This window comes from Sipha flava, unplaced genomic scaffold (assembly GCF_003268045.1).
Source record: "Sipha flava isolate LNK unplaced genomic scaffold, YSA_version1 553_pilon_pilon, whole genome shotgun sequence".
Taxonomy (NCBI): Eukaryota; Metazoa; Arthropoda; class Insecta; order Hemiptera; family Aphididae; genus Sipha; species Sipha flava.
The window spans coordinates 1-72089 of NW_020273536.1; the positions used below are offsets into that span (position 1 = coordinate 1).

At 27.4% G+C, this 72089-nt stretch overlaps 7 protein-coding genes and 2 pseudogenes across 14 annotated transcripts in view; 3 read left to right on the top strand and 6 right to left on the bottom strand.

The window, feature by feature from the left end:
* Positions 1–5462: 5462 nt before the first annotated feature.
* Positions 5463–13118, bottom strand: LOC112691047 (phytanoyl-CoA dioxygenase, peroxisomal-like). 2 transcript variants are annotated; one of them, XM_025565171.1, is made up of 9 exons: positions 12588–13118; positions 12408–12506; positions 7466–7611; positions 7218–7383; positions 7037–7150; positions 6803–6955; positions 6376–6516; positions 5796–5936; positions 5463–5731 (listed from the first exon to the last, which is right to left on the bottom strand). In XM_025565171.1, the coding sequence occupies exons 2-9, from the start codon at positions 12408–12410 to the stop codon at positions 5678–5680; spliced, it is 918 nt and encodes a 305-aa protein (XP_025420956.1). In that variant the 5' UTR covers positions 12411–12506; positions 12588–13118; the 3' UTR covers positions 5463–5677. The 2 variants fall into 2 exon arrangements, with proteins under 2 accessions (XP_025420956.1, XP_025420955.1); XM_025565170.1 differs by having other exon boundaries at positions 12408–13118.
* Positions 9286–11400, top strand: LOC112691048 (annotated as a pseudogene).
* A 144-nt stretch (positions 13119–13262) lies between the features above and the next one.
* On the top strand, positions 13263–14820 carry LOC112691050 (acyl carrier protein, mitochondrial). Of its 3 annotated transcripts, XM_025565174.1 has the most exons (5): positions 13263–13513; positions 13645–13725; positions 13790–13894; positions 14421–14508; positions 14570–14820. In XM_025565174.1, the coding sequence occupies exons 1-5, from the start codon at positions 13358–13360 to the stop codon at positions 14659–14661; spliced, it is 522 nt and encodes a 173-aa protein (XP_025420959.1). In that variant the 5' UTR covers positions 13263–13357; the 3' UTR covers positions 14662–14820. The 3 variants fall into 3 exon arrangements, with proteins under 3 accessions (XP_025420959.1, XP_025420960.1, XP_025420961.1); XM_025565175.1 differs by lacking the exon at positions 13790–13894 and having other exon boundaries at positions 13645–13761; XM_025565176.1 differs by lacking the exon at positions 13645–13725 and having other exon boundaries at positions 13264–13513.
* Positions 14821–14857: 37 nt separating this feature from the next.
* On the bottom strand, positions 14858–19274 carry LOC112691049 (protein singles bar). The gene is made up of 4 exons (XM_025565173.1): positions 18856–19274; positions 15233–15415; positions 15021–15161; positions 14858–14948 (listed from the first exon to the last, which is right to left on the bottom strand). The coding sequence occupies exons 1-4, from the start codon at positions 19000–19002 to the stop codon at positions 14871–14873; spliced, it is 549 nt and encodes a 182-aa protein (XP_025420958.1). The 5' UTR covers positions 19003–19274; the 3' UTR covers positions 14858–14870.
* Positions 19275–19750: 476 nt separating this feature from the next.
* LOC112691052 lies at positions 19751–29178 on the bottom strand. Of its 2 annotated transcripts, none has more exons than XM_025565179.1 (5): positions 28979–29178; positions 23482–23602; positions 20826–21020; positions 20005–20121; positions 19751–19941 (listed from the first exon to the last, which is right to left on the bottom strand). In XM_025565179.1, the coding sequence occupies exons 2-5, from the start codon at positions 23590–23592 to the stop codon at positions 19867–19869; spliced, it is 498 nt and encodes a 165-aa protein (XP_025420964.1). In that variant the 5' UTR covers positions 23593–23602; positions 28979–29178; the 3' UTR covers positions 19751–19866. The 2 variants fall into 2 exon arrangements, with proteins under 2 accessions (XP_025420964.1, XP_025420963.1); XM_025565178.1 differs by lacking the exon at positions 28979–29178 and adding an exon at positions 26171–26436.
* Positions 29179–33523: 4345 nt separating this feature from the next.
* On the bottom strand, positions 33524–42596 carry LOC112691051 (15-hydroxyprostaglandin dehydrogenase [NAD(+)]-like). Its single transcript, XM_025565177.1, has 6 exons — positions 42292–42596; positions 42088–42211; positions 41486–41598; positions 40657–40833; positions 40410–40573; positions 33524–33807 (listed from the first exon to the last, which is right to left on the bottom strand). Exons 1-6 carry the CDS (start codon positions 42382–42384, stop codon positions 33702–33704), a joined length of 777 nt encoding a protein of 258 aa, XP_025420962.1. The 5' UTR covers positions 42385–42596; the 3' UTR covers positions 33524–33701.
* A 9436-nt stretch (positions 42597–52032) lies between these two features.
* On the bottom strand, positions 52033–55140 carry LOC112691070 (annotated as a pseudogene).
* Positions 55141–55553: 413 nt separating this feature from the next.
* On the bottom strand, positions 55554–67549 carry LOC112691040. Of its 3 annotated transcripts, none has more exons than XM_025565151.1 (5): positions 67534–67549; positions 63640–63857; positions 60267–60523; positions 59277–59493; positions 55554–56407 (listed from the first exon to the last, which is right to left on the bottom strand). In XM_025565151.1, exons 2-5 carry the CDS (start codon positions 63769–63771, stop codon positions 56279–56281), a joined length of 735 nt encoding a protein of 244 aa, XP_025420936.1. In that variant the 5' UTR covers positions 63772–63857; positions 67534–67549; the 3' UTR covers positions 55554–56278. The 3 variants fall into 3 exon arrangements, with proteins under 3 accessions (XP_025420936.1, XP_025420935.1, XP_025420937.1); XM_025565150.1 differs by lacking the exon at positions 67534–67549 and adding an exon at positions 65018–65151; XM_025565152.1 differs by lacking the exon at positions 67534–67549 and having other exon boundaries at positions 63501–63725.
* Positions 67104–72089, top strand: part of LOC112691039 (gelsolin-like) — a 12942-nt gene continuing 7956 nt past the window's right edge. Inside the window, exon 1 of one of the 2 annotated variants that reach the window (XM_025565148.1) lies at positions 67104–67228. The gene's annotated coding sequence lies outside the window, so the exon portion shown is untranslated. Of the gene's footprint in view, positions 67229–67424; positions 67505–72089 lie in introns of those variants that run through there. The other variant, XM_025565149.1, reaches the window with a different exon arrangement.

Consider the following 72089-nt stretch of genomic DNA (forward strand, 5'->3'; position numbering starts at 1 on the left):
TTTTAGTGCATATACCCACAAATATATTTACCAATACACCACTGATATATATAATATAATATTTAAAATATTTAATGTTATTTCACATAGTATTGATTGCTAAATACTATATTTGAAAACGTTTCAAATTTTACACTAATTTATAGAACGCAAAACGCTAAACAAAAAATATTTTAAACATTTAAAATTGTTTAACGTTTAAATGCTTAAATTTAATAACGTTTAAATTATTTATAACGTTAAACGCTCAATTGTTTAAAACGTTTAAATGTCCCATAACGGTAAACAATATATATTATTTTGATTTAAGTCCTGGTCCATACTTAGTGAAAAATCAAATAAAACACAAGCGAAACTTTTAAAACACAGTCAGGTGTTAAAAAAGAACTACACAAAAGTCCATTCTAAGTGAATCCTGTGTTAGATTAAAAAAAAAAAAAACACAAATATTAAGGATTCACCTAATTTAAATATTACTAAAAATTTTACTTTCCCAAAAATTTGAGTCGCACCTCCCCCCTAGAAGTAAGTCTAAATACGCCCCTGGCTTGTACCATGCATCCAGCCGGAAAATCAAGTACCTAACTTATACAAAAATTAATACAACTACTGCAAATAGAGAATAAAAAATAAACATATTTATCGCACAATGTTTGAAATAAAATTGAAATTGTAAAAAGAAACGAAATATTATGTAAAATTTATAAAGATAAGTTAAATATATTTTAATATTTTAAGATATTCAAGATTTTAACCAACTTCTATATAATATAATGATTATTTATTCTTCATCATTAATGGCGAAAACCATGTCAATAATATTAGTATATTATTTAGGGTATTTATTATAATAGGTACATAACCGTTTGCAATACACAATTCGATCATATCTTAACGTATGTACACCTTGTTGAAAATTCACTTTGTACTTTTGCTAATATAATTTGGTCTTATATTACATTATTGTTCATTTTTGTTGCTTAACTGTAACATAAAATTTGTTCACGACAAAAAACATTCGAAATCATTTGAATATTCAGTTTTGATACTACGCAGCATCAGAAACTACCCGAAAATTATTATTGTTTTTACGATAAAATTACGCGTTCGTAGTTTATGGCCGACGGGTATCTGCAAACACTCCAGGTGTCATACACTATTATTGTTAACTCAAATGTACGACATTTCCAATCTACCAAACGTTAAAATTTATCTGTATTGCGTATAGCTATTAACATGTATTCCACGTCAAACAAACGACTGAATAACAAATATTTTACTATAATAGGTGCACCGCATTTATCGGCGTTATAATTGTTTAATTGACATGTTATGCCGGATGTGAATATGAACATTTCCGAAATTTCATCACGATAAGAAAAAAAAAGAATAACAATGACGATAATGTTATAATATCGAAATGCGTCCGCCGGAATTTGAATTTCAAAGGATACATTGACGCTATCGTTCAAGTTTTATCATATATGATTTAAGTGTAACCCTTCATATGGGCAAAAAAAAATACTTCTTTTTTGAGATATTAGACCGTTAGAGATGTTTTATCGTTTTATAAATATCGCTAGTAAAATACGATATGTTTAACGTCTACAGCTATTTTCGATATTTTTATTTATATATCTATTGGGGCGCACGTAAACTCCGCCACAAGTACCTTTTTTAACTGTAAACTCCACCAGAAAAAAAAACAGGTAAATTGGGTTCATGTTAACTCCACCACTGAAAAAAATCTAGTAGTAGCATAAAATGAATGTGATATATTATTAAAAAAAAATTATGATATAATATATCGCTTACATTAAATATTTAAACCACAGTAAAAAAAATCAAAATATATCATATCAAAATAATCGTTATATCTAATAATCAAAAAAATATATAGTGTCATGTATGTAAACTAAAATTATGTGATACAATTTGTAAATATTCTAAGTCTTGTATTACTCTATTAGTGCACCTATTTATAGCATCCTGTAATACTGTCGTTTTTTTTTTATATTTCGAATTATTTAGCTTATTTACTTGAGATACCTATGCCATTTAGTTTTATGTAAGTATGGGTTTGAAATTCAGTAAGAACTTTACTAAAAATATGAACATTCAATGACGATGACTTTTATAAAATAAATTTCTTAGATGAATATGAAAGGATTCACAGTCAAAACACAAAAAAACTGGACGATTTTACATATACCCATAACAGGTAAGAAAAAAAAAACTGGCGAAATTTACATTAGATCTTTTATTACCCTTTTATCTTAACCATTAAACCTAACCTAACCTAACCTTACATTAAAAAAAGTTTATTCCTTGTAAACTACAAATTGTGTTAGAATTATATGAAATCCAACACCAAAAAGAACATTAAAAAATATATTCCTTACAACCTAAAAAATTAGTTAAATAAAACTGAAACTATGTGTGCGTGGTGCGTCGATCGTCATAAGTGGTTTACACACTAGGCGATTAATATCAATTCACAGAATTGAAACGAATTTAATTTTGCGCGATTAATGTAATACGCATTATTTTGTAGGTACGCCTAATAATATATTGTTATTACGATCAACAACACCACACGGCACACACTAAAGTAAAAATATCGATAAAATGTTGAAATAAAAGTTAAAATATTCAACATTCTATTGAATTGCAAGGGGTGGGAATGCCCCCTCCCCTCCGGGCGCCCATGGGTCCGCGTAACCCTTTTGCCGTACTCAGTTTTGTGTTTTCAATAGTAATAAGGATACCCACACACGTAGAGACATGGACCACAAAAATATAACTATAATGCTTTTGTCCCTGATTACTAGTCAAGACCTCCTTAAACCTAGGAAATACTGAACTAAAGAATACGTAAAAATAAAAATAAATAATTTAATTTATTTTTAAAACAAATACTAAACTGATCTGAGTATACCATATTTATAGGATATTAAGCAATAAATTTGAATTTGAGTTTTGTGATGAAGTTATACTATGCATTTATAATCTAAAATATTAATAACTAACTTTTATCTTAATTATAAAATTATCATTATTTTTAGTTCTAATTTAAAGTTACCAATAAATCTAAAATACAATATATGTATTTTGTTAGTTACAAAAAATAATTGTAACGGTACCTAATGTATATACCAATAAAAACCTTTTAGCCTCTACTAGAAAAGGTACTAGAAGAACTTTAAAGCTATATCTATACAACAAAAAAAATAGCATATTATTTTATTGATTTCCTTTGAGAGTTCACAAAAAAAAAACCTTAAAATGTCCTTGTAAAAAGAAATCGATAGTAAAAATTAGATTTCATTAAATATTCTATGAGAAAAATAGGCATACAGACGGTACACAAATACCATACATATTATCAAATATTTAAACGATATTCGACGTCCTACAGTTACGAAACATAGACCATTATAATACACACGGGTTGTACTCAACAGCTGTGACCGCTACAATTTAAACTAAAGTTTAATATTTTACCAAAAAGTATCTGTCCGATTATTAGATTATATACTTGAATACATTTTTTCAGAGTAGCAATATGAAAATTAAAATAAAACTCTACAATGAGTTCTACTTTTTTCATGGTCTCGACGTATCTATACTGCAATCGATTTGGACTCACTAAACCCATGATGAACTCCTATTGACACAGCTATTTAATGCTTTTTTAACCGATTATATGTAATAACTAGAGCGCGGATTTCTATGCAATCGTATATTTTTTTCCTTTCAATATTTTTGAATTTTTGTCAGTTGTCTCCACGAATCATCATAATTTGAAGCTAATGGTGAATTTTTTTTTTGCATATTTCTGCATATTTAGAGGTTATTGCATATTTTTGCATATTTTGGCAAAATTCAAAATTTATTGCATATTGAAGTGAAAATTTAAAAAAAAAATGTATAAAATAATATTTTATCTAGTAGAAAATTTAAAAATAAATTTCATAGTCACTAAATAATAATTTATATATATATATATATAGTTATAAAATAAATAATCGATTACGACGTAAACTTAATCGCTCTTGCTGTCAGTCGATTATCGACATACCACTTGCTTCAAATATGCCCCAATAACTTCGAATGACATCGAGGGTTCGTTTTCAGTCTTTAAAAATATGTTAACCGATAAACGACACAGCTTCACAGAAGACAAATTTGAAATGCATATGATTATTTATTTTAATAATAAATAAAATTTTAAAAATAAATTAAGTTCAGAAAATTCCCTAAATTTTTAAGTTATTACTAATAACTTACACATTATTTGAAATTTTAGTACATTATAAATTTACATTTCAAAAAAAAAAAAAAAGTAAAGTAATAAATTAATTAACAGGTACCTATGTAACTTTTATATTTAAAAATTTAATGAAAATGTACAATGATAATTTTTATGAACCACCATTATTTCAACAATTAAGTAAATATAAAATAAGGAATTTTTTATTTCTTTTTTTTTTTTTACACTAATGATGTATTTTAATAAAACACTACATTTGCCACCCTAGACAGCAGCCTACTTTGCCTTTTGAAAAATCTGCCTGTGTTTAAAAGTTATATATAACAAAAATCCATTGAAAGCATTATTAAAAATATTTTTTCTTGTTGTCAGCTCAATCTTTTTCCATTAAGATTTTGATTATAAGTTATCATCTTGCATAATACAATTCAATTATGCTCCAACAAAAACAATCCTCAATCAAAGAAAATAAATAGTGTTTTATACAAGAACTATCCACACCAGACATTATATTTAAATAGTTACACTGTTCATATAATTTAAAAAAACAAACTAAAAGTTAAAAGAAATTTAGTTCCAATGGAGAAAAATTCTTCCATTAAGCTCATATAAATCATTTTTATACTGATTAAAAACTATTACATTTCAAAGATTCAATTCCTTCAGAAGCATGCCCTCATAATCTGATAATCTCATAATCATCTCAAAACAAAATATCTTCATAATTTAACATTTATTAATTAGTCACTCATTGATTCTGATGAATAAGACTTAATTTGAATAAATTATTTGAATGATTATTTTCCTTATAATCATACAAGAATTTGTCTCTTTTAGTTAGATCTGAAAACTATGAATTAACTATGACATTTTTCTAATACCATCAAGATATATAACATTTTATATAACTCTTTCTATTCTACAGCTATAATGTACATAGGAAGAAAATATATAAAATATATAAAAATACTACTACATTTTAAATAAACCTACTTTTTGTAGTGAATTTAACTTTTTTCACATATGTAAGTATTATCTTTAAAACTTAAATATTTTTAAACAGAAATATTTTCAATTTTGTATGAAACTGCAATTTTTTCAGTTTATAATTATGCAATACAATTAATGGTATTTTATCGACCCAAATTAAAAATAATCTAGGTATATTATTAAAAATCAGTTTATAAAATTTAAAATATGATTTGTGAAATAATAAGTTTTCATTGTTTGTAATAAACAAATAAAAATACATCATACAATAAAAAATCTCACAATTAACAGTATAATGGTAACATAATTTATAAATATATAATATATGAATTTAAATAAAAATTCCACGCAAAATATAAATAAAATATTTTAAACAAAACCACAACCAAATGTAATCATAAAATTCAAATAGTCCTATAAATTAGCTTTGGTACCACGAATGAGTCGACAACGATGTTTCCAAGCAAACTAAAAAAAAAATTTTGAATTTTTAATATATATATATATGTAATGAATAATGTTAATATCATACTGTAAAATCAACATCTGTTATCCCCTTTTTAGCCATTACATCAATTATTTCATTTTTTATATTATCTTGAGTAGTACCCGTAACATCAATATAATTACAGTTAGATGATGCATAATGAACAGAAATAGCTTTACGAAAACCCTAAAAAAAAAATAAATATATTTCAAATATTATAAATAATATATATAAATAGTATTTTAATAAAACAAACACAAGGTGAAAAATAACATTTACTTATTTAACTATTTAATATATTAAAAATTTTTAATCAAAATTATTTTTTTTTTTTTTTTAATCTGCCTTTGTTCGCATATTACAGTAACAAATTAATTATTATAGAACTATAATATAAAATTTGTTTAATCTAAGCTGAAAAATTAGGAAATTCATATTAGCAATTAATACTAAACATTTATATTATTCATATATTTATAAATTATAATTCTAACCATTTTGTAACAGTTATGCTGTATTTTTTTTTAACAACCAAACAAAATGAAAACATTTAAATATTAGAAAACAATGATTGTAATTTCTTGGAACTTCTTTGTTTCGCTTAGAAACTAATTAATATACTTACTTTTGTTTTATTTACCCCCGATCCGTGAAATAATAAAGGATGAAAAAATACTGTATCACCTTTATCCATTTCCAAGAATACTTTTTCATAATCATTGTAGTTGTTAATTTTCATCTCATGATACATTTTATTTATTTCACCCTTAAAAAAAAAAAACAAAACAAATATATTTGAACATTTTTAATAAAAACAAAAATTACATTCAATAAATAGTAATTTTAATTATTATAAAAGTATAACTTGAGTACAACTCATATGAAATAAGATAAGATGTAAATATGTTTGAGTTAAGAAATAATTATAATGCAAATGTTATAGAATCATTTAAGTGTTTTTCAGTTAATAAATATATTGATTAACAGAATTTAAATTAAAAATAATTAACTGTATTTTAATAATAAAATTTGGTATTAAGTTACTAACTCACTTCTTTAGGGTCTGGATAAGTATGGGGATACAAATCACTTATGTGTGTTCCTGGTACAACATATAAACACCCATTATCTATTGATATAGGAACACAAGCAGTCCAAGACGCTACAATTAAATTGGCAGGACGAAATGGAAAATAATGAAGATCCTAAAAATAAAAACTGTATAATTATGTAAACATAATGATTAGATTTTTCTTATTAAAAAATGTATGGAAAACATTTTTTACTTGATGAAGTGGATGACGTGAACTATTAGTACCAATATCAGGTTGTTTATTAATAAACATTGAATGCATCGCCATAACATTTGGTCCTATAAAACTTTCAATGTAATCCAACATCTACGTGAATTCAAAACACCTTTATATTATTATTGGTTAGTAATTTTAAATATTATATGAATTTTACTTTTGGATATCTAGCATATTCATAAAATTCTTCATCCCATAGAATATCTTGGGCTTTACCAAACAAATATTCACCTTGATAACCAGCTTTCATGCGAGACACATCTTTCATCAAAGTTATTTGATTTTGTGGGACTTTTCCATGACATAAGTCTATGAATCGATTACTAAAATAAAATACATCAACAACAAATCTTAGTTACTTGTAACTAATTTCATATAAATTAAAAATAATGGAAATATGATTACCAGCATCTGTCTAACAAATAATCTGGAACAAGTTTAGGAACTACTAAATATCCATTAGTTTCATAAAAATCTTGCTGTTTTCTTGTCAATGCTAAATCTGATATAGAATATTTATAATTAGAAGTATTTTTAGCATATTCAGATTCCTGGAAATTAAAAAAATAATAATAAATAGGTATACATAAACTTGAAATATTTAATAAAAATATTAGTTAAAATAAAAAAATTATAAAGTACCTAGTTAGAAAATTATTTTTTCTTATTATTAGGTACTATAATTTAACAAATTTAATTAATACATCCAATTTGAAAATATAAACAATAAAAAGCTATTTATACAATTAGAGTAATTATAAAATCTTATAAAATAAGAGTTGTTGATCTTTTTCCTTAAGGAGATTTCATAATAATTTTATAACTGTAATTTTATCAATTTTTTTATTTATTTGGGTGAAAAACTAATTGATAGAAATTTAAAAAATGTTTAATATTTTAAAAATATACACAAAAATCATGACTTAAAAATAAAAAAATTAAAATAGATGAACATATTTTGTTTCATTAGCAACATTATTAAAATTATTTTTCTCGACTAATGTTATCAGACTAGATGTATAAACATTCAAGTTCAATTGCTAACCAATTATTTATTGTGGAGAACAAATGTGTACTTATGAATGTAACATATTTATCTGAATAAACATGTTTTTTATATATAATATATAAATAATATAATAAAAAAAAAGATAATAATTTTATTGGATTTTACAACAAAACATCAATATATTGAAAACTCATACTTTTATTATCAATGAAACAATGCAATTCTTTGTTTCAAGACCTATAGAGTCTATAGGTCTTGAATAAATAAGAATAAAGTATAGACTATTATGTAAATTATTTATTATTTAATTCAAAACTGTAACAATACTAAGCAATATAACAAAATACCTTGAATTACAGATTTTTTTTTATATAACTGTTTATTAAATTTTAATCGTTTCAACAATATACCTCAAAAGTTCCCAACCAAGGTGCCAAGAAATGATTTAAAATATACCTAATGCTATCCACACTATTTACACAATTTCAAAATAAAAAGATTGTATGAATGATATACATTTTTTTTTAAATAATTTAAAGTAATAACACAATAATAGAACAACAATTTATCAATTTACTTATTTAGCATATTTAATTAATATTAAAAGTATTTAATTAGTATATAAAATATGGTAATCTGTGTATACACTTTTCATACATAACTAAAAAAAACTAAAATTATATAATATAAATACTCTAAACACTATACACTTAAGGCACTTCCAGATTTTTAAAAAATAAATATTTTTAAGTATACATAGGTATGTATACATACTAGGGTGTTCCTTAATTTTCAAATTTAAATATTTTTTTGGCTCACCCCCTAAAAACCTGTATATGCATATAAAAATGAATTACGAAAAATGTTGAGGCAATCAAACAAGATTAACCCGTGCCGAATTGAACTTAAAGTTTGAATTAATTCAATTTTTGAATATTTATGAGAATTTTTTATATTTTTTGAAATATTTCGCAAACCAATGAGTAAATTGAAATTATTTATATAATATGTTTTAAATAAAAAAAATTATCTATAAATTATGTATTAACAAGTTTTTAATATCTTCTACTTTTCATGAGATATATTGACTTAAATGCATAGAAATATCGTATTCTCAAAATTTTACTGTTAAAACTAAAAATATTATAAATAATGATAATTATTTATTAGATATGTTATATAATCTAATATAAGAGTTTACATATTGTTGTGGCTGACAATTTTATAAATAACTTTATCGTATCGTATGTTTATCGTTTAATAGATAAGTTTATCTTAATATTCAACAAAAGTCTAATGACTGATTTAGTACGAATCGAATAGTCGTGTTATGCGTATAGTGCGTTTAGTTTTGTGTTCGTGAACATTTAACTTATTTATTAAGTATCGTTAAAATAATTATTATTTATATTATTCAATTAGATTTGTACTTCGAACATGTCTTTAAAACTTCGAAAAGACGATCATATATTTTTAATTGGATCTAAAGAAACTCAAATTCTAGGTTCAAAATTGCCATTTTGCAAATTGCAAATTGCATCAACTTCGGTATATAATTCTATGCAGTTGAATGAAAACGTGGAGAATGAGACTGATAGTTCAGAAAATGATGAAATATCTAACACGAAAACAAGTGTTGCACAGGAACAAACACAATTATCACCATTAAAAAAAAAAAGGCGAGGAAAAATAAATTGTATTACACAAAAATTATGTGGAGCTTTGGATTGGTGCAAATTAAGTGTTCGTGACTCAGTTTACGTTTTACAAGCAATATTAGAGGCATTAGGATTCGACAACGATGATTATATAATTCAACTTCTATACATAGAGCACGAGAAATGTAACGTCGTGAACGTGCTAGAATGATAAAATCGCGCTTTCAAGAATCTCGCCCAATACGACCGTTGAATGACTTCCAATTATTGTAACTAGTAAAAATATTGAACAAATCATCGGAGTTCCAATACTTCAAAGGTCAACCGGTGAAGAACAAGCGACCGCTGTATATAATGCTTTAGATGAATGGGGTTTATTGGATGTTGTTTATGTTGTGATACTACTTCATTCAATACAGGCCATTTGAATGGAGCATGTATTCTTATTGAACAAAAATTAGACAAAGATTAACTCATTTCCCTTGCAGACACCACATATACGAGTTAGTGTTAAGAAGTGTTTTTGAAACTAAAATACCTCAAGTAACTATGAGCCCATCTATTCCATTATTCAAAAATTTCCAAAATAAATGGATTGATATTGATTCTAGTAATTTTATAAGTAGATTAGAAGATCAATATTGTAGTAGTGCCATAGAAAATATCAGAGAAGATACTCTTAATTTTGTACGAAGTCTATTAGAAATTAAAAATTCTCGCAATGATTACAATGAGTTTTTAGAATTGGTACTAATTTTTATTGGTGGAAATTTTGAAAAAAAAATTAAAATTCATCCACCGGGTGCAATTCATCAAGCTTGATAGATGGCTCAAGAAATCTATTGCTTGAAAATATTTATATTTAGGCATCAGTATGATATTTCTGCCACTGAGAAAAAAGCAATTGGGGAAGTTTGTATTTTCATCGTTATCTTTTATGTCAAAGCGTGGTTTACTTGTTCATTGCCAATAAAAGCTCCAAACCTAGATTTACAATTTATTAAATCTTTAAAATCTTATGAAATAGTTGATAGTCAAATATCTACAGCCGCTATCAAAAAATTGTGTAATCACTTATGGTATTTTACCGAAGAAGCTGCTGCTCTATCGTTTTTCGACGAATCGATACCTTTAGAAACAAAACATTTAATGGTAAAAGCTCTAAAGAAAAAATCATCAATTAACTCTGCTTAAAGACTTACACTTCAACCATATCAGATTGATGAAAAATTTAATGGTGAGTACATTATTTAAAATAATGACATAAATAGAAACTAAATAATAATACAAACTAATACAATTTATTTTTGAAATTATTTTTATATTTTACAGAAATAAATATTGATCAATTTATTTCAGAAAATAGCTTGAAACTATTCACCAAATTTGGTATCGATACTAGTTTTTTACAATACGATCCAAAATCGTGGGATAACTATATCAGTTTTGTTAATGACAAAGAATTAATAAAATCTCTAAAAATAGTCAATAATACAACTGAAAAGGGTGTGAAATTAATGGCAAACTTTAATGAAGCGTTAACAGTCAACGAAGAGCAAAAACAATATATACTAAACTGTGTTCAAGAACACAGAAAAATGTATCCAAATTGTAAAAAGGAAACATTAAAAAAATTATATTAATTTAAATAATTAATTATATACTTCAATAAATAAAATTATTTCATAGTACATTAATTCTGATGAATATTTACCATTAATAATAATATGTTTATAAAGTTTTAACAGAAAAATTTTGAGAATACGGTATTTCTATAAATTTAAGTCAATATATCTCATGAACAGTAGATATTAAAAACTTGCTAAGACATAATTTATAGACAATCTTTCTTTATTTAAAACATTTTATATAAATGATTTAGTTTTACTTAATGATTAACGAAATATTTTAAAAAATATATAAAAAATTCTCATAAATATTTAAAAATTGAATTAATTCAAACTTTAGGTACAATTCGGTACGGGTTAACCTTGTTTGATTGCCTCAACATTTTTGGTAATTAATTTATATATGCATACACACATTTTTAAGGGGTAAGCCCAAAAAAGTTTTACTATTTTTTTTTCATCATCTATAGCTAAGGAACACCCTAATACATACATTGCATATATACAAAAATACCTATTTAAATACTTATTAATTAAAAATAAATACACTATTCAGATTTGTCGAAGGAAATAGAATATCAATAATCAATATTATTTATAATAAAATATAAAGATGGAACATACCTATCAATGATTAAAAAAACATCAATTTATAGAACACAGATTTTAAGTTACCTGATGATATTAAAACATTAAATTAACTGTTTTAGAGAGCAAAAATATGTTCCAGAAATTAAATAAACTAATCGTAACAATTTTTATTTAAAAAAAATACTAAAATAAAAAAGAAATCTTAAAATCCGATTATTTCAAAACGCTGAACCCAATTCCTATTATAAATAATAGATTTTAAAAATTATTTTAATCTAATTTTCTATCAATTAATCTTTGTTTTTAGTCAAAGTAAGTTTACTTCTGATTTTTAACAGAAATAGACATTGTACAACAGATATTTCTCAATCGATGCTGTTGATAAATAAATGAAAGATTATTAAAAATACCAAATAATACAAACTTAGAATCACTGCGTTACATGTACACAAGTGACTTACCATTGTTCAGAAAGCAGTACAGAAATATCGAAAATGATTGATAAAGCGTTCGAGAACTCGCAGACGTGGAAATGGAACTACTCATGAGTGGCCAAGCGACTGGGGAAAAAATGATATATGCATTATTGTTCCTGTTAACCAAAACACCGTTTTGTTTTTTTTTTAGCATTAATAACATACAATTAATCGTAATTAGTTGTTATCACTATAACGAAATAGACTTGTCCTTCAACCACGAACTATGATTATAATCAAAGTTCGTGCCTTCAACGGAACGACAACGAAGACCGTTATCCAAACCACAGAATAACATTATCTCTATACAGTGGCGGCGCCAGGATTATTTACTAGGTAGAGCCAACGGGAGGCCAACAATTATAAAGTAGAGCCACCAAAAATGAGATTTTTACAAAAGATAAATACCATTATTTAATATTTTCTGCTTATGAAAAATGACTATATTATTATGTCTAAGGTCAGGTCAGTGGTAGGGCCAGTTATTTTCAGGTAGGGCTATGGCCCTACCTGACGCCGCCAATGTCTCTATAGTACATGTCCAAAACGCATACTTAAGGATACTATTATCACGGAACAGAATATATTTTATTGAATTTATTCTGTAACATTAATATTAAAACTGAGCGCACACGTTGGTTTCAAACATAGAGTAGTTTAAAAGACCTTAGTCACAGTTCTGAAGTCTACTGGTTTCAAATTATCATAGAACGATAACACAGTTACAATGGAAAGATTACTTCTTACCCACGAAGGTATAACCTAAAAAAAAAGGTTCGTTGGAAAAAATATACTGGCAATATGTAAACATATGTTTTATATGCGGTGTATCAGCTTTGCGACCTTGATAATCATTCGCGATCGGAGCTCATTCAATCGTGCTGTAGGTCCGATATTATTTCTGTTTGTTTGACGAACAGATATTTCGCTAAATAATGGCGTCACTAGGAAAAGTTTTGCGCAGTACATTGTTCACAAGCTCCGGTGCTCGGATGCTGAGACGCTACCCGCTAGCGTGTACAGGCAATCGGCTTTTGAGTGAAACAAAATTCATCAATAACCTTAATCTTCAAAAATGCATAGTACCTACGGTAAGAATCGCTTGCAATGCAACCATATTATTATAATTATTTTTTTATTTTTATACACCGTGTGGAGGAAAACGCGTGCGCGATGTGTGTGAAAATCCGAGATTCTAACGAGTTGATTTCCCGGTTTTAAGGTGTGTGTTGGTCGACATTATTCGGACACAACGGCAGCCAGTCGAATGTCTATGATCGAAATTGAAAAAAGAGTGCTTAAAGTGTGCAGTGCGTTTGATAAAATTACTGCAGACAAGGTATGTAAATCACATTTTATTATTTCAGACACTTGTGCGGCATTACAGTGTCAAGCCACCGTTGACTATTGACCAGATTAAAAAGCGTGTTCTACTGGTATTACAGTTATATGACAAGGTCAATCCGGATAAGGTATACAGAAATTTAGCAACTATTCATACAAATGAGTTATATCCTTATGATTTTAATCATTCAAATCTAATATGGTTTTCATCTACATATATCATATGAGCTTATCTCTAAATAAAGGACAACTTTATACATACATTTTGTTTGATTTATAAACTAAATTTTGTATTTCAATTTCTTCTAAATATGTTAAAAACTTTATTTTTCCATATTTTTTCTGTAAAAGTAATGAAAAATGTATGTATATTGATAATCTTATTAAATACCCATAAAGATAAATAATTTGAAAAATAATTTTATATTTTATTTTGTTAAATTTTATTTTACCAAAAATATATGGACCTTTTACAACTGTTGTCATAATTGATAATTTTGTAGATCACTTAAAGTTTAAAAGTTTTTTTGGCTATATATTGTCCATCTTACTAAAAGAATCTGTTTTACGATTTCATATCTTAAAAAAAAATATTTATCCATTTTATTATATTCTTGTATTGAATACTAATAGATTTATTTATATTGATTTCAGCTTACACTTGAATCACATTTTATCAATGATTTAGGATTAGATTCATTAGATCATGTTGAAGTAATCATGGCTATAGAAGATGAATTTGGTATTAAACATTTTTATTTTATTTAGAAGCAAGATACTAATATTTATTTTAAAATGTATAGGTTTTGAAATTCCTGATGAGGATGCTGAAAAATTGCATAAACCTAAAGATATTGTGCAATATGTATGTGACCGTGAAGATATTTATGATTAAACCAACTAGTCCTATATCTTTATGTTACTGATTGTAGTTTTTCCAAATGTAATAACAACTTATTGGAACATCGACACTGATTTGTAATTTTTTTTAAGAATATAAGTATAGTAAGTGTTGAAAAAGTTGCTTTGTCTGAAATACAATTTTTTTTTTTTTTATTAATATTATTATTTAGTTGTACACAAACATTGTTTATTTTGTTTATTTTATGAAAATCCTTTGTAGTATTTATACGCCCAATAAGCATCAATTGCATATAAAGCTCCAAGAATAAATCCTAATATCTGAAAACCAAAATTAAATGAGTCAACATTTTAGAAGATAAAAACAAATTATTTTAATATTATTTTTCTTACATATGTCAGCATTATTGCTGAAAACAAAGAAGTAAATGGTATAACCATAAGAACTGGATATAATATTGCATATAGTGCTATCGTTAGTAATGATGATGAACTGATATAACAAAGTGATGCAAAAATTCCAAAAATGATTTCCTGAAATAAATTTAAAATTACCATTTATTATATTTTTTACAGATTGTATTTAAATTTTTATGTATACTTACAAAAAGTGTTGATCTAACAAGTGTTTCAGTATTTCTTGATAGCAAATAAGATACACTTATGACTGTTGTTGTCATTAAGCACCCAGCAACAGTTGAAAGAAATGATTCATAAGAAGTTCCAATTGTCGGAATGTACTTTGTCCCATAAAACAACATTAAACTCTGGCATATCGATCCCAATATCTAAATGTATAACAATAATATTTTAATTAAGCTATTTGTATCCATATGGCATCACCCATGAAAATAATTTCAATTCAAATATCTTTTATCTTTTCATATTTGTTTTTAAACATAGTAATATGTATTGCCTGTACCAAGAGAAAAATTGATGCTTATTGTTAATTTTTATAATTTAATAGATTTAATCTATGAAGCATAAAAATTAGTGTTTGAGAATGGAAATTGTATAGGTATAACAATAGATAGAGCAAAAGATAAAAATACTGAATATCTATTCAGTATTCACTATTTTGATAATTCAAAGATTTAAAAAACATCTTTGTAAACATTGTTAAGTTTTTCCTGATTAAGGGCTAAAATGTAAAAATTTAATTTTTATATCTCACATGACTGGCAACATACAGGTCAACTATGTAGTCAATATGAGGAAAACATTGAACGCTTAGGTCAATTCCAACAATATTAAGTATTTATTCATGTACATTATTTGTTCTTATTCTAAATGCTAATTGAATAGGAAATTAAATACGCTTAAACTTTAAATCATTTAATTTTTGTCTTGCTTGTTTGTTAGTGATAAAATTGCCCATACCTGAAACCAATGCAGTAATTTAGAATATTATATTCTAGATTTGCTGTAAACTTAAATTTTGTATTTTTTAAAAATTTAATATTTTTATTTGGCATTAACTTACAAGAATTAGTTATTATATGAATACTTGAATAAACTTAAAATTAATTTATATTCTATCCACAGGATTCAACTAATAAATAGTAATACTTTAAAATTGTGTACATGTATTTTTGCTTAAATATTCAACTACTAAGCCCCAATTATATTTTTATAGTTGTATTAATTCTTAACAAATAAAAATGTTTATTTAAAGTGAAAACATAACTACATTGATATTATTTTGAAAACAAATATCTAATTTGCCCGAACAACATTTATTATATAATTTTTAATTTATAAGGGGGCCAAAATTAAATTTATCTTCTACAAGTTTTATATAAAAAAAAGGTTTTACTGTGTAAAGTAAAAATATTTTATATGAAAAATATAGAATTGTGATTAGTACCCAAAGTTCATTACAAGAGTTTGGAAGTTTTAGAATCTAAATAGATAAAATGTGCACACAAACAAGTTTAAAATATGAGAGATTACAATATGATATGAGATATAATATGATATGATATGAGATATAATATGAGAGAAACTATAGATATCTAATTTTATTATACTTAAAATTATACTATTGATTTTTTAATTTTGCATACTAAAGCATAATAGTCTCTCGCAATTGACTCTGTCAAAATAAAATACTATTGTTTCTAGAAAATATCATGTTTCCTTTTATATAATTTTTAAAAATCATTACATATTAAAAGTTGTATTCAGATTATACAAATTATACAATACAAAAAATGTTATGATATTTGAATGTTAACAGCTTACACAAAACTGACAAGGAATACTATATTAGCACATGATCCATATAACCCCACCATAGACATATAATTACAATTCATACCATATAACAGATAATTTATTATTTATAATGATGGATCGGCGAATAGTTGCTCTGTGATCCCTGTTGTTAACAATTAAAAAATGTATTCATTTATTATTCATTAAATGTATAAAGTAATATTAATCTTTTAAGTTTTTATTTTAGGAAAACCAAATTTTCATACAAATATGTATAACATACACTGAAAAAGATCAAATGTGGAAGAAAAAAAATTTCAATTTTTATGTGCATGAAATTAATTTATAGCTTGGATTTCAACCACTGAGTTGCGACCCAATTTTGGGTTGCTATAAGTCTGATTAAAATTTAAAAAATTCATATTCATTTATATCATATTATGTCTGTTTTATGATATTGGATAAATAAATTTTCTAATGAACAACAAACCGTACTATTTTATATTTGTAGAAGATAAGAATGAACACTTTTATCTCATACATTCATATTTAATAAGAAAACAACCTCAACCAATATGCGACACATGCTACAAATCATTAACTGTTGAACACATAGTGGAGGAATGTACACAATATAGGTACCTCATACGCACCATCCTAAACATGCCATCCAACATAGTAAAAATACTTGGCGAAAGCTAAATTCTGAAAATTATCATATTTTTAAATATCACAAATATTATTAGTAAATCTTAATCTTAAATCTAAATTTACCTACATAATATGTAATATTTTAATTTTAAAATTGGCACTAATGACAATAATGACCAAGCAAACTAAGTAATGGTGTAGCAATAGCCCAATTCAATCCATAAAACTAATTTACATGTGATGTATCTATAAATAACATTGCATGAAATCGAACTGGGTGAAGGTATTTTTTGTGAAAACAGTCCGGGACAAATATCGTACTAATTTGTTTTTTGTGTATTTTTACTTGAATTTTTTTTTTTTGTATCTTATAATAAAAATTTGATATTACCTTGAAAATACCTAGAAAAATATAAATTTTAATTGATTCAATTTAAAAGCACTTCTACAATGGCATACTTTTAACTTTTTTTTGTTGGTTTTTATGGCTAATGAAGTTTACATGGGTCGAAAAAAATGTACGGTAAGAAAAGTGGATCGCGAGTCGAAAAGGTTGAAGACCACTGAATTAGAAGTACCCAATGGCGGATTCAGGATTTTTTTTTGAAAGGGGGTTTTGAAAAATGTTTTCCCTTGGGATATTTTTTATAACATTGCAGTCAGTGATTGATAATGAATTAAGAATAGTAAGAATATATTATGTTAATTTAAACTAAGACTACTATTTTATTGTATGTATGAATAAAAATACAAATTATATACTTTCCCTCATACTTTAAAAAAAAAAAAAAAATCTTTTTCTAAATTTATAAAATTATTGATTTTTAATATATATTTTTCCTGATTTTAGTGTTAGTTTAGATGTTAGTGACTTGTTTATCCTGTTTAAAACATACCTATTCTATAAATTTAGAATTTAAAATTTAATGAAATTTAAATTACATTTAATTTGAAATATCCAAATGTTAAATAGATTTTTAAGAGTTGTGGCGCTTGTTTCATAGCTATGAAAAATCATCATAGTGTTCATAAAACTAATTTTAATTGAAACTCAATTCACAAAAAATATACTCGTACTATAAACTACTAACAAATTTTTTAAAAAATTATTTGTCAACAATTTTAAAATATTTGAAACATAGTTGAATTTAAATTATCCTATATAATTTTCATAAAATTCCTATTGTAAATGAAATCCCTGGAGAACATAATCAAAACATCTCTATATATTTATTAATATTTAGGCTGTTAGGAGATAGTTGATATTTTAAGTACAACATAATTTCGTAATTTTATTTTTTCAACAAAATCATTTTCTAATAAAATAACTAATAATCAATTGTGTTTAGTAGATACTTACAATTTGAATTATTTTTAATATTCCATATGATGTTGTGAAATACTGTATGTTAAAACATGAACAGAGCATACACGATAGGGGTGCCGCCCTGGTGTAAGGTCTACTGACCATGTACATTTTATTAAAAAAAAAAAACAAAAAATACATTCAATTCGGTTTTTAAAGTATGATCACATTACAATGCAAGTGTACAGGCTAGACTAAACTACTGATAATTTTCCCTCATGTACGAACTATTACCCCCTAATGAGAGCAGTAGTAATGTGGTATTTTTAACTTCAAAATAAACGTACTCCGCACCAGATAACCAGACAAGATTCTCTTCAGAATTGTCAACACCTGCTAACGATTAACGAAAATATAATAGGTCGATATTTTTTAATATAACACGTAACGTAACACAATATAAGCAAAAAAAAAAAAAATAGTAGGTAATCGTTTTTATCAAGTTATTAATTTGATATTTTATTATTTTACAAAAAAATATTAAATTTATTTTAATTGTGTTAAGATTAATAAATATTTCATAATATTAGTATAATAAATGCGAGCACACAATTTGATTCATATTTATAAGGCACATGAAAAATATACAACAAAATAAATAGGTACTTAAGGCACAAAATTATCACTTAAATTTATAATAATTTGAACAATGTGATAAGAATTAACTTAAGATGCTCAATTATTCGTTTAACACGACTCATAAATAAAAGTAGCTCTATGTATATATATATATATTAATTTTTTTTGTCTTAATTTACTTATCGAATAAAACAAACACTTTCTGGTATAATATAGGTCAAGCATAGTTAACGAAGTTAATACTTTAAGTTCAGGGCATAGTCATATAAATGGTTTGATAGACCAAAAAAATACATAACTTCATACTTCATTATAATATAATAAATTATGTATTTAAGCTGATTTAAATTCTTTATTAATCTGCACACTGTTTTCTATTTGTCCGTGTGGCTATGCTCCTTGTATATGAAATATTTAATATGTTGCTTATGGGCCTCTATATGAACGGTAGCCCCAGATTGAACTCAACAAATAAAAGGCTGCCATTACTAGTCCCAAAATCTAAATAAACATGAATACATATTAAAAAAAAAAAATCAATTTATTTTTAAATTTTATGTTTACCGAAACAATAACAAAGTGATTGTGATTGGCCCGATTGTCATTTTGATTCGCATCGAGTAATAGGAATATAGATGCTATTAACAAAAATATAAATCCAGCACCATGGTAAATGAACTCCTGCATGAAAAAATATTGTTATTCATAAAATAGTCAATACATCATAATTAATAATTATTAATTAATTTAATAATATTTTTATTAAATCATTAACATTGAATGTAGCCTTTTTTTTACAGTACCTATTTTTAATTTATATAACATCAACCATTAATCTAAGTAATTAATGATTACAAAAATATTAGGATAGTAAATATTTAAATAATAACGAATACATTATTATAAAAATATATTTATTATCAGATCCTATTAAATGTATTAGCTGTATAAAATTTCCTTCAAAGAAAAATAAATGGTGAACATTAGTTTATTTACTAATATTGATGACGTTTGTTAGAGTTTCATTTAATAGGTATAAGTAATTTTACAAAAATACATGTATCGGTCGGTATTAAATGTATGATAATCCGACTTATCAATTAAATTAAAAGTGATATCAAAATCTTCTTTGGAATAATAAAAAAAAAATTGCTAAAAGTAATTAATTTATTATATCTTAAAAATGAAATGAAATAAAAATACTCGTCAGTGAATGGCTTCTTTCTTTGTAATATTGTTGATGTTATTTTATTTTTATTTACATATTATAATTAATTATATTATTGTGCTCATAACGATTTAGATTGTGAGTTTTATTAATTAAGAAAAAAATATTTCATAATAGCTTGACCATAAAGATGTTTGAAATTAAATAATTTACTTACAAAATTAGTTTTTGATATGATAGGTCCAGTGGAAATAGATAGCAGACAAGAAATCAGTAATAACAGACTTGTTAAGAAAAATGTACACACTATTCCTAAAAAGAAAAGGTTGGAGTGGTTTGCGCCATATACCCAGCAGTTACATAAAGTATCTTTATTGTAAATCAACAGTCCCAAAATAATACCACCTAAAATCTGGAAAAAAAAATTATTAAATAAACGTTTAATTGTATTATTAAATTAAAACCTTGTTGGAAATAATTGTAGTTATTTCAATGTCGGTTTTCATTTTTCAAAGTAATATTAAAAAATTATGCTTTCTAAAGCCTATTATGGTTATGAGCTTTGACAAGATATAATACAAATAATAATATACAATGTAATATAATAATTCTTTTATTATCCATGATCTATGCAACTTTTTATATTGTATCATACGAATACCTAGCTATAATCATTTACACAATTATTTAGCTATAAACTAATAATAATTGACTATTATATCTGAATGTTTATTTACATCATTTGAAATTATAAAAATATAATATTGTGCCCTTGACGTACTACCACTTAACCGACAAAAAAAATATTATAAACATTATTTATCGTAAACTGTATGTGGTCTAGTCCAATGAAAACCACTAGGTCAAAACGCTGTTGAATATAATATTACCTGAATATTTTTAATGTCTTGGTGATGTTTACCATATTTTTATTTAAAATTATTTCATTGCTGTTGCGGTTTTTCGTATATACATTTTTTTGGTGAAAATGTCAAGGCTAAAAAATAATCCTATTTTCCAGTTCGGTAATCGCAATGTACAGTGATATGATGACTATTAGTCTGAAGGGGAGTGTATGTCATGGCGCCACAGCCCTTCCGGAGAACTATATCGATCACGAGTTTTTCAATAAACCTCCGTCTAGGGGACACGCCCTGGATACTTGGCCTAGATACGTATTTTACCAATGTATTTCGACTGCAATGAACAACAACAAAACTGTTGATTCATATATAGGGGAAAAACGTTTAATTGTTTGTTTGTTCTCTGTTAGATTAACCAGTACGCACCATTGATTTGTTTAAATGAAAAATGTCGTGATTATGTCAGTATCTGCCGTTAACTATAATATAAACCTGTGACCATTAAATAAATACTGAATAGATAAAACTTTTTTTACGGCAACTCTTCCGAGATTCCTAATAATAAAAAACCTTTCAACAATATATCAACGAAAATTTTTATAAGTCCCACCAAAATAGCACAATATATTATTGAACAGTTCAACAGCCGTTCTGCAGTAATAGATGTTTTTTTTATTATATCCCGCCAACCGTATGCGGTATTAACGATTTCTATTAAAATAATTACTTGTTACAAGTTGATTCGAGTCGCAAAAAGTTACTCTTAGAGTAACGTTGAAATTTCCTACGACACTTTACCTCGCCATATTGGTCTTAGTACGAGAAAACACTAAATTGGCTGCTAATGAAATCTAAACATTTTGGAGGCAATGACATGTCCAATTTTTAACAGTTGTTGTTTTTTCCTCGGATCGATATTGAAAAATAGGTGTATCACAATGCCTCTTGTTTCTAGATGCTTGAATCATATAACATGCGTGCCTATTATTTGTTACAAGATCACTACTAGGAACAATAAATCATTGTATTCCTCGATTAAAGTTTTTTTTTGTTCCAGAAACCGATTTGACGTCTTCTTACAACGATTTCGTTTCAGGTATTTTCGTATTTACCGAGTTACTTATTATTATAAAAGCTTGTTGGCCCATAGGAGAGACGTCGAACACAAATGTTGCTAATCCACCCATGTATAACATTATACAGTTGTACCGAAGTGGACCGAAACGTTTCATTGGTCCTATTACAATGTCGCCTCGCGCTGCACGAAAACGCGCGTTCAGATTTAATTACGTGTCTGCGGGGAGTTATCTGCATGTAAATTTCAAATGATCATGTTTTTCCATCGCCTCGGTTTTACATACGTGTACAGATCCACTACCTCGCCCGAAAAAAAAAAAAAAAACCATAAATTATTAACACGTGCTGACGGGTAATTTAAAGCCGGAGCATGAGGTCATCCTTTCCCGTCGGCATTGCAAGCACTCATTAGTCAACTCGTTACGAATGTGTCTATATACTACGATGCACCCGATCCTGCAGTGTATCACGCCGGTTAGAGATTCGGGGCATAACATCGCATTCGATTCGTACGGTCGTAGAATAATTATAACCCGTCGTCTCGATTGTTTGCGCTCGTACGACGCGATTTAGGACTGCGTTTTTTTTACGAGACTTACGAGTCATTATTGTATTTACGCATGACGTAAGCCGCATGATCCTAATCCATAGTTATAACATCGACAGACGGGACGAAGGGGTTTTTTTCTTCAAACATAATACGTACAACTTATACGAGAAAATGATTGAAAAACTTTTCGTTTCAACCCCTATGTTTAACATCATCTGTTAAACGTTTAAAAGTGACAGATTTTACCCAGTATATAATGAAAATTATATGCGAATTGAACATATAATCTCGAATAACTATAGTAACTAACTGGTCCTGAAATAGGAACATTTATATATTCATTCCCCAGACGGTAGTTCTTGTCCAATAATACACAAACTTACGACTTCAGCTAATTTCAATAACCCGGGTATGGATTTCACGTAACCCGTGTTCAGGATTATAGCGGACGTGGTAGATGTTGTGGTTCGGGTAACTGTCACTGTGTGAGACATTTCTCTAGACCTGTAACATAAAAATACGTATAATATATAATACATTTTATATTTATAAGTTTTAGGGAAAATTTTTAAAAAAAAAACAAAGAAGTATCACTTTCACATTTATTACATTTTTATACCATCGTATAAACTTAATTTCAAAATGTATCATTCTTATTGAATATTAAGTTACAAAACAATTATTGACAGTCGTAAAATAGATAATAGTTCTATTATAATATTATTTATTCTTTGATTGAACTTCGTTTTATTTCTCCGGATTATTTCTTTTCACACATCCTCGATCCCTCAGTTACCAAACAACCTATACCTGTCTTCTCAACTCTCGATCTTCTACTATTATTCTCTCTATCATTTTACGATTTGTTTCATCCTTAATTTTGGCTTCCTGATGCAAACAGTAATTCATAATTGTTCCCTTCAACTTAATATGACGTACCAAATCCCTAATAATATGTCGTACTATAATGTTATATAAATAAAAGCACTTTAATTTAAAAAAAATAAAAATTAATCATTTTTTATTGTTTATTTCATGAAACTACCATTATGTACTAAGTATAAGTACCGACATTTGAAAAATCAATGGTCTTAAAAATTATGAAAGTATTTCGCACTGAAGCCCTTGAAATAATAATTTAAATACAAATATTATTGAAAACTATATCCGTTTTTGTTATTTATGAAATGCAATTATATGTTAATGTTTTTCAATATATGTTAATATTTACAACCCACGTATATTTCATTTGTCGGCTAAATACTGAAAACAATTCTCCGAGAATGTTAATATTGTAACCCTGAAAATGATTACGTCATTTTCAAAACTTAACTCCGGCTTATAACGTATATAATTAAGTATATTATGTATATATATAAAAATGAACGAATATTGTGATCTCATACCATCAACGGTAAAAATATATTTTTCACGATTAAGTAGCGAATTTCAACTCATACAAACAACATGGCGAATAAAGGTTTGTCGTGCATCAGATGTAATTATTAAACCCAATCCGAGATTGCTATAGCAATAAAAAAATTAAAAAAATTACCTACCTGCACTGAATCTAATGTTGTGTGTAGGTTCTGCGTTTTTAAAGATGGAACATGAAGATTTCTATTTTTATTCGATTATGGTCATGTTCTAGTGGTCCCGTATAATACTAATAGGTACGTAAGTAATATTCGTTTGTCCACCGGTTGTCTCGTTTTTCTTTTTTCACTTCAATTACATTTTTTATTTTAAAGAGTTCATCGGATTATTATAACACGTGTGTGGTTCTTCTGACCACGTGCGATCGCGCGTATGCAAGAGCAATCCCAATCCCGAACCCAACTCAAATTATGCCTGTTAGACTATACAGTACATTAGCTTAACATTTTCATTGAAATGACATGCGACTATATCATTTGTATGTTACGCGAACGGTACACATAAACAACAATAATTACCGGAATGGACGTGAACGCGGACACGAAAATCCTATTGTATCGCGCACGCACAAACACGGACCGCGCCGTAGCCTTAAGTGCGATGACGACACTCGGTGTGTCTGTTATTCGGTTATGGGCACACATTACGTACCGTACGACGCTAATGTATATGTATTTATTGTACATTTTACAGGCATATTACCTTGTGCGTTCCTTATTGATGCGACGTAGGAGTAATATAAAAAATGAAATAATAAATGCATTTCATACCTAAATGGTTTTTTTCAAGTGCCTACAAACAAACTAATATAGCGCATACGCTTGCAAGGTCCGTGTTAATTCCGGAACGACACATACGTTGTATATTATTTACTGTGACACGAAATATTCCAGAAACTATTTAGTAATTCCTATCGATATATTGTTTTACGTTATTTTTTTTCTAAACGTAAACTGTGCCGTCGGATCAATAGACTTAACGGCGTCTGTTTTTACTTTTCTTTTTTTTAATATAAGTCTCTTTGAATCAATCCGAATTGCAATACAACAATAATTTTTACCCCTGACATTAACATCTGACAATATAATCGAAGCCCCCTTCGTGCCTATATACTGTGTACAATTACAAATTCATTATTACAACTATGCAGACGTAGTGTTTTTTTTTTCGTTCCTGTCATGCTGTCAAAATACAATATAAAAATACTTAGAATTATTATTGATACGTGTTTGTACCGTGTTCATTATTTTTTTTTCAATTAAGGAATCAATAATAGTGTACATTAATCGGAATCAAGGAAAAAAAAATACATATAAACATAAATGTATGACTTTTTTTTATAAAAAAAAAAATATATATATCTTATCTAGGATCGTCAAAAAATGCGGAAAAAATGTCAAATTCGTATTGTTATAGTATGGTAGCCCACTTCACCTACGTGTTTAATTTTTATTCCATACGTAATGTACATATTTATGAGTTATAATTTGCATTATTTTATACATTTTCATCTTCAAATGTTCGCTAAATGTATACGATGAAATACAATTTTTTTTTAAATGTAAAAACATTTAAAAAAAAATTTTATTTAAAAATTTAAAAAAATTAAAAATTTTATTTAGTAATTGTACTTACAGGTGAGTTCGAATAGTTTCCATGTTTTAATATTTTTGTACTTCATTCGTCTTAATAATCGACACGTATTTAGAAAACAATTTTATTACACAAGTAATAAAAATAACATTAACGTAAAAACATTTAAAAATCGTTATTGAATTATCTGCATATATTATGGAAGTTTTCAATCCTCGCTGTTGCCTATGAACTTAAGTTAATTGTTTAGTTGACTACGTACGGACGAAAACAACAAAAATACATAGTATTTAATTTTTAATGCAACAATTCTGATTTTCAGACTTTTTAATTAAACTTGAGATTTGAACAAACTAAAAACGACAACACTACATACTATAACAATAACTGATTGCTCTGAATTTGAAGCTAATAAATATAATTATTTAAGATATCTGTAGCTAATCCAATAGCAATGACTAATCTTGACTATTGTAGGTAATGTAATTATGTAAACATTATATGTCAATAGTCATATGCATATCTGTAACTCATTGTGAGATTAATCATATACCATATAGATTAGAAAACCATATCATAATACCAATATTTAAATTTCACAAATTATAAAATAATACAAAAACAATTCTCTATTATCGGAGAAAAATTATTAATCATACAATTTTAAACCTAAATGGGTAACTAGGAATGAATAGTTTTTCGGCAACCTGTGATGATTCATAAATAAATATATACATAGTATTCGTGTGTTAACATACTACGTACAAATATACACGTGTAGGTTTTTTTAATTCAATATTTTTTTAAATGTTTTTATTTGAACTTAATGTTTCAAAGCGTACTGTACACATCGCCTAATTGAGTCACGGTTATTTCGCGCGAGTCCCGGAAAAATATACGGATTAATTAGATTCGTTACAATATGATATATGCCGTAGATAAGTTAATTGAAGGTGAAAGTTCTTCAATGATCTCGAAATGTAATGACGGTAGCGCGTTAAACGTTTCGATTACTTGATTATATATAGTTATATACACTTACACATGGGACATCAACTCGTATAAGTGGGTCAGGAGGAGTGTACTAAATTTAGAAATTGCTAGCGGAATGCCATATCATAAGGACTATATCTATTTTAAATTTAATATTTTAATATATATATATATGCACGTGAGCTTTATGCAAAATGGCGACAATCCAATACGAAAAGTCCTTGGCGCGTGGCCATGTTTACGAACCTAGAGCATTTTCAAACTTTTACACGTTGAGAAAGTTTTGATTGCAATAAATACATCAACAATAATAAAACATAACAAGGTAGTTGACCCTGTTGTACGTACAATAATGTAACATTGTATCCAAGTGCCTACTTAACACATGTTTTAAATTATATCCGTACTAATTATTTAACACTAAATTAATTGCAATACTACGGTTATTGCATTATTACGCACGTACGTGTGTGTTGAAATCAGTCGAATAAAAATGGTAGCTGCAATTTTTTTTTTTATTGAAAACAATGTTTCTCTGACGATGTCTAGAATTAGTTTTAATAATACGAACGCACGAAATCAGTATGCGCAAGCACTCGAAGAAATTAATCAGAAAGTCGCACAATCAGAAAAACAGTTATGTCGGTTATAAATAAAAAAAACAAACAAAACTATTAGTATTCAATCCCCGTAACAGATTTTTTTTTAACCAAACGTCATTGTGACGGATTTCATCGTTAAACAAACGATGTCGTAATCGTCAACGGTATTTGTGTTTATTACGTACACTTACGGTCCGGTCTTAAAAATGTAAAACCGAACACGACGCCACCGTCCCTAAAATCTAGATGGATTCGATCCACAAACACGATCGGTCAACGCTTAAAGTATTGCCATTCGTCGGGCATTAGCCGTTAAAAGCGCACGTAGTTTTAAAAAACCATAGGTATACCGTGTTAGTCACTGTAACCCGTTTGAGTTCTAAAACCGACGAATTAAACGTGCCCGCGACCATGGGCGTCACTATATTCCACATTTTGGAGTAGCAAAACGTATTTTTAGAAAATGAAAAAATAATTTTTTATAGGTTTAATATGATAACTAGCTAACCTCTTCTGCATAAATCTCGGTATGACGTATAGTGTATACACTGCTTTATCGTCCGTATTGGACTTATCACAAAATATAATTGTTTTGAATACAATTACAATAATATAGTCTCTGTACACACTTGAATAATAAACATCGAATATATTTTTAAAATCAATGACTTTTTTTGGCGTAGCAAAAAGATACTATTGCTACACCACAAAAATGTCTGGGGTAGCACCAGGGCCGGAACTACGGGGTGGAAGACGGGGATTCATCCCCGGGTGTAACATTTTAGAGGGTGTAATTTTCGTAATTATTAACAACTAATTTGATATTTTTAACTTCGTTAAATACTGATATTAGGTTAAAACTCAATAAGTACGGTTGTATATTGATTATAAGAACACAATTTATTTGAGTATTTGTTTATTAGTCTATGGATAGGGCGTAAATTTAACATTTTACCCGGGCGTAAAAAATTCTAGTTCCATCTCTGGGTAGCACGGATACCCCTAGATAGCCCTAAGCGAAGCCTATGCCCACGACGATCGCGGTTCCGCGCGCGACAACGTACGATCAGGTCAGCCGTACTAGCGCGCAACGGTGTCGTTATCGGATTTATTGCGTTCCGCGAGTCCCGCGTCGTTCGAAACCCAACCGAGTTCGGTTACGGTCGAGTATACCAATAAAACCACGCGGGGTGTTAAACGAATGAATGCGGTGCGTGCGCGTGATGTGCGCGTGAATAATGATGACGGGTCTTACCTTTACTTGCACGGTTTACACGGGGTGAGAATAAAAGACGATAAGCGTTTTCGTTTCGACGTGACACTGTCGACGGTCTATCGACGCAACAGGACGGACCGGGACAACGGTAGTGACACAGTGGTGTGAAAAACAAACAAGTGCGTATCGATCCGGACAACAGTGCACAAACTTGCGTGATTGACGTCCAAACGTTTACTGTGCGAAGGGAACGGCGTCCGTCGGACGCGGCGTCGTGTACGCGACGTGCGCGCGCGCGTTTGTACGCGAGTGTGTGCGTGTGCGTGTATTAAGTGACCATAAAATTCCACTCTTGAGCCGCCCACGGGCTTTCGGAACGCGAACTTGTAGGCGACTGTCACACCGCGGCGTAGATCACCGACGAAGTCATCCGCACAGTTTCTGCGTACAACGTTATAATCGTATGATCGAGAGATTCGCGCGAGAAAGTGATTTCCGAGAGAAAACCGCGCAAACGGTGCGGACGACGGGTTTCAGAAGTACAACGTACTTGTACGATCGCGGTACTTGCATAATCCACGGACAACCTTTCAATCGCCTCGTCCCGGTGGTAATAAAGTGCCCGTGTCCGCCGCGTACGCTTCTAATACTCACTTGATGATCGGTGTTCATTACAAAGTGATTTTCGATCTTAAATTCTGGTAAACACTATATATTTTTATCCGAGGAGAGTGGGTGTATCACCCCTCAGTGGCGTATTTGCGGGGGGGGGGGATAGGGGCGATCGCCCTCCCGGGATATGTTTGAAAATCACATTTTATGTTTGTTGAACTTTTCTTTTTTTTTTTCCGTTTGAATCGCCGACGCCACGGGTAGACTTTCGTATTACTTCCGTCATGCCGTCAAATATTTGTTGAACTTATGAGTGTTTCTAAATATTTTAATCAATGAATAATTTTTTTTTTTTTATTGCACTTCGGAGTTATTCTTGTTGATAACTTTATGATAATTTTTCATACATTTGATAAGAACTTTTTGTTGCCACTTAATTTATGCTCGATGTACAACCATATTATCTACAACCGCGATTACGGCCCACGAGTGATAACTGATAATATCAACCAGATCACTGATTAGTGATTGTTTATTGCTCTATGGTACGCATAGCGTATACAAATACAAGGAACATTTCCAAAGGTGAGCGAGTTAATGAAAATGATTAACTCGAATTAAGTTAAGAAAACACAAGATCGATAAGTTAAAAGTTAATAAGGAAAAAAATATTAATTTAACTCAGTTTAAAAAAAGTTAATCTACTTTTTTTAATTAGTATGTAGAACATATAAAAAGTTACTGAGTTCTTTAATAGTATCTAATTTTCTAAATTATAATAAACAATTTTATTGAATTTTTTTATCATAGTATATAGCAGTGGCGCCGAAGTGTTTGAAAAATACTATGAAATTATACATCAAGGAGTAACTCACTACTATATTTATTTATCTTTGTAGTTAAAATTTTTTATAAATAAAATTCTGTACCCACGGTCAGAACCTAATACCCAAAGGTGGGCCTCAACCTACAAAATCTAATATGTCATCTGATTTACAGTGTGACATTTTACTTTACATGATTATTTAATTTTATAATAATATTTACGTATTAACGAGAAATTTCAAAAAATTTTTACTAATTAGATTAGGATATTATATTAAGATAATGTTTTAATCAACTGTGAAAAGATAAGTTATTTCAACTGCCAAATAAACTAGTTAAGTTAAAAAGTGAAAAAAGTTAAATTCTCAACTTAACTTTAACTTTTTAACTAGTTAATGCCCACATTTGAACATTTTACTCTTTACTGGAAGGAATGGTTTATGATAATACGGAACGTCACCCGTCAAAATGGTCACGTTGTGTCATTTAGTCATCGTGATAAACTGATAATTGCGTATTTGAATTGGCTTACTTAATCGTCTATGAATTGGCTTACAGGCTTGGCATTACTAAACATTCATAGATCAATTGAAATAAGTGTTGATGATGTAATTGATAGATTTACAAGTACCTATTAAAAAAATAAATATAAATTTTGATTTGTAAATGAAAATGTGCTTTATTTTTTTAAATGTATAAAAAAAAGTGTTTGGGTTGTGTGGAGTGCAGTTGACTCCTCTTAATATCCCCCCCCCCCCCGAAGTGAGGTCTCAAATACGCCACTGATCACCCTGCCCATGAATCAATTATTGGCTATAACATTTCGTAAACGAGCAGTAGTAAATAAAAATGCGTGCGTGTAAAAATGCCAACAACACTGCTTTATTTATTAGCCGCGATTTCGATTTATTTACAGCAACGACTGTAGCGCACATGTTAAGTAAATAAAATATCTCTAACTATTTACGTACCACCCATCGGCTGGGTACAATTATAATTTTCTAATATTAATTCTTCATTCGTTACGAATCTTGAAAATAATCCTACATGTTATATTACTTAACTGATTCTAAGTGTCGGTTACCATATACTCTTAAATGGTTATAATTAGGGCCCGGAATTGTATGCATTTGCATATTTTTATACAATAAATTAAAAAGTAGCTAGGTAAGACAAATTTGAATCTTAACCTAACGTGTTGGTATGCGAAATTAAATTTGACATATTTTTGCATATTTGGAACATTTCAAATCATTATGAATATTTTAGAATATTTCTGAAAAGAATATTACGAATTTATTAATATTATTATTTACTACTAGCGCATGTCCATCGTAACTTCCGTGAATCGTGCAGTTATATAATTTGATTTTTGTGTTGTACTAAGATAAGATAAAGTTTGCTAAAAGTACCAATCCGATAGTAGCTCTCCGGGTAACTTTAAAAATATTATAAAAATCCGCTTGATTTGTTTAAATTGATTTTCATTTATGAATTTTTGTTCAGATGAGTATGTTCAAAATACAATTTAATTTCAATACAACATACAGTTCAATAAAATATATAAAATACAGTAGATATATTTTAAAGTATATTTTTTATTGAATATCAATTATTTAATGAATTGTATAGATTTTAAAATTAAATAAATTTAATAAATAATAAATATGCATTTTTGTTTGCATATTTTTGCATATTTTGAGTGCATATTTGAATGATAACTATCGCATAAATGCATGGATATTTCGTACGTTTTTAGTGCATATAATTCCGAGCCTAGTTATAATTTATACAAATAAACCATTTTAAAATGTACCATAAAAACACTGAGTCATGGTTCTATACTGAAATACAACATAATTAAAATACGATAATTTTCAAAACAGTAAAATTGAACTGTAGGAAATAATAACCAACGTACAGATTTCATCGACATTTTCAACTTTAAATTATTATAAAAATAAAAATAAATAGTTTATATAAAAAAATTAATACATGCTTAAGCCTGGAGTATTATTATACAAGTATTTGTAATATACGTCCGGTTTCGAATAAAAAAATTCACCATAAAAATATTAGGTTAAGCATTTATTTATTTATTTTTATTAATAAACTATTAATATATTCATTTACGAGTATAAACTAACAACTCATTAACTTTTATTACTTTATAATTTAAATTATAAATAATATAATTATATATATTGACCACGATTTCTTTGATAACTATTACAGAATTTTAAATTACATTTGTGTATTATATGTCTTCACACATTTGACGTACAAGTCACAGCTCAGAAAATTGGATAATTCCCACAACTCACTAGTAATATCAGTTTATCACTGTCAAAAAGTTAAGTTTATCGGAAGAGAAGGCTAATTTATATGCCAAGTATATATAGTAATAGCCTATAGGTTGTACGACGGATGCGTTGCAAAAATTAAAAACAAGAATTTTATATTTCGAAGAAAATTATTTATTACTATTGCGGGTCTAATAGTAAATTCGACCTTTTCATTTCCGCTTGAATGTCATTGTGGCTGGAAGAGAATTTCACGAGTATTCAAAATTTCTGTTAAATTAAATCATTAGATGAACTTACAGTTGCTCGTTCGTGCATGGATATGGGAGATGCATGTCAAATGATTAGAATTCAAGGAAGGTTGGCAAAATTGAAAATAATTATGAAATTACCCAAAGAATGTGGAGATAAACTGCAGGCCATAAATTGCAGCGTAACAATATCCAGTTAAAATAGAACATAATAAATTACATAACATATAAACACTAAATATTGTAGTTGATACAGATTATGTGAATGCGAATTATTAATAATTACTTTTACTTAATTTAATTCACTGTTACTTTCTTTGCTCGGGGTATTTTAAATCGCGTCCATATATTATTAATAATATGTTGAAAAAATATTAAAAGTATGTACCAGTTAATCATATTTTCAAGAGTAGCGATTAGTATTTTAGAAATACAAAAACATTTCAAAACCGGATAAAATTATGAAAACTGTTTATGTCAAAATTGATTTATTTTATATTTTCATACTACAATAATAAATATGATGTTCTTGTTTTACAATTATACATACATCTATAGAATAATGAAGTTAATTATAAAATTTTACTTTTTCATCATAATTACATTCTATAATAATTTATACATCATCTAGTACACTTTGTACTATATGTACCTACTTCCATTGAAAAAAATTTGTTTGGTAAATATAAAATGTATTATACAAAATAAAGAGTAAACTAAATATTAGATGTTTACTTGTTATTTATAATAATTACTAGTAACTTTTTTCATTTAATACTCAACTAATCTTGGTGGTTTATTGTCTTCGACAATCCATGTCTCTCCATTCTTTCCTTGTTCCAAAATGATAATCAAGGCATTTCCCACGTTTTCAGAACTGAGAGAAAAATAAAATATTCATAAAGTTAGTAAATATTACATTTAATAAAGACTTATTTTAGTAATTAAACTCCAAATCAATTGAAACTATACTATATCAGTTTATTTCGTAGTCTTATGCATATTTATTGATATTATACTCAATTAATATTTGAAATTATTATAATATTATTATTAACCCATATTGGAATTTAAAAGTCATATTAGAATTTATTCATAAGCCGTAGCTGCTATATATGCTGTTGTTTTTTATGCGATGATTTTACATTGCAGGTACTTTCAGATATTTACAAACAATTCAATGAACATGGAGAAAGTCAAACACTTAGTTCAAGTACCTAATCAGATTTCTGTATTATTACAAAAGGGAATATATTATAGTTTTATGATATAATTTTAATTCTATAAGTGTATTTTATTTATTTTCCATGTATCCACAAAAGTTCACAAACAATATATATTCGTATATTATCGTCTATTTATTCGAAAAAATAATGGACCCCACTGGACAAATTCGTTGTGCATATTAATAATAGTTAATTAGTAAAATTAGTGCACAACTTGTGGAAATGTCTAGAAGAAAAGAGGTAGCAACTAATAGACTACGAATTTTCCATATAAAGATCACCCTTAGCTACCTCATAAACAAAAAGGAACCTCCAATTTGCCAAACTTGCGGAGTCATATTGAATATCAAACAAATATTAACCGAATGTTTAAACTACCAGCTCCACAGGAAAAAAGCCATTCTCTCTAAATATATTTCCACATCACTCAACAACTATCGAGAATCCATGAAGGAAATAATCAAATTCATCGTCCATCAAAATTGTTAAATAACATTTAAACAAAACAATACTCCAATGACCGATCCTGCCGAGGGTTATTTTGAGTATAAAAAATAAAATAGTTACTTTTTATAATTATTATTATTATTAACTTGTGTCACGGATGGTACAAATCTTTCTCGTTACCAACAAAGAAGACATCAAATTATACATTATGTTGATCTCTAAACTTCTTGACAAATCAACTCGTATATTTTTTAATAAATAAAAATGAATAGAAAATAATTGGGTCTTTTGAATATTAAATATGTATAACGTATAACAGTATACATGTACAACCAGTGTTGGGACTTATATAGATAAATTAATAACTACTTATAAAACTACTTATAAAATAATGAAAATTATTAAATTAATATTATATGGAAAACAATATTGTTAACTTGAAACATTTTTTTTTTGTATTCTGTATTCATCCTGATACGTACAAAGCAATTTTCATTTTTTTTTTTTTTTTTGTTAACATTTTAGTGATTTATTGTCATTAAATATTGTACAATATTTATAAATACTGCTTAATGGTACACTACATTACTACAATAAACATTAAACACCTAGGTATCTATTGATAATAATGATTATAATCAGGGACGTATTTAAGGGGTGGGCCTATGGGGCCCGTGTCCCCCCATTCACCGTATTTTATACTTTATTTATTATTGTAGGACCTCTTATTTTTCACGAACGGGCACACGGTTAAATACTGGAATATCAATATATCATGATAATATAATACCATCAATTAAACGGATTAGCATTGTATACACCCTGAATACACCTTAATATACACCCTAAAATAATTATAAAACCTGAAGAAGAAGTTGATGCATATGCTAATAAACACCCCAGACGTCTTCAGTTATTATAATTACAAAAATTATATTTAAAAATATGTTTTATTATAAATTTGTGTAATAAAAGTTTATGTTTCAATCAAACACTTGTATTTTGATTATTTTGGTTATGAATAATGACAGTTTTTTGAGATGGAAAATTTATAACTATGTATACTTTGAACTTTTTGTTTGTGCCCCCCACCCCCCTTAATATATTCCTTAATACGCCCCTGATTACAATTGAGACTTCATCAATATTATTAGAATATGAAATATTGACCAAAAAATAACATTTTTTGAAAATATCTTTTTTTTATCTAGATAAAAATGAAATTATCTTTTTTCTTTATCTAGATATTTTAATTTTTTTTATCTATTATCTTTATCTAGATGAATATGGACATAATATCTTTCATCTTTATCTAGATAAATTTTGCATTATCTATTCCCAACACTGCGTACAACAGCAACTAGCAAGTACAATAATCTGAATGGAAATAATGCGGCAACAATGTTGTACCCTCCCGGTTCTCGGTTCACACAGAAAAAAAATTATACAATAATCTAGATTCAAAATGTTTTCAAATCCTTAATTACATATCTTCTATAATTAGGAAAAATAATTTCAAGTTGATTGTTGATTAAAAATATCGATTTGATATTGAAATATTTTAATACATTTTTTTCGTACATGTTATAGTTTTTATATTATAAAATTACGCTTAATACGATGGTGTTTAGTAGTATTTGAATTTAAATGGGTTAATAATTAAATTGGCATTATAATGTTCAATACTCGATTTTCCTAATTCATTCATTCCCGCTGTTACTCTAAACACTCTGAACACTCCATACAAAAATTAATCGTAATGTGCCGGCATCGATGTGTAATGTATAATTAATGTTATTGGCTAAAATACATACAACATTTTAAGGTAAAAATTCTAGTGTCAAATTGTCATGACTACCGTTAACACAGTATGCATTTTACAGTAAAACGTGAAAATATAACACAACGTAATATTAAAAATTTACAAACACAACGAGATTGTATAAGATCGTATCCGACCAATACAATATTCGTATGGTAAATACGCGTAGAAAGCAGCAAAAAAGGACGATATATCGACGATGACGAGCGAGACTAACCAGAAGACCTCATCTGTCCCATTACCAGGTACCTACGTTGATCTTATTTAGTTGTTTGTTCCTACAATGAAGTTTTATCGATTGTTAAAAAAACATTTATTTCACTTTAGTCGTACATAATATACACCTATATCATAATTATTATACAAATAAAGACTCGAATAATTGATTGAACTATAGCACCAATTCGACAATTAAATTGCTTGATGGATCGTGTAACATTTATCATAATAATTATTATGAGAGTGCGTTATATCTATTTGTATGTTTGAATTAATAAAGATGGAATGATATTCGATTGGTTAATTCATAGTGATGACGAAAGTTAATGGGGCGATGAGAACTGTATAAGATTATTCAATCCTTTAAACATGTGGAAAATAATTTATTTTGGTATTTATTAAATGACTATATTTAAGAACGAAGTCAAAGATCTCAATTATATTCCTTTCCCGAATAAAAAAAAATCCAACAGATAATGGAAAAGTAGTTTTTCGGGACCTCATATAATTGATCAGTGATAATTTAAATATATACGAGTATACATTATAATTCGGATAACTTTGATGTTGGAATAAACTCAAATATAATCATAGGCGCATATGGGAAGGAGTGCAAGACGAAGCATTTATCTCCCTTATTAAAACAATATGAATTTGTATAATTTAATAATATTATTATTATTATTAGGATAGAGAATAATTATAAAAATACATAACTATCCCTTACATTCCTAAAATTTTACCTTTGAAAACCCAAGCTATTAGTTATATCTGTACTCAAATATTTGTTTGAGTGTTTGATAATTTCTTATATACATTTTTTTTAAAGATTAGATTTTTAAGTAAAACAAACAAATATTCATGCTATTAATAAATAATCAATTAGAGCATCTAGTTATGTATATATCAAAATAAATGGGTTGAGTATAGAATTGGCTTTATTTTTAGTTAAAAAAATCGTTATTTAACAATCTGTAATATTTTCACAATAAGTAAATTTGTTAATAAGATACAATTAATGTGAATGAACTTGCTGTTAGAACTGACTATAATTAATTTTTTAATAATGTATAAAAAATTAATTCTTCAATTTATTTCATAAAATTGACATACTTGATCTTTGGTTGATAAATTAGGTGATACAATTGTTTTAAGCCATTGTTGGATAGTCAATTACAACAAAACGGAGCAGGTTAGTTTAATTAATTTTATATTATACTAGCAAAAATAAATATTAAAATTGCAATAATAATAATAGCAAATTATTATTTTTCTTCAGCCAGTACAAATGAACCAAAATGACGATCAAGTGGCCAATATACACTTGTCTAGATGTTCGGCAGCAATAAACGACCATATTTTTGATAGCATAGGCCAGGTAAAAAGATCATATGAAAAACATTTAAAATACTTAAATATACTAAATTATTTTCTTTCTTTAGCAAAAATTACCATCTAAAAAACGAAAGAGAAATTTTGAAAACGATGAGGACAAAGAATTTCCGTGTGTAAAAAGAAGAAAGCTAATGTTTCAAAAATGTGCGAGAAATGATGATAACGAGGACGAAGAATTGCCATATTTGAAAAAAAAGTTAATATCCAGAAAGCGTAAGATAAATTCTAATGATGAGGTCGAAGAATCGCCAAACCCAAAAATAAGAAAACTAATATCTCGAAAACGTCAGAGAAATGATGATGACGAGGACGAAGAATTTCCGTGTCGGAAAAGAAAAAAGTTAATGTCCAGAAAGCATGAGAGAAATTATAATAATGAAATCAAAGAATCGCCAAACCCAAAAAGAAAGAAAATGAAATAATATTTGCATATATACAACAATTAATTGATGATTTATTATTTACTTTTTATTTATTATATTATTAATGAATTGTTTTCTTAAAATAAATTTTTGTTTGTTATCGTTGCCGACATTGTTTGTTCATCCGGTAACGTAGTTTGTTAATAAATATTAATTATCCTGTATGATAAATTGTTTTCTATATGTTGGTTTTTTACTGCACAATCGTCGAATATATACAACTTAAATTAATTTGTGGCTGTGGTTTATTAGTTGCAGTAGCATTTTACAATACCGTCAGTCGAAAACAAATCGATACCAAATTCCAATAATTAACTCTTTAACCTACTGTTAAAATATTGTTTATCTTTCGGCATTTTAATATTCAAACAGTGCACAAACTTAATAGTTTAAAAGTTGAATACGTGTCCAGAAAATATTTTAGTTTCCAAAGTGGGTCACAAGTCATAAAATATTCAAGACTAGCGCTTTACATAATTAAATAGTTATCCTAAAAATAAGATTTCTGTTATCATCATTCATCACTATAGAGGTTATAATCGACATGATCTGATATTTTATTTAAATATATAATGTTTTAAAATTATAGGTACATATTTAGTATTACTTAAGTTTTTTTTAAAAAAATCAAAAATGTAGTAGCTAAAAATTTGTTTAAGAATGACGGAGAAATGTTTGAAACATTTTGAATTTTTAAGTTATAGTATTCGACCAGTTAGATACTAAGTCGAATAATTGTTAGTAAGTATAGTACATCGGAATTCATGTTTTATACACTATGAATCATCATTAAAATTATTTGAAAATTAAATTTATTTAAAATTATTTTTTTTATTATTTTTTATAGAATTATATATTAATATTTCTCACAATTGCAGCATACTACAACCTAAATACGCCGTCGATAATATTAAACATTATCTCCGATGGACAAAAAAAAAACCTGCAGTACTTCAATGATCGCAAAATGAATACTGATATTATAGATAATATAAATAATATATACTATAAATACATAATACATTTAGATGGTATTCCAAAAATGCGTATAATAAAGATTTGAACAAAATAGCATCAGAAATATTTTCAAAACTTAACCACTAGATGGCATTGTAATAATAGCTACAAATCATGTAAAATGTTACAGTTTATTCGTCGTACAAAATCGTGTTATATTAAAACCACAAAAGTAAAATATAATATGTACTGGTACACAATACACACGCTAAAAATCCATTTGCTTAGTATTATTCTTGACGTCAAGTCAAATCATTAGGCATCAATTGAGGGCACTCGTTGAGAAGTACTAGTGAATTACAAGTTGTAATTCCACTGTAATTGAGTCCCTCGTGAATCTATTTAACCTAGCTAGTAGGGTATCAACGTAAAATATTTTACACAAATTAAACATACCCTTCCCTAGACTTTAATGCATACCACAATACACGTAGAAAAATGAAAGTTCATAATAATATGTTTACGTTCAATATAAAACATTTGATTAAAGACAGTGATACAAAAACTTGTCGACACTTTCATCAATCACGTTTTTCTATTAAAGAAATCAATAGAAAATTATTAATACCAATCGTAATAATCGTCCGATAAGTAGTAGAATAATTTTAATATTTTTAATAGCGTTTTTACAAATCGATTCAACTCTTCGGAAAAATTGAGTTACACATTTTATCGAATTTCTTCTTAAAACGTAATCTCTTAATAATATCATAATAAGCATCCTTAATTTTGTGAAATTAATAATAAATATACCCATGGTACCCAATGTTCTCGTCGACATTATTCGAGATTTTTCGTTTTGTGAATTAAAATAATTCATAATTCAAATCCACCAAAAATAATTATCGAAACAAAATAAAATTGTTCAAAGTTTACCATCGATTATAAATTATATTAGTATTTATAATAATCAACGGTTTTGCACACTTACTCCTGTAAAATCATTTGATTATTTGAACCGTGATTGTCTTCGACGTGTTCTACGCTGTCGTTCACCGATTCGATTTGATTTAATGTTTCCGGAAATTTAGTGCCCGTGAATCCGGGACACAACGTTATAAGTTTAACTCCATGAAGACCGAACTGACGCTTGCCCTTTATAAACATAACGTAACTCATTAGAAATGAATAAAATCGCTATTCGTTGGTTGGAAATTAAATTCCTTGTGAGCACTCACCCCGAGTCTTTTTGTAAAGTCCGTTATATATTTTTTCGTTGATTTGTACAAGGGTGTATTAGAAAAACAGCCACCGAAAACCAAAAAAGAAGTCGTCTGTATGACCGTCCCACCAATGCCTCCGTTTGGAATCCCCATGTACTTGATCGCCAGTAGAGTGCCTCTTACAACTCCGCCCTAATAAAACACATTAAGTATAAATCATTGAATACATACCCTTAAACGTTCCACACATCTCGTTGTAAATACAACTTCGACGTTTTCGCATCATGTGATACAAAATTAAGTACGAACGACGAGTTTTAGAAGTTATCGATATGTAATTAAAAATCTGCATTAACAATGGATTAAAAGTTATAGCACATTGAAAGAGTAACTAAGTTAATATTTTTAAATTTTATAAGTATCAATGTTAGAAGAAATTATTGGAAACTTGAATAAATAATAACTGTCGTAGTCACGTCAGTGGTTATAGTCAATAATGCATACATTTATATGCGCATTGTTATAAGTAGGTACGGTTCGTAAAAATGGTCAGCCCAAAAAATCATGGTAACCAAAAAGTAAGAAAACTTATTTTATAATACATATATGTGTGTATGTATCAGTGGTATCCTTACTTTTTTATATGGAGGAGGGGGCGAATCTCATACTTGTATTTGCATTTATTTTGTGTGTATGTATATATATGTATTATTTTTCTACCGTGATATAAATAATAAATAACTACAATTTTTTTAAAAAAAAGGCCATGAAGTGAAGAGCCTGCCCCATTAACCCTTCCTGAGGACGTCCCTGGTATATATTAATATAATATGTAGCAGCTTACGTAGTTTATATTGACTACACTGGACCATCGTACAATTGACTCGTCGAAGACTCCAGCGTTGTTAATGACGATATCAAGTCGACCAAAATACTTCATACAGGTTTTAAAAACATCTAAAATCATATTTTACTCAAATAATTAGTTTTTCACAATTTTTAATAAATAATTATCAAAATATTTTATCGAAAGAAAAGGTTATATCGATAAATCAAAATAAATTAAAAGTTTAAAAGTTTCTTCTGTATTCAATGTCAGTCTTAACAAATATAATAATTATATTATATAGTTAATCCATTAAATACATTTTCAGTCAGTTGATCAACACTTTTTTGTAATATTTTAATTTATACTGACAAGGAATTTGGAAAATATATTGCTAAACGCTTAAATCATACATTTTAATAATAATATGTATTAAACAATTATTTAAAAAATGTAACTTATATAAGTATATATATATATTATACATAATATGTATATAGTATATATACTTTATATAATTAAATATATTATATTTAATTATAAATGTACTAGATGATAAAAATATGATTTACAACTTTCTCAACCGATAACATAGTAATTTGAAACTTTCGATTTCTTACTTTCAAATTCTTCTTCGTTGGTCACATCACATTTTATTGAAAGCACATTTATTTTTTGGAACTCTTTTTCAAACTCACTGACTATAGCATGGCATTTTTCGACGCATTCATCGCAAAGTAATACCTGAAGATCACTTTTGAGTTTCTAATACTTACAACCGCAATGAACAAGCACATTATTAAAGTATGTTACATTTATTTTACCTTGACTCTGTTTTTAAGTAAATTTTTGACGTAAGCTTGTCCGATTTCTGATGCTGCTCCAGTCACTAAAGCCACTTGATTTTCGAGGCCCATATTTTTGTTTAAAAAAATCGTAATCAATTGTCTTCGATTGGAAAAATAACAAAAAACATTTTTTTAACGCAATTAGTATTATTATAAACTTTTTATTACAAACAATTGAGCGATAACGATGATTAATAGTTTAAATTTCTAAGTTACACAGCCTACATGACGACACAATACCATTCAACGTTGCAACGTTTACTAACACTATATTTCTATGGTACTAGTGTTACAGCGTGGAAAATTAGATCAAAGGTTGTAGTGATAAATTGTCAGTTACACAAAACAGTATACCTATATTTATTCACGTGTGCAGATAAAAAGCATCTTATCCAACCAGATAAACGTTATCTATTTATCAATACGACGTATGGGTACACCATAAAGATAATAATAATAAGAAATATTGAAAAATATTTTAGCGTAATATTACAGTCGTTTTGTATTCGTCAATAATTGTACAATATGCTTATACATATAAAAATTTAACTGACTTTAGCGATTGACGATTATTGAAAACGTTAACATAATTATTACATATATAAATATATATATTGATAATTGTAAGTGTATATTATTTTAATACATAAAACAAGACGATCTTTTGAATATAAAAAATCATATCTGAGAATTCCGCTATTGCCTAGTATAAGTAAACAGCAATAGGTGGGTACACCGCATAACATGACAACATCTATGTATATTGGTATATTATAGTATAGGTACATTGCATTACAGTATCGATGTCGCCTCAAGAACGTGATCGAATCAAATGTATCTGTACAACAAATAAAACAAAACACATAAAGATGCGTTTATGTTAACTACGATTATGTTAAAAACACGTCTTAATAATATAATGGCAGGTAATATTGAATACGAACTGTTACTAAATAATCATTATACGAAATTATAATATGTGTTCACGTTGTACCTGTAATACGTTTAAAAAAAGTATGCAACACGTTAAAAACCACTGCTTGACTTGCTGTATGATAATTAGGTTAGATACGTCTTAAAAGTCATACGAATTTTCCAAACTTCTCGAATAATAACTAAACATAACTAATGCATAGGTATACACTTTGCAGGCAATAGTTTCAAATTTTCCCATCGTAGGCGGAGAGCAGATAATTACCAAAAACGTGATTATTTTATTATCTATTATTATTATTATTATTATTTTTATTTTACAGCATTATTAGTAGTCATTATTAACGGATTGGTCTGGCGGGATACCGAGGTAAAATTCCCAACGGACTGGTCGGTTACTGCGGTGATATTTAAGTGATAATTCGATAAATGTTCAAATCATTATTTAAAAATGTATATCTATACACATATGCTTAGTATTACGATTATCGCCGTGGTCAGTCGAAAAATAAGAGTGATGTTTGTGTATTCGCACAAGGTAAATTGTTTTTGTTTACAATTTTAAAACAGGTTGGTTTATAAAAAGAAAAATGCAACGATCCAACCACGATGACACGATGTCGATATAATATTATTTAAATGCATTATATAATTATGTATACGTGTGAAATTGTAACAGAGCGGTTCCAGATGACAACCTAGGTTAATAGTATTTGTACTTGAAAAAAAAAATTACATCATTTAATACTAATTGTGAATAACATCGTATTTCATTCAAAGTCATAATCATCATGCACAATAACCTTTGCCTATTATTATTTATATTTTATTATGGTTGATGCAGGTTTGCATTTAAAAGCGCACGATACATTCCATTGCAGCTCAGTTCTTTCATTAAATCGTTTTTTCCGAACGGAGTTTTGTGCCCAAGAATAATAAATATAAATAATTTCAAGATATGAGGTCATTGATTTTTCGAAACGCTGATAACATTAACCTAATCGAGATTATTTAACAGGATATATTTATTCAACGATTAATTCGGTTATGGCGACTGGATTAGTTCACAGTCAAGAGGTTTATTTATTTGATTAGTATTTGCTCAAACACCACAACGGTTTGAATTTTCGCTCCATATCATGTCGTACATTGTGCCATGAACGTCTCGAACTTTCGAGAATTTTCATTACACTCCAACCCTTTACATCTCGGAGCAGTCATGATGACCGGTCTACAACTCGGCCTTTGCGGTTTCTGTCTTTTACGTGCACTCGCACGCGTTACACTTCCGTCTCCGCGTATTCTTCTCGCGTTGGTCGCCACGCGGAATTTGTGTGCCGTTTGAGGTTTTCGCCGACTCACGGTGGAAGGAATCAATCTTTTAGCTGGACAAAAATAGAAAATTTTGGTATCGTAATCAATGACTATAAACATAAATATTTATTGCTACTTATCTTTTGAAGACATATTTATTGCAATATGCAATAATAATCAACTATTGAGTCGATAAATGTAGGTATGATTAATTAAGATTAGTGAATGGAATGCCATCACATGATGTGAACGTATACTATTCATTTTAGTTTTTCGTTATTTTATATGAATAAGAAAAATTTTACTTTTTATAAATTAAAAATAAATCAACATATAGTAACAAGTAAGTTTGTTAATTTATAATTATACTATAAATTAAAATATGCATACATATACAATAAAATTAAAGAAACTTTGCTTATTTCCATAAAATTGTGTAGAACAATTCTTGGGGGCTTCTTCGAGGTTGTCCTTAATATTTCTTTGATTTATAATCATGTTTTTTTTATAATACCTACTGTATAAAAAATTTGCTCTTACCCCTTTCTGAGTTACATTTAAATTACAATAATTTTTTTGATTATTGTAGATAAAACTGACATTGAAAAAAAAGTTAACCAAGTTAACACTTTAACAGGATCTTCGATCTAAGTTTGTTATATTTGTAAAAGTAACCCTAAAAATATGAAAAATTTAGACCAAATACATACATTTCAAATAAATGAAGCTAATTTTAAGTACGATTTATCCACATTTACATGCTTGGATCAAATTTTTAGAATGCATTTTGCATATTGCATATACATTAAAATCGGCTCCAACTACAAAAAGGACAACTGTTGAACAGAAAGTTTTAATTTCGGAAAAAAAGAAAGAAATACAATCTCGTCTATGGAAAGAATTGGGCTTGAAAGTTGACAGAGTGGTTCAGGGTATGGGTACAACTAATACGGGAAATGTTGCTCGAAAATTTTTTAAAAATCCAGAAAAAGTTTCTAAAATTACAGGAGTTGATGGTCGTTTGATTCATTAATTTTTTATAATATTAACAGTAATTTCTAGTGGTCACAAAATAAATAATGAACGATTTGACGAGTATACAAAAGAAACCGCTAAACTTTATGTTGAGTTATATAATTCGTACCGTATGCCGCCAAGCGTACATACAATTTTGATACATGGTTCTTTAGAAATCAAATATGCTTTAGTTCCTATTGGAAAGTTATCCAAGGAAGCGCAAGAGCCGCAGAACAAAGACTATATTTCGAGAACACCATTCGAAAAAATCGTCACGCGTTAACACAAACATAGATTTGTTTAACTTTCTTTTGATAACATCTGATCCAATAATAACTGGATTAAGATCTCAGAGTAAAGTATCATCAACTGAATTATTTCCAGATGCAAAATAATTATTGGATATTGAAAACTCTGAAAATAATGAGTCTAATGAAAAAAAAAGTGAAATTAGTAACCATTCGTCTTAATTTTAATATTCATTAGTTATAACTTATTATAGTTCATATATTATACAATACTTTTTTTTAAATTTAAATTTTAATTTAAAAAATGTATTTTTTATTGTATTCTAAAAAAATATAAATTAAATAGACTAAATATCATTATTTTCTATTTTTGTCCGGCTAAAAGTTTGATTCCTCCCATTGTGCAGCTGTCGACCATATTTTCCTGGGACGGATCGTCATCGTCATCGTGGTGTAGCTGTTTGGTGTTGCACCAATGTTCGCAAATGTCAGGTTGACCATCCTGTGGCTGGTGATATCTTTTGTTTTTTGTATTTTATTTATTACTAGCTGACCCGGCAATGCTTCGCTATTGCAAGATTTCTCAAATATTGATTTGCTATTATTTTTTGGATGTTAAATAATTATTTTTATTTTAGACCACTTTTAGTCACGTCTCAGTGGTAATGTAGAAATATAAATTTAGCGTTGCCACCGAGGATTTTTTATAATGTTGAAAAAAAATTATATCGCTTGTGTCAATAGAAAAAATTGATGTTTATTGCAAATTTTTTATATTTAATAGATTTAATGTACGATGCGCTAAAATTAGAGTTCGTGTGTGTACATTTTGTAGGTATAACTATGGATGGAACAAAAGATATGAATTATGCCAGTATTTTGATAATTTAAAGACTTAAAAAATTTCTTTGTAAACGACGTTATCATCTTTTTCTGGATCGAGGGCAAAAATATACAAATCAAATTTGGATGTCACACGTGACAGGGCGACGTATAGTTGACCGTGAGAAAAACATTGAACGCTTAGGTCAATTTCAACAACACTAAGTGTTTGTCCTTGTGCTTTATTTAAAGTCATTGCAAATGCTAATTTAACGGGAAATTGAATATGTTTAAACTTAAAAGGTAAATCTGAGGGTATAATTGGTATTCTTGGTATTAAAACAGTTTTTCCATTACCACAGCCCGTTAAGGTTATGCACTCGAGCAACTTCTCAATTTTTTGATTTGACTCAAATTTTTCATTAAAATAATAGGTGCCCCTATTTTTAAAATCAGTGTAAGTGGTGGGATTTCAGAAGGCATTAAAGAATTAAGAAATTCAGTTTGGAAATAGACTGCATCCTCTTTTTCTAAAATTACATCAACTGAATAGTACATTTGTGATTGTGCGTCAAATATAGATAGAATTTAATTTGTAATTTAATCAATCATTTAAATCAAATCATTTAATTTGTCGACTTGCTGTTGGTGACAAAATAGCCCTTTCTTGAAACCATTTCAATGATTTAGATGATATATTTTGAATGTTCGGGTACACGTTTTGAATCAATTTTGTTATAGTGGGTACTGAATTACAGAAACTTTTTAATATTTATTTTATCATTCGTTGCTTGAAATTCTCCTTTGCCTATTAAAAGTAAATCTTTGACAAAATTTATATTATCTTGATTTGTACATAGCACTCTTATATTAGTTTTAAGTTCTAATATTTTTATATAAGGCCATAAGTAGGATCTTTTCAAAGACGCGTTGACTTCATCAGCTCTTGTCCCTCTTGCAATCACAGGCAAAATCTGACGGAAGTCTTCAGATAATAACACTGTGCAGCCATCCATAGGACTATTATTATGCGCAAGTCTCGCATCGTTCTATCTAAAACTTCAATTTAAATTTTTTGAGACATTGACGCTTCGTCCTAAATAATTAGACTACAGTCCTGCATTAATTTACCAGTACCACTTTGTTTTGAAACGTTACAGACACTCAAAGCATCGTCACTTCACAGCATATTTATACTCAGAAGATCATGTTTAACTCCGTTAGTTTAAAAATTTTAACTCACTTAAAAATTGAACAATCGTAAAAAGCCCACTTACAAACACAGATAATATGTTTTTACTATCAGGATTCATAATAGGTCCATTCACATTACAACTGACAGAGTTAAACGTTATTTGCTGAGCTTAAATTTTCTACGTTTGAACTTAATATAGACAACAAACATCATCTGTGTGGCGTCCTCTTAAAGTCATTTTTAAATGTAATAAATATAATTCATGTGAAATGTACATAGAAAATTTAAAATTAAATGTTATTTTAGATTGTTTGTAAATTGTTTTTGAAATGTTTTCTAAAAATTATAACCAAAATATTGTAAATTTAACAAATTCAAAATATACAAAGAATATTTGCAAAATAATATTATACTATGTTAGAAAATATATATTATTATAATATTCTTATTGATTTCAATTTGAATGTTATAAAATAAACTTAAATAGCACATTTAAGAAATATTTTAGATTAATATTACTTTTTTTAACAACCAATAATGTTATTATAATATTTTTAATTTAACCAAGTACTTAAGTTACAATAATATTGATATTATGAAATTGTTGTCTGGGATATTATATTAGTTTAACCTAACCTAACCTGATAAAATGTCAGTTTACACTAATATAATAGCTAACAACACCAAATTTTACTGTTTATAGAATGGAAACAACGCATGTGGCTGTGTTCTTTAAGTAAATACATAGCTTTCTATATGTATATATATACGAGTATAGTCATATTTGTTTTTGATGTTTACTGTCTTAACATCTCTGACTAAGAAAATCTGACAATTCCGTTGTAAATTAAATCAACTATTTTAATATCTGTTGTGTTTAATTGTCATTTATGTCATCATTTTCGTGCGATGTATAGCGGTGCGTTGCGTATCCCCGGCCGTCGTCGGCGGCGGTAATAAGCCTCCGTGCGCGACCGGTCGGGTTACGTAATCGTATTGTTATCGTCGTACGAAAATGCCCGTTATTTCCACGTTTTCATATTGTCGGTTATGTTTTTGTAAAAGTAAAAGTCATGTTCTCAGTGCCAAAGTTTCGTAAGTTCTCGTGTATTTTTGGTTTAGTGTGGTGGCACTGAGACATTTATCTTCGTTGTGGTGTCCGGCGGCCAAAGCCTTCGTGGTAAATGTCGTCGGTACCAATTCGCGGTCTTCCTTTTTGCGTCGTGGTGTACACATCACCTGAAGTGTCTTCGTGTTTCGTGTATCGGTCTGCAGCCATTTTGTTCAAACCACGTTTTTCAGTGTTTTCTTGTGTTTCGTGTCGGCTCTCTGGTAAGTGGCGTTCTGCGCAATTGTCATTGCCTATCATTTATAGTACCGTGTTCTAGGGTGGTCACTTGCCAACTGCCAGTTGTGATTAACGTGGTTTTCATTCGTATTGTCTTCGTCTGCGCTGTAGACCTATCTTCGTGGTGACTGTGCTTGGGTCGTCGCACGTACCAATTCTATGACTAATTTTATTCACATATACACTGCGGTGTGCCGTCTAAGGCATTTGTCTAGTCACAGGGTTGGTGCGGTCGCGTGGATGCAATCAGCCATTCAACATAGTCACATGTTAATGTGAGTATTGGTCGACCATATTTGTTCATTTGTGTTTTAAAGGCCGACGGGCCTAGCCGTCGTAGGCACGCCATTTATATTATTGTATTTATTTATTATTTTCCGTGCGCCATGTGGGCCACATATTGTATTTAAATTATTTGTATTTGCGTGCCGTGTGGCCGTAGATTTTTTATTATATTTATTTTGATAGTGTTTATTTATATATTTATTGTTGTGCCGCTGTAGGGCCAACACTTATTATTATTATAATTTTTTTTATTATTTGGTGTGTGCCGTGTGGGCCACACATTATTTATATTAGTTAGTTTGTTTTTAATTATAATTCCATATACCACATATTTGGTCTTTATTATTTAATTGTTTTTTTTTGATAGTGTTATAGGTCGGTAGTGCTGCACGTTTGGTGGCCTACTGCCCTGTCGTGAAGGCACCCTTATGTATTTTTATATAAGCGCTGAGCGCGACAATATCCAGAAGTTTGAGTATTCCGAATTACTATAGTTAACAGAGTAGATAACCAAACATGCTTTGAGACAAACATGATTTTTACGATACTCCATTGTATTTTATGTTCTAATGTTATTAAGGATCAACCATTTGTATTGTATCTATTAAACACGCAGATTTCATGTTTCAATATTTAGCCTTATATAAATAGTACATTTATTTATTTATTATTTTTTTTTATTTTAAATAACAATAAGTATAATAAAATCAGTAAAGTATACAAGTATTTAACTATTTTTTATACTTTAACCTTAAATTAAGTCATTTAGTATACTCAGTTATGTAAATCATATTTTCCAATAACTTTAAACAATAGCTTATACTCAATTCTGAATTTTTTAAATAATTATTGCATTAAATTTCAATTTCAACTATATATATGTTTTCTTTTTAATTTAACGTCTTCTGGTTTAAAAAAAAATTTTAAAATACTTCTCATTTATTTTTTATTTTTTTTTTTAACTTAATATAACAATTATAATTATTATATTATTATTATAATTATTTTATTTAGTTAAGAAATAATTATTTTATTTTCACTCACATCCATTTGGTCGTCGATGCCTAAAGACAAGAACCTCTATTAATATACACGCACGTAGAAGATTAAGTATGAGTGGGTTTGCACTCAAGTTATTGGTATGTTCTTCAAAATACGTGAAAAATGTTTGACGATGTTAGATTCAGTGGAGATATTAGGCAGCTATAGCTTAGGCTTGTAGGAAGTGTTAAGATATGGAGTGCTATGATATAGTGAGTGTATGTGAAGAAAGTACTAATGGCATGAAAGGGAAGGTGTAAGGATTATATAGTTATAAACATCAGTATCATATATACACAAATAGAAGTTACATAAAAAAGCCCTATTGATCATAAATTTAGGGGTGAAGTGAAATATTGGACTAAAGAAAGAGCAAACTTTGACAGAATATAGATATTACTCACTGTGTAATACTATGTACCATAAACATACGAGGTATGTTTCAGTGTAACACGGAACATCACAATTCATGTTGATTTTATGTTTATACGATGTCTATGATACTGCTAATGTCCGGTATTTGTAACCTAACCCGGTACGTTGTATATCTGTTATTTTGTGACATCGCTGAGACCTCAATAAAATGTTTATTCAATACCTAATCGGAACGTTTAAATAACATAAATCAAATGTTTCCTAAATGTTACTTAGACATCATATTTATTACAGAAAATACAGATGGTAATAAAACAAAAAAAAATAAAAATAAAAAAAATATTGATGTATGTACAAGTAGGTCTCGTAAGTGTCGTAGATATGGATCCGAACCATACCCTACCTAACCTAACAGATTTTGGGGAACTACGCCTAAACAGAGTACACTATCATTTCCTATGAAAAATGATATTAAAACGAATACATATTAAAGTTTTGAAATCATTTTTTCCAAAATGTATAAACAATGATTACACTATGACAGTATAACATATTATATATAATTAACATACTTCGAACACGCTATTCCTCACTCCCTTCAATTATTAATCATTTGTCTAATTTAAAAAATGAAAATTGAGTACCTATTAGATAAATTGTATTGACTTGCGTTCTTAAAAATTCTGTGGATAGTCTCCTCGAAGAACGGATGATGGTGATGAGAGTACTTGGCACCTCGGAAAGGATACTCTTGGTTAATGTATTACATTTTAAAGGAACGATAAATCATATCTACAATAAAACGATTATAAACGCAGCTTCAGTGTAATAAATGTTAAAAAACAATAAATGTTTGAAAAACAAAATCCAAAAAATGTTTACACTCAAAATTTTTTTTTCCATAATATTCGCACCATTTTCCTCTACTATGCACCAAGTTTCATAAAAATTGGCCCAACCATTAATTAGTATTATTATTACGAGGATTATGTAATACATGTGCAAACAAGTAATAAGTGCAATTTTTGAAAATAAAGTTAAAAAAATCTTATAAAATTAATTCGTTTTATTTATTTTGTAGACATTACATTTAGTGTTTACAGTAAAATACTTATAGTACTAATATTAGGTTAGGTATTTCATATGGAGTTATTATTCTGATTTTTGATTCTACTATATCTGGTGTTAGCGTGTCTTAACCATTCTGATACTATCTTTTCGAATTCTGAATCATTTATGCTTTTATTATTTTTACAAGTTTCTTGTACAAACTCTAAAATAATAAAACAATTTTACACAAAAAAATATTATTCAGTGTAAATTAAAAAAATAGGTAAGCCAAAATATCATAGAAATATAAATTAATGAACAAAACTTAGTTATGAAATATGGATTAAAAGAGAAAAATGTACATTTGTTGACATTTTATGCGGCTACCTATGCATTAAGTACTTGTAACATAAACAATGTTTATAATTCAATTTTAAATAGTATATGGTATTTTAAATTACTTTTAACTGTCATAATAAGTTTAGTTTCCAATTTTTGTTACAATATTTTTGCCTCGTTCAGTCCATGTACATTGAATTCCATATTTATCAGTAAATAACTTAGTCATGACTCTATGAACATGATTTTTAGGAGTATTTCCATCAATAATTTTGATATAATATTCCTACAATTGTAATTATATTGTAACAAATTTAAGTTATTCTAATTATAATATAAATATATAGGTTCCTACCAGTTTAGATTCTAAGCCGAATTCATTTAAAATGCTATTTTCAATTGATACAAATGAGTCAGCATCATTTATAGGGAATTTGGTCAGGAAAATGTTATCAAGTTATATTAATTGTAAATCATTGTTTATAGAATTGTTTTCAAGTTTAAATAATATACGGTTTAATAGTAATTTTATGCCTATTTGTTCTTGCAGGATGCTGTTTAATTTTTCTTCGACATAAGAAAAATTCCTATCATCTGCTATAAACATAGTTTTATGGAATAAATAAAATTAATAAAATTTTTAATATTGAAAATTTACACATAACTAATTAAATTTACCGTTAATATGTATAGATGAGTCATATTCATTAGACCAGCGTTTCCCAAACCATAGGTTGCGAAATTTTTTTCATGGGTCGACATTCGCGGTCCACAATTACGGTTTTTTTAGCCGTAAATTGATACCTCTATAATATAAAGTCTATATTATTTAATAATGTAAAGTCTATTTTGATTTTTTTTTTTTTTTTAATAAGGGTCGCGTACTCAAAAAATGATAAGTTTATGAGTCGCCATAGCAAAAAGTTTGGGAAACATTGCATTAAACATATGAGGAAAACAATAATTTGAATAAGTTAATTCCTATTTAAAAAAACATATTTATAATTCATTCATTTTCATGTTCTTAACAGTGTTTTTAATTTTATATTTTTTAAATTGACATACAATGGTTTCATAAAACGCACATTAATTCATTTTAATCATTAAATTTATAAATTATAAGTAATCTAGGTTATAAAATGGGTTAATTATAATATATATAACTAGAATCAAGAATGATATGCATTTGATATTTCTTTTTATTTACTTAAAAAATAGCTATATAAGACACAAATTTGAATCTGAGTTTAATGTGTCTTTATCCAAAATTTGATTTTGTATATTTTGAATATTTTTAATTAAAATAATACATATTTTAGTTATTTTCAAAAATATAATGCATATATTGAAGAAATATTAGTATTTAGTTAATATTATTTCCTAACTAAAGATATATTAACATAAAACATACTTCAAGTATGTTGACTTGAAGTGTCGACTTGTTGACCTTTCTGTTAATTCGCTAGACACAATTTATAATTGTTTATCAACATAACAAGATATCTTCGGATAACTCGTAAATAATCTATTTATTACATATTTAATAAATTGATTTTTGTTTATAATTTTTTTTAGATGAATTATTTTTAAACTTTAAATTTAAACTCATCAATAACAAAATGTACCAGTCAATAATAATTCAATTATTGCTACTCTTTTTAATAATTTTCAATTATATTACTATAGATTATTGAATCACTTGCTTATTTATAATTTAAATTTTTATATATTTTAATATTTACATTTATTATTATGTATTTTAATTTTTTATATATTTTTTGTGCATAAATACATATATATAATTCTCGGCCTTATATATAACCCATCATAAATATGATATAATTAATTTAATGTAAATTACCTCAAATCGATTGTTTTGGAGACACTCATTACTTTCATTTGGCATAATTTCAGTGTAGTGCATATCTTTGTCACTTATTTCTGCATAGAAATTATGAATGACAATTAAAGTAAAAGAGCCAACATTTACTTGTTCTAGAACCGGTAGAACATTCACAACTTTTTTAGCCTGAGTAAGTGGCATTATTTTAACTTTTAATCTATGGGTACAAAGTAATAATAAAATTGAAATCACCAAATATGTACCATACAGTATTTGATATGTACAAATCAATTAATAAATATTTAATAATAATAAAGCTTTACTCCTTAAAATTAAAAATTATTACCAGTATCATCAGGACTGATAATCAGAGGTCTTTTGTTAGATAAAAATTTTGTTCCATTAGAGGACGTTTTAATATTTCCCCCATCAGTATCAGTCGAGGAATACTTTTCTTTAATTTTTTTATGCCAAGTTTTATTGAAATCATCTATAAAAATAAAAATAATCAATGCATTTACCCTATCATATAATACCTATCTAATACTTATCTAAATATGATACCTATGGACAATATGGTAAAACTTGACATATACTTAAATCTCTGTAGGTATGTTACTTACCATATATTTTATTAACACCAACAATTTTTATCCGAAAAGTGTCCCATAATGGTCTTGGGTCCTCACCTTTTCTTAAATGATCACTATTTACTTTAAGGGGAGGCCATTTGCAAAATAGGGAATCACTATCATTGATTATCCAATTAGTAGGAATGACACTATATTAATTAATTTCTGGGAACCGTACAATATACCATGATATCTGAAGTAAAATATTAAATTTCATTTTAATAATAATATAAAATATAAGATATTATTTTGTTTAAATACGTTTAAATACGTTTAAACGTACAATTTGAATTATTTTATTTTTAACTGGGTACCTAGTCATAACTTACTTTAGTTCGACTTTCTTTATTTTCCGGCTTTCTGGCAGGACTTTTTTTATTCATGACAATGATATTCACTTGAGTTTAATATAATTATAATTTAATTGAAACTATAAAGTATAACGCAACGCTGAACGCGGTTAGCAAAGGCATAGTAATGAATATCACACACATTATAGTTTTGAACGTTATAGATATACGTCGATCTGGACGTCACGTGAGTTGCGGCAATTCGGTATTGTTGTTTTGTTGACGCGGATGGAAGATAATTATAGAATTATTGCTTATAGAATAGTACAATATTATTGTTATATCTATTATATATAATAATTATTATAAGTTTTCGTGAAATACTAAAACATCAATATCTTGTTCCTGGTACGTTTTAAATAGAAAAAAACCAATGTTGATGTAGATGACAAAAATAAAACAACCATGCGACATATTTTTCAATACACTACTAGTCTGTAATATAATATATGTCGCTGATATGAATCTTCAATGTATGTTTTATTAAAACAGAAAGAATCTATTGTGTGCACATTACATTGGAACGTTGATCGTATAACACAAAATGTATGTTTCTGGGAAATATTTAAATATTTAAAGTCGACTTTTTTGGGAGGTGGTCTGGAACATGGCATTTTTTTAACGTAGGTTTTTGTTGAGATTAAAACACGTACGTCTCACTAGCCCAACCAATATCGAAATTGATTATTCTGTGGTATGTAACCTTTAGTATGTCATTTGTATGTACGAGGGTTATTCAGAAAGTGAAGAACATTTTGTACTAAAACAAAAACTAGGTACAGGAAAAATTTTTTATTATATACATCTGAAAGATTGATTAAAATGCTACTTTTTTACATAGTTACCAAACAAATTAAGGCACTTATCATAGCGGTGGACAAGCTTCAAAATTCCTTCGTTATAGAAATCCGCCGCCTGCGATCTCAGCCCCTCAGTGACGACGACGAACTCTGGGCGTGCGTCACTGAGAGGCCGAGTTCGCAGGCGGCTTCTCGCCACCCCGCCCCTTCTGTTTTTGATATAACTCGAATTCAATTGGTATAAAAATGGCGGGAATGGTCATACAAATACATACAAATGACATACTAAAGGTTACATATTAGAGAATAATCAATTTCGATATGGGGTGGGCTGGTGAGACGAACGTGAATAAAACTTTATTAAAATTTTATTATGACATGATAATTTTGGTTTCGAATTTTTCATTGGCTTTACGGAAATCTTCCAATATAATTTGTGCTATTGTTTTAATTTCTGTATCAACAGCGGATGTCAGTTTCACTAACGAAGATAATCGAACCTGTAACGCGATATAACGCATATTATTATGACATAACTTTTTTACAGAATTAACTACATTTGATATTGTCAATTTTATTTCAAACTACTTATTGGGTTTTATTTAAATAAAATTGAATCGTGAATTTCGAAAAGTGCTCATCTCAAGTTTTTATCAAAATAGACTTTGCTGCATTTTTTTCATCTATTTTTTTCATAGATCGATATTTTATAAGCGAGAAGGGCTCGTATATCTTTTTTATTATGATGAATTAATCAATTAATCTATGTTAATTGTTTAATAAAGAAAATAATTGAAAAGAAAATCAGCTTTTATAGTTTCCCGATAATTTAAAATTTTCAGATATGAACCCTTTTCGAATTTCATGATTCAATTATTTTATAGTATTGTGGAGATATAATTTTTAATTATTTTTATTTATTTAAATAATTTACTATCTATAGTATAGATTCTATACAACAGTTAGTACAATAAGTCAATTTATAATTAATAAATGGTTAGTGTCAGGAGATTAACATTTATGGGCAGGCACTCAGCAGTACCACCCGGCCGAGTACATTTTAAGTATTATATATATATATATTTTTTTTTTTAGTAGTAGATATCTAGGCCAGTGGTTCTCAAACTGTGTTACGTGTACCCCTTAGGTAACGTAATGAAGTTTTTAAATTTTTTTATATTTAATTTAGTTTTTAACTAAGAAGGGTACCCAAAAAAGTTTATTGATAAAAAGGGGTACATTGTTTATAAAAGTTTGAGGGTCCTTGATCTAGGCCATTTTCTTTTGAGTCTTCTACTTACATTACCAGGAAGTAAAGTGGAAGATAGTTATTTTATTAATGGGTTACTATGAGAGTTAAGTCTATGTGAAATTTGAAGTAATATAATTCGGCTAATTGAGTGTAGGAATTTTTAAGTCTTTGTGAAGATTATTGTTTGGGAAGTACCAGGGAGAAGACGTTATTACTCGTAGGCAGATGGATTGAAACGCTTAAAGCGTTTTAGTATTTGATGGCCATGCAGTTCCCCATAACTGGATACTGTATGTTTAAACTGGTCGAATTATTTTTTTATACATGATCATTTTATTGGACAGGGAATGTTTGGATTTTAAAAGTGGTCTAATGATATGAAGTCTAGAGATAACAGCTTTGCGTTTAATTTTTATGTGTGGACTCCAGGTTAAGCGTTTGTCTAGAATTAGACCAAGATATTTAACTTCGTTTGCCTTTGGAATTGTTACATTGTTTAACGAAACAGGTAGAGAATTGAGATTTCGTAGTGAGAAAGTTACTTGAACATATTTTGTTTCGTTTATTTTGATTTTCCACTAGTTTTCCCACAAGCTGATCATATTTAAATGGTTATGGATAATTTTACTGGCTGTGACGTGGTTTTCGTGGGAGGTGATTATTAGAGTGTGATCAGTGTATGTGTTGAAAGATATATAGAAGGTATTGGGTATGTTATGCGTGAAAATCGAATAAAGAAATGGCGCGATGTCGCTTCCTTGTGGGACCTTGCAGGGGGTCGCGAACACCTTGACATGGGGTCGCGTATCTCAAAAATGATAAAACGCTGTTTTACAAAATGTAAATTCAAATCAAATTTTTACCTAATATAGATGGAGGGGGGAGGTCGCAAAGTGATTGACCATATTTTATACCTATTTTTTGGGGTCACGATACTAAAAAGGTTGAGAAACGATGCTGTACAGAATTATTTTTTCTCCAGGGAGCTGGAATGAAATCAACTGTTCTATGTAATTGATGCATTGTCGAGTGTTTTGGTCTGAATCTAAATTAAGTGTGGGATATTATGTTTTTTGAGGAAGCGAGAGAAATGAGTATTTTTAAAAAGCTTTTCTCAAAAATTTTAGAAAAGGTTGGTAGAAGACTTATAAGTCTGTATAAGACAGGATATTGTGGCTGTTTGTAGAGTTTAATGATTAAAATAATGACCGAGTTTCTAAGTGCTTGAAAATTATGATTATCTGAAAATGGCTTTGAATATATGTGATAAAAAAATAATGATTTTGTTACGTAGGTTCTTTGCAATAACATTACTAATTAGATCATGACCTGGTGATTTTTTAATTGTGAGCCGTTTGACAATGTATTCAATTTATCCAGGAGAGGTGTTTTTAGTGGGAATTGATATGAGAAGGGATGGATTGAGAGAGCTATTCCCTATTTCTAGTTGTGATCAGGGACGGCTCCAGAGGCCTTGGTTAAGGGGGGGGGGAGGAGTTATAATTTTACAAAATCTTATAACAAAAAGAAAACAATAATTCTTACAACACAAATTCAAGTCGTCTATTTTTAAAATTGGCAAAAATATCAATAAAATGATCTATTTGATCTAAAATATCTACTTTATGATAAACATTAATTAGAAATAATACTGATAGTCTATCTTCAGTCATCGTTGAACAAAGCCAGGTTTTTAGTCTCCGAAGTGTGGAGAAACTCCTTTCGACCGTCATATCTCTATGGCTCTATCTAAATACTTGTGCGTGTCGTATGATAATACATATTATAATATGCATTTTTTGTTAACAATATAATTTTTTTTTTAAATACGGTACGGGCTTGGGAGGGGGCCGTGGCCCCTAGAGCACCCCCCAGAACTGCCCCTTGTTGTGATACACTAAGCAGTATATCATAAGGAAATATAATTAAAATATATATAAATAAATAAATAAAACAACAATACAAAAAAACATTAAAACCCATAAATCAAAATCTAATAATATGATTAATATAAAACCAATTTAAAATTTTCTATACTATTTTATAATAGCTATAATAGTTTAAATAGTAGTATTAGTATAAATATAGTAATATAATATTATAAAAAATATGCTTACATTATTTTTCATTATATTGTATGTTGTTTTTGTGCAAACATTTCGAAGAAGCGAATGCAGTAGTTTTAGTGCGAAACATCTTTGATCGGGTCCAGTCATCGTATTGTTTCTATCTTCAATGTCATCATTTAGAGCTTTGACCAATCCAGCATCTATCATAAATCCTGAAGATCCATTCGAAAAAATGCTTACGTTGTACAATGCGACATACGATATTCTAAAAATAAAGGTAATAAAAATTATAAATTATTATTATTTTAAATATTATATATATTATATTATATTTTATATTATATTATATTATATTATATTATATATATTATATTATATTATATTATATTATATTATATTATATTATATTATATATATTATATTATTAAATTATTCTTATAAATTATTGTTTTATGTAATAAAAATGAATAACATTAAGACAGTACTATTAACAGTTGTATAACGCATTTTATTTTAATTTAGATGAATTCATTCTTTTAATAATTACTTCTATAGAAATTATATATTGCAGACAATTTATCAAACTATGAATTAATTAATTTTGTAAAAATATTAAACCAAACATTTTCGAAATTAAACTAGTAAAATAATAAGCTGTTTTTTTAGTAATTTTGAAACTTTAATTTTATAAATATTTTACTAGAGCTTATATTGAGATCTGCGACAAATCAGCTGGAACAAGGATATACATTTTAAAAATAACTTTATTCATTACTTTATATAGTATTATTATAGTATGTTATAAATGTTATAGTTGTTAAGATAAAAGTCTTCAAAGAAATTAAAAATTGATCCTAAAATACTTAATTACAATCAAGTTGCATTTTTGATTTAATTATTTCATTTGGAAGGAGAGAAGCTTTTATAGTTAGTTGGCACTTGCTTAAGAAATACTTTTTCATGTTACTATTGCTATAAAACACGGAGTTAAACGATATTAGGGCCACAATAATTGAATTCATTTAAATATATGTTTACTTTTTCCACTGATTCCCTGATGAAGATGAAGTGTGAGTCACTATAGTCATTATGAGCTTAATCACATTTTTTCCAATATTATTTTGTGAAAAAAACTGCCGACCCCTGTCTTCTGTGCTCAAATTGGCCACCAATCCAATAATGCTTAATATAAACATTGTTTCTTCGGTATCCGTAGTGGGTATTTTTGATTGATAAGTATCAATGAACGATGTGAGTACGTTTACCATAATCTCGGAAAGTTTAGTTAGTTTGTCCTGCAAAAGAATATGAAATAGTTATTATTAAGAACCGAATTTATATGCATTTTAAATTGTAAGATATGCATGCAATCTAAAATGCACTAAAAAAAATTTGATATAACCAAGAAAAAAATTAAAAACATGCAAAATTAAATTTAAATTAAATTAAATTGAATATTTAATTTTATTTTTGAAGTGATAATTATTTATTAATTTTATTAAAATTTGGAATTTTGGGAATTTTAACGGCATAAAAATTAATTGGTAAATTACAAAATAATTTTCTTCGAAAAAACACTCAGTACATTAACTTGGCCACAACGTAATTCTTGTTAACATTTGTCTTGTATAAATGTAGTAGTGGTTTTAATAATGTACCTAGATATATTGTTTAGGGTATTTCACGTCTCTAGTATAAAATGCGTATAACATTTACAAAGTTTAATAATACATTTTTAGTGATGAATATTCTTTGAGACGTAAAATATTTGATATGTAAATATACGTATACCTAATCAGTTTTTTTTTTTTTTTTAATTCTACAACACATTTTAAGATTTTTAGGTATGTATTTGTAAACTTTTTTTGCTAAAATATGCAAAGATATGCTAAACATGCACTAACATTAAAAATATGTGACATAAAATTTTGATATTTAATCAATCAAGTAATGATTTGTGGACACTCATTGACTGCGTATATATGATGTTGAAAATAGTAACAAGCATTTTATGCAAAATTTGGTCTTAAATAATTATATTGAAAGACTACAAATAAAAACAATAAAATTTTATTTAAACTGACCTTGTACGTATATAGATATTAATGCATCGAGTACGATGCATATTAATTGGTTCGAGTACGTAACAAGTAAATAGTTATTATAATTGATTAAGAATAAAATTGTTACGAATTTAATCTGAATGTTTTCCTATTTATTAAAAATTTGCAAAAAACACCCTTTTAAAAATTATATATTTAAGATATGTGCGAAAACTGTATAATGAATCTAAAAATATGCTAATTCAAATGTATTTTCCAACAACTCAATAAATGAAAGAAGTAAATGAATGTGATTCTAAGAGGTGTTTTATATCACTGTTATTCTTCTTCTTGATATACATTTCTGATGAACGGCGTGAAAAATATTTTTAAAGACTGTCGATCTCTCATTAATACAGACGCTGAATAATCGCAATACGAAGAGTGGTGAATCATGAAGAATTAACGTAGATTAATCGTAGATGAACCGCGACAATCGTGGCTTGTAATGGGTGACCTTTTGGGTGTTTTAAAAAGTTGAGTTCTTACATCTCTTATTGCGACTCTTACAAACTGTAACTAACTGAATCAGATAGAATTTAGGCTAACAGTCTATACTTTAAATAATCGGTGTGACGTCATGCGAGCCACGCAAGGTATATATTTGCATATTTAAAAACCCGTATTTTACTATCCGGCCCGTTACCTTGCATTTATGGTCCGCATATATTTTATTTTAACCAATTTAGATATTTTTCAACGATAATACAACTATAAAACTACATGACCTGCACTGAATTTTACACAATAAAAACCAATTAATTGAATACATTTTTTAAAAAAGAAGTATAAGTTAACTAGGTATTCTAATTATTATGAAATATAAATTGTTTTACAGAGAACGTATTAAATCTGAATAAGTGTGAATATAATTTTAACATTTCTAGATAGTTAACAAAATTATTCATTGGGTAATACAAATTAGTATATATGTTGATAATGATGGTAGTTTTGTACTCTGCAATTATACTACAATACTATAACAATTTTAAACACCAGAGTAAAAAAACAAATTACAAGGAGCAAACTTTTAAGAATAATCTTATCGTTGTATACTTATTCTATGAAATAAATATATAATCATAAACGTATTATATACGTATAAATGAAATTGGAAAATTAGAAGAATTTAATATTTTCATAAAATGTTCAATTTTCAACTTAAAAGTGACCAGTTTTTAATTTGCGACTAATAACGCAAAAAATTTTTAAATTTTATCTTAATCGACTCGTTAAGTCATTAAACAATATAAACACTATAATACATTTTAAAATATCCACTAAATATTATGTATTAATACACAAAATATAAGAGTTTTATTTCCTCAAAATCAGAAACTAAATTATCTTAATCAAGTTAAAATACATAAAAACAATTTAAAACTGTGGTTATATATAGGAATACATGGATATGACAATGGTGAATTGTTTTTATAATATAAACAAATGATACATTAATTTTAAATATATTATATTTAAAATTAATGTATCATTTGTTTCGAAAAACAACTATGGGCGAAGGAAGACTATCCGATCGGTCTCTATGGCTATGAGAGTACATCACAATATAACTAGAGACACCAAATGATTATAACCTTTGAACCTTAATTTAATTAATTAAATGTAAATGGCGAGAAATTATATTTACAATGTCATAATATGAATTTCGTGTTAATAGTATAAGTATACGATAAGCAATCTAGTCTCAAGTCTGTAAGGTTAATATTATTACAATAGAATAACTAATATCATTTAATCGAAATAGTCCAGACGATATTTATATTTAGTATAATAACAGGGTAATGCCAATATCTTTTATAGTAGTTACCACCGTAATACGCATTATTTGATACTAAAATTAAGTGGAATACTGATAATTGGTTGCTATAATACTGTATTTACATTTTACGAGGTAATGAGATCATATACACTGAATAGAGCAATAGCCTATATCATGAGTGGTCACAATTTTGAACTGTAACAGTTGGCAGTTTTGGAACCAGACTCTATTCTAATATTCCAAGTCGCCAAAAATAACAGGGATCGAGAGGAAGCGACTGTTGTCGCGGCAATTTTAAACAATAAACGTACGTACAAAGGAGTGCTATTTGGGACAGTTAATATACTTTATGATTCAATTTTATTTCATGTAAAATATAATCCAAGTTACCTTAATTAAACATAAAACGTGAAAAAGTTTGTTAAATTTAAATGGTTTGTTCATTTGTTGCCAAATATCAAGAGTATGCATTGCAAGTTTGAATTTCAGTAATTTTTTTTTTTTAATTTTATTTGTTAAGTTTAATCACTTCTCGTAGAATTATGTTGACGATATCCGGGACTTGAGTAATTTTCCACAAATAATGACCCAAGGTAGCTCCTACTTTTGTCAAAAATGCAGCTTGAATTTTTAGCTGTGACTGAAGTTTCGTGGTCTTCATCTGTAGTCGACCGATGACTTCTTGCTGACATCGCCACTCATTTTGTAATATTGAGTATTTAGATTTTAATTCTTCGTACTCAATATCTAAAATCATCAAGCTAAATTAATTATAATTTACATCAATGATTTTAAATCAATAATCAAAGGATATACGAATTAAGATCATCAGTTTTATAAATTTTAATTTTGTATAATTATTTATTTTATAACACAATGACTAATTTAAGGTCACAGGCTGTATACGAATTTTTATAAGATACCGAATCATTATTCAAAATAAAACCAAATAAATTATAAATTCACGTATTTTTCAGGAAATTACCGTGTAAAATGTGCAGAAAAAATCTACGATAAGCTATAGAAAGGTTTAATAAATTACTCTCTTGGTCAGTATTTATAAAACGTGACTGACATTGATTGTCACCCGTATATAAATTGTACAACCTAATAACCAGGCAGCACATTACTTTGACTATGATCTTCACAAATAATTTTATAATTAATTTGGTAATCTGTTCCATCAATTAAGCCCACATAAAGGCATCTTGAAAACCCCAAATGAAATAAGAAAAATCTCAGTTAAAGGAAATAACATTTTTTAAATCTATCTATACAGTTTTTAATGAGTGATCTTTCATATACAATGAAAAATCTGAGACCCTCTAAAAAAACGTGACCCAGAATTCTTTTTATACTACTTAGTTATAGGTTACATTATTGTTGGTAGGCTTGAAGTAAGATTCATTTCTATTAATCCGTACAGGAGTCCGTCTGGATTTTAGAAAAATATTATCTTAATGATTTTATATGTGACAACTCATTTGTCTAAACCGGACATCCGTGCCGGATGTGGGATGAAAAAATATTGTTCTTGACAATCATCCCTCTGGGTTCCCGGACGAGTTTCCACTAATCTACATTTGTCATGATCATTGTGAGTTATGAAATAGACCGTATCCGGGTGATTGACATTCATTCATTATAAGCATAATCGAAAGTTCACAACTTTTTTTTATTTTTTTTTTTTATTTTAAAAAATGATTCTGAAAAACTTATTGAGTTAAAACGGAGTCTAGATGAATTTCAATACCAGTTTCGGATTAACTCGGTGTGTCATTTCAGGTTACAAATTCGGGCCCAGACCTGTAGGGTTGAAACTTAATCTACCAAAAATAGTGTGATGAACCTCTTAACCAAGTAGTCGATTTAAAATCGAATATCAAAAATGTTTAGTGTTTACTTACCAATATTTCTTTTATTTTGTCCCATGATTTGATGTTTAATTTTGAAATTTGTTTTAAAATATTATAAAACTTAAGTTACACTTGTGTTTATATTAAAGTAACTCAGATGTTATTATTTTATTGATAAACACTATAAAATATTTACCTGGCAACGATTTTTTTTTTTTTAAAAAATAATTTTTACTACTGTATTTAATAATAATGACATACAGTACCATTATTATGTATACATTCATATGAAAAAGAGTGGTAAGTGGTAAGTTGGATAGATAAACTAAGATGAAAACGTCATAATTATAGTAAAGACTGAAAGTATTGTAACAACCGTTGTGAATTGTAAAAACCGATTGACTGAATAAAGAAATGTTTATAGATGCACATCTATTGAATCGCTCAATTGCATTATTAATACGTAATTGTCTAACAATATATTTGTGTGGAACCGGAACATACTAATTATTTATTTATTTTTTCCGGTAGAAACTCTATATGAATTTAAACACAAAAATGGTTCCATTGAAACATGTAAAATTAGCATACCGATTAATATACAGGATGTTTTCGTGACAAAAAGTGTACTTTAGATGGAAAACAATTTTCCAATATTTAAATTCGGTGAATACGAATATACAACATTTTATACGCATAACTCGTTCACGAAAAAGTCTTATAATTTCGTTTACGGGTTACTGTGGACTGTTAAGGGTACTACATTATTTCATTGTTCTCTGTTCTATGATTTTCTCTCATCATATTATCTTTTTATTATTAAAATATAGGTAAGTATTGTATGTTTAATTATTACATCGTGAACAATAAAGTGTAAAAACAATTTACATATTTTTCAATTTTCATAGAATACAAGTTGAAATATTTACGACAGTAACATTACAAAATTAAATTATAAAAATTAAAATTATGCGCTGAGGTAATTTAATAATACTTGAGAGTGTCATTATTATTAATTTCTATTCTTTGACAATCCATACTAATATATTCGAGAGTTAATTTTAAAACTCTATACTACGTGGTATTAAAACCAATAGCTTTGTTATTGTATTCCACGAAAATGAGTATCTCTATATACTTTGAAATTTCCACTTTATTTTATTTACATTGTAATGAAAAATACTGATCATAATACTCAGAAGTATTTCTATTCAGCTTAAGTTATTCATGTTTTCTGTGCTGTTATTTTGATTGAGTAATTCCTTAATACACGGAGGTCATTGTTATCATTTATAGCATATATATTGATAACCACATTATTCGACCAGAAACAATACTAATTACTAAAACAACGAGAGTAGGTATATCGGATGATCCATGTTCGATGTACATTGCTCACTCTTTTTCTATATAAACTTAAATATATTTATATTAAACTTAAAAGAAGACAACTGAACTATTTGAAATGTCATTATCATAAACAGAATAATATTCTGAACATTTAATTTATGAATTTAGCTAAGAACTATAAAACTAATTATTTGTGTTTACATGGGGTTTATTTGTATAACCAACTATTTAGTAAAAAATTATTATGAAGTATATCATATATATTAATACGAGTATATTATCGTTCATATGTTCACTAAAATTATATATTTTGTTGTGAATCATTTCTCTACTTATGAACGGTAAAAATGTGTATAACATAACTATAACTATATACTTAATATTCGATTTTTATGTAAAAATATTTCCAAGAAAATATTTTTCTCAAAAGAATTTAATTCAAAATAGTTGTTGTTATAATAAATCAATAAAGCCCAAAAAGTCATATTCTACTATTTGATGATTATTAAAACGTTATAGTTCATATGTTTATATGGTATAAACGTATATTACGTAAGTGATTAAAAATAAAATATAAGAATATTTTTGTTATTATTATAAAGTATTTTAAACTAAAAAAATAATGATCATAAGAACATTAAATATTATACTTGTAAATGAGGTAGTGCGTTTATCGATTCACCCGATATAAACGTATACATACAAATTCCTTTCCCTTTACATGGATATCTATCAACATCATATGAAAGGTCAAACACGCAGTAACTAGCAATTGATCAAGTTCTACCTGTTACGTAGCAGTACTTCTGTTTTGATCATTATTTGTTTTCGTTTCGAACAAGCAGTTAGTATTTATCTTACAGAGTTTGAGTAGTGCGAAAAAATCATAAATCAATTTGCAGTGAATTTGAGGTAAAATTTATTATAGTATTTCAATCCTGTTAAATGTTAAATTAAATTAGATAAGATTATTTATTCACTACTTTATCATTTATTTGTATGTTCTAATTTTTAAAAAAATACAATTTTTTAAAACTTATTGAAATATTTTTAAGTATACATCGCATCAGGATCAATGAAATATTATATGTTTTTTATCAAATAAATTCATATATAATATTGAAATTAGTTTGCTAAAATCATAGTATTTTGTGGTCAGATATTTAGATGTATTGATTTTTTCTAAATGTAAGTAATTAAATTAATTTAACACTAACCTCCATTGACTCATAAAAGATTATATATACACTCAACATTTTCAGATTTTCTCTTAAATTTAATTTTAGCATGTATTAGTGATTATATATTTTTATAGATTTGATTTTAAAGAAAGCCAATATTTTTAAAATATGTGCTAAAAATATGAAGTTATGTATCATAGTTTTAAGTACAAAAAGAAAAAAAAACATTCTAATAAAATGTATATCCATGTAATAGAACTACATTGTAGATAATAAAAACTTCTAACTCAAACTACGTAATTCAAGAATGTCTATGTAAAAAATTGTTTTTCGCATCTACAATAAATGTAGAAAATCGGTTTTTATTAAACTATGTTCACCATTTTTTTTATGATATGAATTTTATAAACGAGATCAAAAATATTTTATTAAATAATTATATAATATTATTAATGTATGATATTAAAATACATCAAAATATGCAAGCAAAAATATCATAATATGAAATAGCTCCTTTACACTTCAGAGTTTAAAAAAGTGTTAAACCAATTGTAAAAAACAATATTTGCGTACAGCATTTATTTTTTACATATTAAAATTATATTACTCACAAATTATTGAATTATTTATATGTTTATCTATTGATATTTTCAAATAAAATATCTTATTTTTATACGCATATACCATAATAAAATAAACAATATTTCGTTATTTTAAATTATTTACAACATATAATTTTTATGCATAAAGTTGATAAGAATAATTGCCAATTGTTTGGCACTTTTATGAATAATATGGTTTATGTGCACAAAGTTATGTTTAATAATCTTAATAAGGCTGTAAATGTTATCTGTACTTATCTTAATAGTCAATATAATATTTATATCAAATTTCACTTATCGAATATTTGAATGCTTTTATTATAAAAACATTTTATCGAGAAATCTGTAAAAACTTTAATCTTTAGTGATACATTAGATTAAAATATTATTGATTTAATGTTGAAAATTTAATTTAATTATAAATTATAAACATTAACTGACAATTTTTAAATGATTTTGGATTAACGCATCAATTGTTATCATTACTTATAAATTATAAGTATATCTGAAATTTATAATAAAATGTACTTATTTTAGAGTATGACAATTAGAATACAATTATCGAACATTATATCACTTTAAGTGCTGACGTATACACATCGTCGACCAATCGTATTTGTAATAGACGGCGAACGTCAACTATGCATTGACACCCTATACATTATTTTCTTTTCGGTCTCAATAATACCAGCCAATTTATACATACAAGATATACTAAATATTATGATTATTTAATACCAATTTGTTATAATTACATTTTGAATTAATTTATAATGTTGCGATTATAATATTTATTTTCTATAGTATTTGTAAATAATAGTCTACTAAATATATCAATAATTGTATTACGATTTTTTTTTTTTTTTTTGGCTTTTTCGAATGAATTTCAGTACTTTTCAATGCTACAAAATTTGAAGCCTGGTAATAACCAATAAACGTGAACAAAAGCGTTGGATCAGTAGAATATTATTCAAAATAAAATGTAAAGCAAACTAGTATCAAATACCTAAGCGGTTAAAATGTAATAATTATAAATATTTACTACCTACTTATAATGATTATTAAAAGTCTTGAAGTCCAAGATCATTGATAAAAATAACAGAACATGCATATAATTAAAATATATTTCTAGATCCTAAAACATGAAAAATAAAATACACAAATGTAACATGGTAAATAATTGTTTTGTACACATAGAACACATTTGGCAGAATGATAAAACTTTCTTATATTTATCTAATGTACTAAAATATTTTTTTAGAGAAAAATAAATTTATAATTTTTGGCCTCTAAACCATTAAGTTGTAAAAATATCGTTAAATTTGGACTTTTTCAATATAAAATATTTTTTACATTTTAAATACTTAATACTACACAACATATTAAAACGTGTTTTGGATCTAAAAATACGTTTGAAACATTATAATATATTAATATAATAGTTAAAATAATAAATATTATATATACTAAGTACGAGTACTAAACATATTGTGTTTGACACAATAAAGCTTCTAAACTTCATGCATAGTATATATAATTACGCACATAAATTTAAATAACACAACGGCAACTCTCTTAAAAGGATCTGTGCGTTCGTTCTACTCTTAAATACGTACATCCAAATGGAAGTATACGTGCATTACAGTAAAATATTATATTTTCCTCTGATTAAACTACGTTGAACATTTAGATGAACATTTTTTTTTTATTTAAATGTTGACAAGCCCATGATCCAGAGATAGGATGAATACTATTTAAATTATCATTAATTTCTTATTCAGCGTATTTGCCATATCAAAATCCGAAGTTCCGTGCATAATTTTTGTATGAACTCAGAAAACATTCAATGCCTAACATGTTCAAGGTCTCTTCCGGCATAATGTGATGATGTGATAATGACTGATGACGATTATAAATGTTATTAATTACTGGTTGTTGCATACTGTTTGAACAAAGTCGATTTTGATAAAATTTATCTCGATATTTATTTACATGCATCCTCGTATATACTTGTTTCGTGCTAAAAACAAAAATAAACAAACATTATAATGTTTTCAACACAAATATTTTATCAAAAATGTTTATTTTTTAATTTTATTTAATATCATTTTCATTATTAATGACATTTTACAAGTATATAAATTACATAGTTATTTACAAATTTAGTAAAATATAATTTTGTAAAAAAAGATAAACGCAATTTCATTGTTATAAGTATTGTGAGTGTTTGGAATAAAAGCATTCGAATGAATTTTAAAAAATGTCTTCTTACCTAATCGTTAATCTCCCTCAAGTTCACATTACGCAATTCATCTATGTGTTTTAAGGAACAATTAGTTAGTACAACACTTTCATTAATAAAGTTTTCTCAGCGAATATAATATTTATCTTCATTAGTAGATACGATATACTTTTTATTATTACAACGATAATATATTTTTATAAATGAAAATCAATATCTTAAAAAATTTGTCAGTTGTATTAACTTACATTGACGTGGATGCGTTAAATTTGCGTTTTCTCGCAGAGACAAGCTTTTGTTTTATCTTTTATACCAAATATACATTCTTATATGTGATTACAAGGCAAGGTTTATTATATATATTATATATATTTGGATTATTTCATTGTTCGTCAAACCTGTGAATTATATTTAAAATATCACTTTGGTAGGTTTTAAATACCGATATACAGTTCCGGGTTAAGGGAGGGGGAAGGGCAAAGGGGCAGCTGCCCCGGTGGCAAAATTTTATGGGCGGACATTTTTTGACGGCGTTAACAAAAGTTTTGAAATTTTTTAATGTATATACTAGTTTTTAGGAAAAATTATTAATTTATTATTGAAAAATATTAATAATAATTGTATAATATTATAATAGTTATTTTATATTATATTAAATCGCTGAGTTATTTCGTCTGTGGGCGTTAGCATATTAAAGGTAAAACCATATTATTATTTAGCACTCGAACCTATGCATTTTTATTTTCGTTACACTGACAAAATTGTGTTTATTGTGTTTATTATATATCTCTATATGTGTATTATAATTTATAACTATCAGATTATTAAATTTGATATTAATAGTTTCAATTAATTTATTTACGCACTACCAATCAATTATTTTTGTTATAAATCTCTCTCTCTCATGAGTCTCGTGATCATAGTTGTCGTTGTTGAATTCGATTCACGAATCATGATTAACTGAAAAACAAACGTGCCTAATATTTTATTTTCAATCAATATGAGTGGAAAGTGTATACAAATGCATATATTGAAATAAATGAGTTCTATGGGTTTTTTTTAATGTGGAAGGAATTGATGATGATATTTTACAAGAAAAATCAAAACAATTAGTAAATATTTATAGTGTTTATAACTGGAATTTGAAAATGAGATTAGTAAATTTAAAACAATAATGAAGTATTTTTCAGAAGATGAAAATTTATCTATGCTCAGTTTTCTTAAAATATTAACAGTATCAAAGTTAAACGATTCATTTCCTATTGTGGAAATAACTTTAAAACTTTTTATATTTATACCATGTTCAAATACTAGCGAAGAAAGATCCTTCTCAGTTTTAAAAAGAGTCAATAACTACCAGAAAACATAATTATCTAATGAAAATATGTCAAAGTTGTCTCTAATATCTATTATAAATATTTTCCTAAAAAGTATAAATTGGAATGATATTATTAAAGAGTTTGCTTCACAGAAAGCTAAAAAATAGTTGTAAATGTTTTATAATGAATAAATTTGTATTAAATTTTTTATATTTGGTACCTACTAAGGTCTATAAATTTAAAAACTACTGGTGTTACAATATGTTTATAAATATAAATTAATTAAACAATCTTAACTTTGTTGTTACTTGTTATATACATATATATTTTTTTATTTTTTTTGGCTTATGGAGGGGATTAAAGGGCGAAATTTTAAAATCTGCCCCCATGCGGTAAATTCGTTAATCCGACACTGCCGATATATCATTA

What these genes read in the sequence shown, in the direction of transcription:
- LOC112691040 (XM_025565150.1), bottom strand. Translation starts at nt 65,042, where the DNA reads ATGGGACAAAATAAAAGAAATATTG. An exon ending in TCAACATAATTCTACGAGAA is followed by an intron (nt 60,524 to 63,639) that starts GTGATTAAACTT and finishes ATTCTTTTGCAG; the next exon opens with GACAAACTAACTAAACTTTC. An exon ending in ACAATATAATGAAAAATAAT is followed by an intron (nt 56,408 to 59,276) that starts GTAAGCATATTT and finishes ATCGCGTTACAG; the next exon opens with GTTCGATTATCTTCGTTAGT.
- LOC112691051 (XM_025565177.1), bottom strand. Translation starts at nt 42,384, where the DNA reads ATGGGCCTCGAAAATCAAGTGGCTTTAGTGACTGGAGCAGCATCAGAA. An exon ending in TACTTAAAAACAGAGTCAAG is followed by an intron (nt 42,212 to 42,291) that starts GTAAAATAAATG and finishes AGTGATCTTCAG; the next exon opens with GTATTACTTTGCGATGAATG. An exon ending in GTGTAGTCAATATAAACTAC is followed by an intron (nt 40,834 to 41,485) that starts GTAAGCTGCTAC and finishes GTGTTTTATTAG; the next exon opens with GGCGGAGTTGTAAGAGGCAC.
- LOC112691049 (XM_025565173.1), bottom strand. Translation starts at nt 19,002, where the DNA reads ATGTATTTTTTGTTTTTTTTTTTTAATAAAATGTACATGGTCAGTAGA. An exon ending in TATTAAAAATAATTCAAATT is followed by an intron (nt 15,416 to 18,855) that starts GTAAGTATCTAC and finishes TTATACATTTAG; the next exon opens with ATATTGGGATCGATATGCCA. An exon ending in TTGTTAGATCAACACTTTTT is followed by an intron (nt 15,162 to 15,232) that starts GTAAGTATACAT and finishes AATTTATTTCAG; the next exon opens with GAAATCATTTTTGGAATTTT.
- LOC112691050 (XM_025565174.1), top strand. Translation starts at nt 13,358, where the DNA reads ATGGCGTCACTAGGAAAAGTTTTGCGCAGTACATTGTTCACAAGCTCC. An exon ending in AAAAATGCATAGTACCTACG is followed by an intron (nt 13,514 to 13,644) that starts GTAAGAATCGCT and finishes CCCGGTTTTAAG; the next exon opens with GTGTGTGTTGGTCGACATTA. An exon ending in GGCTATAGAAGATGAATTTG is followed by an intron (nt 14,509 to 14,569) that starts GTATTAAACATT and finishes TAAAATGTATAG; the next exon opens with GTTTTGAAATTCCTGATGAG.
- LOC112691047 (XM_025565171.1), bottom strand. An exon ending in TATTTGTTAGACAGATGCTG is followed by an intron (nt 7,384 to 7,465) that starts GTAATCATATTT and finishes ATTTTATTTTAG; the next exon opens with TAATCGATTCATAGACTTAT. An exon ending in CGGGGGTAAATAAAACAAAA is followed by an intron (nt 5,937 to 6,375) that starts GTAAGTATATTA and finishes TTTTTTTTTTAG; the next exon opens with GGTTTTCGTAAAGCTATTTC.
- LOC112691052 (XM_025565178.1), bottom strand. Translation starts at nt 26,193, where the DNA reads ATGGAAACTATTCGAACTCACCT. An exon ending in GAAACTATTCGAACTCACCT is followed by an intron (nt 23,603 to 26,170) that starts GTAAGTACAATT and finishes TTTATGTTACAG; the next exon opens with GTCTAGAGAAATGTCTCACA. An exon ending in ATCACTTTGTTATTGTTTCG is followed by an intron (nt 19,942 to 20,004) that starts GTAAACATAAAA and finishes ATGTTTATTTAG; the next exon opens with ATTTTGGGACTAGTAATGGC.